The following is a 71,658-nucleotide window of genomic DNA, read 5'->3' as shown; positions in this document are numbered from 1 at the left end:
AGAGATCACCTCCTGCCAAAGCTATGAAGAAAAGCAAAGGCGTTGCCGGGAGGAGATGGAAGGGTTGAAGCAGAAATGCAACAGCAAACTGAAGCAGACATCACAGAAGAACCAGCGGGCACAACAGCTGTTGCAGCTGCAGGTGTTCCAGCTGCAGCAGGAGAAGAAGCAGCTCCGGGAGGAGCTGTCAAACCTGATGAAGGAGCAGGACCTTCTGGAGAACAAGCTGAGGACCTACGAGAAAGAGAAGACCACCTTTGCTCCTGCACTAGAGGAAACGCAATGGGAGGTAAGACTCTTCTCCACCTTAGTAAAGGAGAAACTTGTTCCAGTCTTCTGTACTGTTTAATCAAAATTAATACCTGTCTTAATGTTTTTAGTAGGCAACCAGGACATATGATGGTGATGCTAGATGGAATTTCCAAAGCAGGGATAACACAGCCTGGGCATTGCCATATGTTCCCTGCAATTGTATTTTAGATAAAAGTGAAACAAATAGGTTCCCTTTGGATGAGTTTGTCCAGGATGAGCAATCTATGTTTGTCGATCTAATTTTAGAGACCTTCTCAAGCAATTATTGTGTTCTACCAGCTGCCTGCAGAGAGAGAAAAGGGCCTTGTGGCCCTGCCTACTACTCGCTTCACCTTCATAGCTGATCCGTGAAGAGGTGCAGTCTTTGACCTGAAATAAAGACACTCCATGCTCAGCACCATCCATTTTCCTGTGTGTTGCAGTCTGAAGTGCAATACAGTCTAGACCTCTGGCAGGTGGATTTCTTGATGTGGTCCTGATTCTAGCTGTTATGTGTTCCTACAGGTTTGTCAGAAATCTGGTGAAATATCTCTCCTGAAACAGCAACTGAAAGAATCACAGACAGAGTTCAACAGCAAGACCAACGAGGTCCTCAATCTGAAGGCTCAGCTGAAGGACATCCGGGCCAAGATGGAACTGCTGGAGATGAAAATTCAGGATTTGGAGGATTCATTGCATGCCAAGGCCATGGAACTGGAGGTATGTGAGAATGAACTCCAGCGCAAGAAGAATGAGTCAGAGCTACTAAGGGAGAAGGTGAACTTGCTGGAACAGGAGATTGCAGAGTTGAGAACTGAATTGACCATCCTCAGGGAGGAGATGAAGTGTGGTGTGGCTTCCATGGGCCTTGAGGAAAGCATGGTGGAAGATGCCCAAGCCCTGTGGAGGGAAGTAGAGAAGCTAAAAAAAGAGCTGCAGGAGGAGCAAGACAGCAACAAGCAGATGACAGCCAATTTTCAGCAGGAACGGCAAACCTGGAAGGAGGAGAAAGAGAAAGTGATCCAGTACCAGAAGCAGCTGCAGCAAAGCTACCTTCACATGTATAAAAGAAACCAAAACCTGGAGAAGATGCTCCAGCAGCTGGCTGCTGGGGAGGATGGTAAAGAGCCCTTAGATCTTGATCTTCATGGAACTGATGTCCCTTATGAGGACATTATTGCCACCGAAATCTGAAGGGGTTAAGGTTAAGGTTTTCCTGCCCACTGCAGAAAGGCCTCACTTTCAACCTGGGGTTGTGTATAGTTTAAAAGAGCTCTTTTGATTGAGGTCCTTGTCTGGCCAAAACAAGTCACCAGCCATTGTCCATGCATTTCCCCCCAACTTCTTAAGCCAGATGCATCTTATTGCAGCTGTAGGCCATCATGTTGATAAAGGGGAAGGGAAGAATTCCCAACTGACTTTTTCTGTCATGGTCTGATTCAGCACAGGAGCAGCTTTGGTAGAAAATACAAGAACCTCTGCGCCAGATAAAATAGGTGGTTCCCTTCTTATTCTTAGCCTGGCTCAGATACATTTTGCCAAGGGCTACTAGAAAGGGAAAAGCTTGGTGCCATAATATTCCCTGCAGCCATAAGTCATGTGAGATAACTGCTTATGCTCTAAGATCCTCTTAATTGCCCTCTGAGAGGACTCTGGGGAAAAGTGTACCCATCAAACTTCTAGTTAAGGAAGAGTTACTTGCACATCCAGTAAGAGTTTGTCATCGTGGTCCTCAAGGATAACCTGTCCTTCCATCTTTACAGAACGTGGTGTGTTCTTATGGAATATTTAGGCAGCAGATGGAACAGAAAGTAGCATTGTTCCATTATTTGTCTGTGAAGGAGCTACCTCCTTCAGAAATGATGGGCTAATATTCTAGAGTCCTGGAAGCCATAATTTGTCAGTCAGCCACTGGATCTTCCTCATCCTTTGCCCTTCATTTAGCATTTGCCTCCTTTCTGAGCAAGCTGAAGTTGGGAGAGGTATATTTTTATTTATTGTGTGCGTGCACGTATCGATAATTGGGATGGGAATTGGATTTTGAAATAACCTTGTGTTTTTGAACAGGAATGTTTAGAGTTGTTTACCTAAAATGTGAATATTTGTATGTACGTATTATTCTTTTGCAGATATGTGGCATTTATTTTTCCACATTTCCTATTTTGACATGGAGAAAAGATGCTTTCCCTTTTCTGAGATGTTCCAGGGCTTCTGAAATACAAGTGTAATAAATATAGAGAACAGAACTGGATGGGTTACACAACATAGAAATTCTGTAATGTAAGGAGATGATTAAATATCTTTTTGGGGTGAAGGAGAATTTAAAGTACCATGGATGATGTTTCTACAGTCATCTCATAAGAGCATCCTATGACTAGGAGAACCTCCAGGCTGAGCTATTATAAGGTGATAAAGAGCTCCAATCCAGAGGCTGTGAAAGATCCTGTGGTTACCAGGGTGATGCAGAACATCACATCCTGACTAGGCAAACTGCATCAAAAAGAGAAGGATAATGTGATAAAAACAGCAGTGATATGATATCTGAGCCAAATGGCTGACACAGTGGTTGTGGCCAATCACAACATTCAGGGGAAAAGACACAACGCTGAAGTGCAGCCACCCATTATATTTTCTTAAAATGCTTCTAGGATCTACACTGTGCCCAAAGGTACCATTGGAAATATAGATTATGCTTTGTTTAGAAATGTGCTAGCTTCCATTCCATGTTTTTAAAATTAAAATCTTTAAAGAAGTAAATGAGGTTGTGGAAAGAGCTTGGAGGCTGCCAAGGAATATATTGACAGGCACATTGTCCCCTCAATGACATAATGGGAACCCAGGCAGCAAAAGATTATTTATTTAAAACATATATCCAAATTCCCTCCTGCAAAACATCAAAACCAGTTCAAAGCACCCAACAACAGTAAAACCATTAATGAACAATTTATGAACATCAATTCCTGCTATATTAAGGGACTAAGTGAACAGTAGGGAAATGATTTTTAAAAATCAGTAAAAAAAAGTGTTGTAACTATATTAATAAAACAATAATATATGAATAGACTGCCTTACTAAAAAGAAAGGCTTTTTTCTTCCAGGAGCTTTAAAGAGGGGACAAGAAATAAGGTCCCATGCCTCACCCCACCCACCCCTAGATTGCCACCATTCATGGTAAAGCATAATAAACAAGTATTCATCGGATACAGTGTTCAGTATTTTTTGGACACTTACACTCGCTCCTCCCACCCCCAAAAAAACAAATAGCCAGGAAGAGAATCTTGAAAAATAGCTTTTTGAGACACCTGATCTCTGTTAAGGTAGTTTTGACCTTCTCTTTCCCATCAAGAAGAAATGTTCCATGTAGAGTTAAAGAAGGTCTTCACAATATTTGGTCTGAAAGAGGCTGAAAGTATGGCCATCATCATGTGCCTTGCCAGTGACAGCTTAAGAAAGCAGAACAGCAAATGGCTCAAGCCAAAGTAGCTACAAAAGGGCAGCCAAATAATTTTGGCACCTGAGATTGAAAACCTTGTAAGTATTTGGCAATAATAATAATAATACAAAAAGACCCCAAGTTGTAACAGTTTTAGATGCCTAGCATGGCATCAGAAATGGACCACCACACTACCGTATCACACTGTTCCACAGCAACATTCCTTGTGACCTTAAGAGAAACCTGCAGTGAAACATCATCTACAATAAAACGACATATCAGAAATGAAAGACCAAAGAAGGGAAAAAAGAATCTGGCTTCAAACAAAGAGAGACTAATAGAATTTACAAGCTTTTTGACCTTAAACAACAACAGCTTTTTACTGCCACCTGAAAGGATGCACAGTCGAGTTCTTTGATCCAGAAAAAGTTCTGTATTTCAAAGCCGTGTTCCAGGGGATATAATTTATAGGAAGAACAGATGTTTTTCATGTAGAAGGTCGCAAGTCCAGTCCCTTGTATCTTATGGTAGGACTTATAGACACCTTTCTGAAATGCATGCAGTCCTTGAGAGAAATCTAGAACTTTGGGGTACTAGTTTAGCTTGGTGGATCTAACTTCCTATGTTAGTATAGTGAGGAAGCCCAATAACCAGCCTTCTGTAGTGATTTCAAAATATTGGTCAACTACAGTACTTGATTCTTTTCTGCTGTTCCTCCAAAATGGGAGAACTTTATCTGACCCAAACAGCAGCACCCAGGCCCCATCCGTACTCTGGGGCATCCCATGTTCTCAGAATCCTGCCTTAACTAACATTATATTGAAGCATTTGCCTTCAACATCATTTGAACTTTGAGATACTGTAAATGCCATGAGAGAATTCCGGGATACAAAGAGAAACTTTGAGTTTGCTCTAAACTGGATTTGCTTAGTCTAGGAAAATCAACTTCTGAAATGTTGTCAGAAGGTATCACTTTCTTCCATTCAAAGAGAGCCAAAGAGGCCAATTCTAAAAACTGGTTGCTATATGTACATTGTGTCCTGCTTTTCTTTTTGCAAAGCTCCTGTCTTGCAACCAGCATCTCTTAAGACTTTCTGGAGAGGCTAAGAGTCCTATTTCTCCATGCAGCTACAAACAGCAGAGACCTCTTAGGTCTTTGCACATGAAGTCTACCAGCATTTGCCATCCCCTGCCTGCCAATCAGCTAACTGGGTTTGTGCACATATGTTTCTGATTAGTCAAATTTGCATTGTTAATTGCAGTCTTAAAAATCAGCCTGTTCCCTAATGAAACACCCAGTGATGCCCAGGGAGTTAATTATCTCTGAATGGGAGGGACTCAGAATTGCAGTAGTCATCTTCCTGCTGAGCTGATAAAAGTTTTTCTCCTACGTTCTGTTTCCTTGCTCTGAATTCACTTCCACACCTCTTGCACAGAGGCAGGATCCCAGCTGTTGGCAGGCACAATTAAAAGGATTTTTTTTCCAAAACTAAATCTGTTGGGTGAAAGGTTTTTTTCCTTTTCTGTAGTCAATTGTTTGGGGGCAGAGAAGAGAATTTGGATATAGCTTTTAATTGTAAGAAGAAGTAAGTGTCAGTTGGTACTCTGCTCAACATTAACCCAACATTAATTTTGTGATATTGTCAGTCAACATATATTGAGGCCCTTAGCACAGATCCAAATTTTAGAAAATCTTCATGTAACTAAACAACCTTTATTCATTTGTTCCTGTCTTCCAATTCTATCAACGAACACAAACCATTGCTGCTCCAGAACCCCAGTCAAAAACCCAAGAAATCTCTGCTAACCTGGGATTAAGATTCATTAGAATCCTCTATTTGAGGAAAATGTTGTCTCTCAATCTTTGTCAAGTTGTAAAGCAGATCTCAAAAGAGGGTATCCATCTTTATTAAGGAATGGAGTAGGTTATTAAGTGGGTTTTGCAAGAAAATGAAGCAGTATGGGCTGCAGCTATATAAAATTCATTTCTAAAATGGATTTTCCATCTTGTGCAGAATTACTTATCTCTAAATGAGACCTTGATGTCAGTTTGTGTGACCCAATAAATAGTAGAAACTTGCCTGCCACATTTTAGCCTAGCCTGTTATGTAGACCTAGGCTATGTCATTATTTAACAGTACAGTGGATTGTGTTTACACAGAAAATTGGGATAATAACTTATTTTTGGATTGCTCTTCCTTGTGAAGCACCCTAGAGCAGTGTACAAAAAAACCCAGTTTCAATCAAACAAAACCATCAATAAACCTGAAAGACAATAAAGCAAAAGTTGAAACAAGATTAATATTTTCAAAACAGTTTTGAGCAAATTATGCCAATAATTCCTTAGGCATGTCTTCAATTTTCTTTGGAGAAGATGGGGGCAGCCATACATCTTCAGGACAGTGGTCTGTGATTAGGCTGCTGACACAAAGGAAGCTCTACTCTGGCCATCCCCCTGTGAACTGATGTCATAAGTAGGGGTTCTCCAGCTGATCTTGATGCATGATATTGGGGGAGGTGACCTTTTGAGTATTTGGGTCCTAAGATGTTGAACTATGGATAACCATATATAAACATGCCATGCAAATGCAACTGATAAACCTTAGAGTATAGGTAGGCAATCTGTCGTCTGGATGATGCCCATGCCCACTGTAATGTAGAGCCACCCAAACTGAGAAATCCCACTGACTTTTCCCATCCCTGGCATGAAATTAGGTCACCTAGTCTCCACCGGTCCAGCTGTACACCAGACCAGCCAACTGATGCGCGCATCTGTCTATGAAGAGGTGCTTCCTGCAACAGTGACCACTTGCTCCAGAAAAAATTCTGGTTCACTGGGTCAAAGCAGTTGTCCACTCACAGACCCTTCCAAGAATCATCAACACCATGAAAAAGAAACAAATATTGCCGTTTTTCAAATCCCTTCTTCTCCCTGTCGTTTGGTTTTATAGATATATTTTGAAACCTTTACTGAGAACAGTTTTGTTTCCACAGCCTCAGTGTTGCCTGTTGGCAGTGTAAGCAGAACAAATGGGAATTCCAGCATTTCAGATCTGTCTTGTTTAACTGTTTTTCAATTATTTTGTTGTTGTTGTTTTGTTTTGTTTTTTTTAATAATCCCAGAGTAAGTTGACCCATCCCATTGAATTGCTTGAGGATACCCACAGTTCAGGACTGCTGTTTTTTTTAAACCTGCCTGAGCCTTAGAAATAGGGTATATTAACTGGATTTACTTGTGATACATAATGTGGTTTGTTGGGTTTTGGCTTAGCATGTTGTGTGAACCCAACCATTAGCATCTCTAAGCTTGTTGTTTATGGCCTGCACAATCCCAGAAAGTCAGGGATGGATACCAAATGCCACCCTGGAATGGAAGGCAAGGATCAAATGCAGGCCACTGTTTCTACTTGCATCTAACCATAGCTCAAATACCTCTTGGTATTTCACAACAACTTTTTTTCTGGGATTAAAAACACGAAACAAAAACCTCTCATGCCCTAAAAATGCCACTTAGAAAAGCAACCATCGGAGTCATTACAAATATCTGCAAATAAAGTTTAGTTAGGATGGGGACCCAATCACTGGTGAAATACTGTAGCATTTGTAACTGGCATAGCCACCTTGTGTGAAGAGGCATCTTGCTAGCTTCAGATTTTTCCTGAAAAAAACATCCTGACTGGGAACAAGTCCACAGCTACACCATTGTCCCAATTCCTTGTTATTAAAGGATGAGACAGTCCTCTGCTTGCATGCCTTCTGTTGCTGACTGCTTTCCAAAACCAGAGTTCAAGCTTTGAAGAATTGCAAGGAGACCTTTAGGAGAAATCTACTTTTTACAGTGTGTTGGATTCTAATGAGTTTCTAATAACTTTCCCAAAGGTTTGCTGGCAACCCATGTTTGATCATGTGTGCGCTACAAAACAGATGTGTGAACTTACCTTGAGTGTGAAGCATCCTACTAATAACAGAGTCATCTCCTTAAACTGCAATGACTGGTTCACACAGCACAATGAACATGATTACCGAATTCATCAATTTTATGGGTTTGTACCATACACTGAATCATAAACCAACCAGAGGATTTTAACCACATCAGCGAAAGATTTAATTGCTATATTTGCACAGCATAGTATGCTTGGTTAGTTTTAAGCTTGGTTAGGTTGTATTTGGTGATGGCTTAGCATATGCAAATTGAACCTGTCCAGTCTATTTATGATGTCATGTACAAAACCCTGATGTGTGATGCAACCTTGATTTTGAAAAAGCATCTTAGTGAACTTTGAACCTGAAAGTGGAAAAGAAAGTGCTAATAAACAGCAAAGGGGGACAAGTGAGTGAGAATTTAAAAAAAACTAAAGTCTGATAGAGATTCTAGAACCCTGTTCGCTTCATGGTGTTAATACAGGATGGAAGAATATGCAGGATAGGTCATCTTAAAGGATAATAAGTCAGTTCAGCTCCTGGAGACATACATGGACACATCCATGCTGTTCTCTTGGCATGATATGGAAGTGGTGGGCTATTGCCTTTCAACTCTACTCCATACCCCTGAGATTTCCACATGATCCCCCAGTTCTGATAGGTGCCACCTGCTGAGGCCAGTACAAAGAGGACTTATACTCTGATGCTCTTATGCCCTTTTCTCATGCTCTGATACTCTACTAATCCCATCCTCTAGTTTCTTTCCATCATTCTCCCCCAAGTCCCAAACTGGAATTTTAATAGTTTCCTCCACTTGCATTAGCTTAGAAGATGCAGAACCAGGTACACAAGTTTGCTGCTAATATGCCAGCAAACAGATGCAAAAAAGGAGGTAAATCTCTACAGAAGCCCTATCCATGTGTTTCTTTCTCTGGATCCATAATTCAATGTATTACTCAGGCAAACCCACCTAGCATATGTTCTGCATCATGGAGTCCACCAGTTGAGCCTCTCTTTTTGGATGCCATGTAACTGGGCTCCAGAATCTGGTCAGCAAATCAGTGATCTCATGACTTCCCTAACTTTATGCAAGGACTGACTTGTACCTTAAACACTTTATCCTGCTTCACAAACGACAATGTATTATGTACAGCTTTGGGAGCATAAATATTCACCTTCAAACATATTAATCTGGATTATTTATTCCTAGCATTGGAATAATTTCCAGAGCATGTTGTAATCCCTTTGGTGGTATTAAAGTTGAAGCTAAGGAATGGTATCTGTTCAAATTAGATTATTCCAGAAATGACTTTGGAACCCATGTTCCATTCCAGTACCACAGGTTTGCACGACTACCAATGCCAAGTTCTCTACTCTAAATCTAGATTCCACGTGATTAGTTTCAAGGAACCAGCACATTATATGATTCATTGCAGACCTCACAGTGATGCTCTATTTTAAAATAAATACATATGTAAAAATATCCATTTATATGGCCATATTTTAATCTTGATTATTTTCACCCCTAGTGCTATCTCATTGAAACATATCCCCCAGGTCTGGTTTTTATTGTTTCTGCCTCTACCTGGCCTGGCATTTTAATTCTTGCTACTGAGCCTTAAGAGCATTCTGTTTGCAAAGATTCAGCTGTTGTGTTGAAGAATCATCCACTATTCCGGCTAAACAGCAGATATTGATAGGCAATCCTGCCATTACTAAAACGCTGTTGTCTTCTGGAAATATATCTGTCATCCATCCATCCAGTCATCCATCCCATCATCTGTCTATCATCTATCTACATGTCCAAGGTCTTTTTCACCCACACAATAGGAAGCTGCCTTGCAAGATTTCTTATATTCACCCATCTAGTCAAATCATTGGCCAAGCTCACTCATTGTGCTAAACCATAATTTATTTTAAGCATGGTTGTTGACAACCACAAGAGCTGGTTCATATAACACACTAAGACAGAAACTGGGATTTGTTGAATAAACCACAGTAGTTGGGCTCCTGCAATATGCTATCATGTACAAATCACAGTGGCTGAATTCATACAAACTATTTGCAAAAAACAGACAAGGCATATTGGGGCTTGCTATAGTGTGAACTGAGTAATTTTCTAGTCCATCTAGTTTAGTCAGACTGCTCTTTTTCCAGCATGGAATTTGTCAGGAATTGGATCTGAAATTTGCTGGTAAAGCATACACTCTCTTCCAGGTGGTGGAGGACTCTAAGTAGTTCTCCTGAAGCTGTGTGTACCTACCTCCCCTTCATCTTCCTCAGTGTTAATGTGCCTAGTTGTTTGTTTCTCAGTCTGGGTCTGACCTGTAGGATCTAGACAAACAGAACTAAGTGTGCATGAATGTGCACATAATTTGCTTGGATGTGGCAAGTGGGCAATAATGCCCAGTAGCAGACAAACAGGATCGCCAGAAAGCTCCAGAATTGGCCATGGACCTCCAATATGGCATGGACTCCATGGATGTCCTATAAAGCCTCCATCTGCCCTTAGTTTTGCTTGCCTACATGGGAGGTTAGGGTTATTAAAAGGCAAATAATTCACAATAGTGGTTCTCAAGGAAGCCCCATGGCTTCCCATGACTTTGCTCCAATCCTCTGAAGCATTGGGGGGCCCATCTCATGAGCCATATGCCCCCCCCCTGTTTAATGTGACAATGACTGCTGCCTTTGCACAAATATTGTATTTGATCTGTGACAGTATGTATTGCCAGCATGTCACTTGCTTGCCTTGTCCCACTGTGTGTGGGAGAAGCCACCGTTTGGGCTATACACATTACTGTTCTTACCATCACACTGTCTTTTCTCCAGTATAGCTCTTGCCAGTTTTTAATGTTTTAAAGTGTAATTTCTGGTGACCAATGTAAACTGACTCCATGTTTTTTAATGTACAAATAAATTTGTAAAAATCAGAGTCAAGCTGTTGGAATTTCCTTTTCTTCCATTTCCTGAACTGGAATAGCCCCTAAGCTTGTATGTTGGGATAATCTGTGTCCCTACTTTTCTCAAGCCTGCTCCATCTTCCACATGACAGCATGCTTGGCCAGGAAGCCATGAAGGAATGGGAACTGACACATTGAGTGTGATCTCCCTTGGGAAAAGGGAACCCAGCAAGACATTATTGCTTTGGCGAGGGAAATTATGAGTCTAGCAAGCTCTTATAATAAGGCTGAAAGTGACAAGAGCATGTACAGTAGATTCCTTCTCCTTCTCCTCCTCCTTCCCCGTTGCCCCACCCCACACTTCACTTGTTTCAGATTCCTGATTCATGGCAGATGCTGCCTTCTGCCTACCCACACACACACACCCTTCATCTAATTCTTTCAGCCTTTCAGAAGCTACCACTCAGCACAATAAGGAACTTCACACTAAATAAAACAAGCAGCAGCCCATCTGCTACCTGTGAAAACCTTGTGGGTTAAGAACAAACTCTATTTCAAGAATGCTAGAAAACCTTTGCACAAAGACAACTTGGTACCACATTGGGCTATTACCATCTCAAGGATTATGATGAGGGGAGAAATGTGATTTCCCCTCTTCCCCCATCTTGATCTTTTTGTTTTCCCAAACTGGACTGAGGAGGAGGAGGAGGAAGAGGAGAGCAGCATTTGACCTCTGGCCAGCTTGCTGGGAAATAAGACCTGGATGGACCAGGATAATCTGATTAAAAAAAGAAAAAGCGGTACCTCCATATTAGGGGGGCCATTCACAATGCTCATGCTGTAATGGAGATGTGATCTAGATCAACTTCATCCTGTCGCTCTTCAATGTGTTGAACTTCTGTTCTCACCATTCCTGGCCAACATGGCTAAGAAACCAAGCCTTGGGTTTCTTTCCTTGTTATTGGTGGCTAAATACCTAATTTAAGCTATGTTTTCATTCACCTGAGAAATGGAAATATCAGCCCTTGAGTATCACTTTGTGACACTAGAATGAGCAAGACATTCTTGCTCTCTCACTAAAGCAGAAGCATGGCTTGCATTTATTTCTCCCTCTTTGTGGTTGGTGGGTTTGGGTTTTTTTTCTTTTTTGACATTCATCATGCATGTTTGCATGAATATAAAGGCACCATGTGCCACAGCTTCCTGTCACACACTTTCACATGGTGCTTAGTCCCCACCACCTGGTTTTCTAGCCCTCTTTCTTCTCAGTCTTAATTACGGGCAATCAAGTATTTAGCAGCCTTCATAGAAGTGAGAGGCAAGCCAATTAGACCAGTGGGATCAAAAATAACAGGCCTATTTTTTTACCATGAGAAATCTCTGTCTAGCACTGGATTGTAAATGATAACTTCTGGACCACAGCCCAGGAGGTGATGTAGAAATGGAGAGTGAAGACAGGGCTATACAGTTCCAAGGAAAGGCTGGATTCCTGAGAGGCAGCAGATTCTTTTTATTCCACTGGCATCATTTTAGCAGGGAATAAATGGTCACATGAGATTCAAGGGTTCAGAGCTACCAGGAGCAGATTCTTCCAGACTTCAAGGCTGACTGGGGACACTTCCACATACACAGGATTTCCATCTTTTAACAGTGGCAATTTCAGTATAAAATATCCCCAAGATGGATCTGCGCTTTTCTATTTAGTTGTAGATCTGTTGTCCATCTTCCCTTTTTTCTAACTCTTTAAATGTGTACAGGAACCCAGGGGTGAAATTGACTAGAAACACCCCTCTCAGGAGGCTTGGCTATAATGTATTTATGTTGTCATGGTTTGTCAATTTCAGAGAAACAATTGCCTTGAAATGGAAGTTCCACATCCATGGAAAGAATGAGAATATATCAAAGATTTTTGTTCACTTGGAATCTCCTGGTCATACTAGTTGATTACTGGGGACAAAACCAGGACTGTGCTTGTATATAATGCAAAATACCTTAAGTCTGATGCTAATTTGTCTCCAGCACTATTTTGAACATTCATTTCCCATCCATGGTTAAATTTTTTGTTTATCATGGAGTGAAGCGATAAGTGTAGCATTGTATGAATGAGCTTCAGACTTGCTAATTTCTTATCCTCTCCTCTGCTCCCCTGTTCTGCCTGGCTGTAAGAAGGTTGGAAACATGTCCTTCTTTAATTCACAGCCCACAACCTCCCAAGGATCCCAGCGCCAACAATGTTTGGGGAAATCTAAAAGAAAATGTGCCCCCACAGAAGACGCCACCCAAGTCAGGTGTGCTTCTTCTGATGAATCCACAAAAGCAAGACTCAGCTCAATCCTAAATGAACATAACATGCATGAAGGGTTACAAATCAGGAAAGGGGGACCTATATTGTCCACTTGCTTTGCATGGTCTTTGCATAGGACAAGTAGAAGGGAAAGTAAATAGGCCTCCTCCACTTCCATCCATTTGTTCTGCACCAATCCATCTGGAAGGATTCTTTTGCTGGGGAAGATGTTGCAGGAGACACAGAACTTTGTCCAGCTGAAAAAGGCTCTTCTTCACTGCCCCATCCAAGTGAACAATGAGATGTCATTTGAATTCCAAGGAACATGGAGTTTTTGCAGTACCCTGACTGAACTGCCATCCCTAATCCCAAGAAAACCCTGGGGCTGCTTTAGAAAGCTAACACAAAAGCAAGTCATCTTGATCAGAGGATGGGGGATGTAGATCTCCTCTCCTACAAATTCCTCTTTGACATGCAAATCCACAGCGGCCCATTTCCTCCCTCAGCACACTTCCTCCAACAGTGTTCCCTGCCTTGCATCTGCCAGATCAGCTCCATCAGCCCCCTTGGGGAAGGTGTGGGGCAGGAATAAATGTTTGTTCTGCTCTGTCCCTTTAATGAAGAGCCAGCTGCTCTGTGCCTCTCCAAGGGACTGACATCAGATGGCGGCAGGGCAGACCCGGTGGGCAGTCCTCATTAATTGGCACTTTGGCAAAAATTAAGACGTAAAGTGGGGAAATGCATCGGGGCAGCAGCTGGGAGGGTTCTGGGTCCCATTTAATGTGCTACCTGCTGCCTTGCCTGCCTGATGTGATAGATTAGGCTGTTTGTTTAGCATCCAGCTAAGTGCCCTGCGAGCAGCGTGCACAGTCCATGAGGCAATCAAAACATGACAGAACAGGCGCTGACTATTCTGCTGAGTTTTAGACAGAGGAAAAAGAGAAAACCTCAATTTACGCTGGAACCTGTCATCACATATCCTAGGCTTAATCCTGAAAAAGAATAAACACTGTGATGTAGCACTTTAATGGGATGCCAAGTCCATCAGCTGGATAAACAGCATCCATCTGCAGAAGGCAATTTTATCACCTGGCTAGACCCCATTCCATTTCTGCAAGGGATAAATTGGGTTGTCTTATTTTAATTGTTTTAAGGACCATTTTCTAGGAAAAACTGCTGGTTTCCTTTTGATATCGCTCACCTTGTTTTACAAGTAACAAAAGCCTCATCTCAGTTTGTTGATGCTCTTGAGGAAATGTGGCCTTCAAACGGTACCCCTCATTTAGATTGGGCAGATGGTATAGATACAAATCTTAAGATTCTTAGATGGAAGAAGGAGGTGGATTTACACCACACTTAACAAATACAAATAGTCCTTGCTTAACAACCGCAGTTGGGATCAGCAACTCCATCACTAAGTGGCACAGTCATTAAATGAGACATCACATGACCACAACTTGTAATTTTACTGCTGGCTTCTCCACTGACTCTGCTAGTTGGAAGCTGGCTACGAGCACACAAATGGCAATCATGTGACCATGGGATACTGGGACGACCAGTCATAAAGTGTATATAATTTTATCAGTTTTTCATCTTGCCAAGTAGCAGACAGTTGTACTGCTCACTTCTCTTCTGTTGCATTCTGATCTATTTTATTATATTGATTGTAGTTTACTTTCATATTAGAAATACAGTGTAAAATTGTGATTTTATGAGTTGTCTGCGATTTTGTATATCTAAGAAAGGATATATGTTTGAGAGAGAGAGAGAGCGCACATATGAAGTATATATGGCCACCTGATACATGTAATGAATTACATGTGATGTTATCTGAGTACAAATCTGTAATCTTCCTCTCCTAAAAGAAAAACAAAATAGGAAGGCTTTAGTAGTGAGAAATGTGTGTGGTAAAAGCAAGTTCCCCAAAGTAGCAAGGGAAAAAGGGGGAGGCAAAGGTAGGAATCCTGGTGGTTGACTATTAGCTCATACGGATCAGCTAGAACTTATGCAAGGGGGTTCACAGAGATGGTGAAAAAATTCAAGATGGCAGCCACAACCCTGCAATCAAAGTCCCACCCTTTTACAATGCATGTAAAAAGGGGTGGGGCTTGAATTGCAGGGCTGTGGCTGCCATCTTGACTCTTTTAGATACCCCCAGAACAACCCTGTACAACTCTTTACTGGAAAACTCAGATTTTTTCCTGGGGTATAACTTCACTCATTATTATGCAAGCTCCGATTTTTGCTTGAAGAATGGACTTAAATTACTAGTGATTTTTCTTCTTTTCTATACTCAGTGTCTGTTTGCTCAGGAAATTGAATAGGAGAAATTTACAGTTCATCAACCCGTTGCAATAAATGGGGGAAAAAATTTTTTTTTAAATAAATTCTATTAGTCACACAATTCTGTCCTAACAGCCAGGAACCACACTGAGACAAAGAATAGGCCTCTAGTGTTTTATTACTGCTACATAACAGGAAATCCTAACAAACTGAAGAAGCATGGGAAAAACCCAGACATATAAACCCCAAAGGTTAAGGCGGGCCCGATCTATGTCTCTTGGAATGGCTACCTAATTCCTCAGTGCTACGCATGTGCTTTACAGCCTGGATGGGAGCCCCCTGCTCGCCATCCTTACTCATGACATATTCCTTTTTTTAAAAAAAAGCTCAGGATGTATTAATCTGGTGAAAAAAATGTATTCTGACCTTGAATATTTACAAAGAAGTAAATGAACTGGTTCAGAGTTAAAATGAAAGTATAATTCTCTTCCCTGCAACATTCTGCAATAAGTAATAAAATCACAATTACACAATAGGTAGTAGCAAATACCAGACTCTTTCCTATATGACAGTGGCTAGTGTTAAATATGTATATTGTTACAAGACAGGAACTCATCCCAAATATCGCCAGCAAAAAGATTTTTCACTGACTCAAACTGAGTCAATGAGAAAGGATTTGAATTATTATTATTTCCCTTAAACCAAACAGCACTATTTAATTCTTAAAGGCGATAAGTCTCTGTACAAATTAGAAAATTCAGAGACTGAATAAATCATTTTTTAAATCACAACCTAGGTCCATAATGGAGTTGTAACTCAGCTAGAGAGCTTCAGTCAGGAATGGTTGATGTAAAGTGTCTTCATCACAATGGATGAAAAATGACAAATGAGATAGCTTTTAAAACATGCTTTTTCCACAGGCACTATGGAGGGATGATTTGTAACCCACCCCCGAATCTGCCATTTGAGTGCTGTGTTGCCCCGGCATGGCTGTTTTATTTTGACATGTTAGTTTAACCCTCTTCATAAGCCATTCTGAATCACTGTTGAGTGGGTGAGCCTGTCAAACAAACAAACTCCTTGGGGACAAACAAGGAAAGAAACCACATATAAAACTCACCATTAACTGCAGTTGGGGTAGAGTTTCCTGTGATGCCACACAATGCAAAGCAAACAGTTCTTGCTGACTCCAATAAAAATGGGGTGTTTATATTCAGAATGTGATGGAATATTTCTGTTTAGGAGCACAGCCATGACTAGCTCTGGAGGTGAAAATCACAGCTGCAAATCAGTGGTGTGAAAGATGGAAAGGGAGAAATCTTTGTTTGGTATCCTATTTTGACATGAGAAGTCAAAATAGATCTATCCCATAAGAATGAGCACAAGTCTACCCATTGAAGCTCCAACTCTACTCAAGAAGAACATCTACTTTTCATAGCATTAATTCTATCCCTTTATCATTCTGAAAATCCACATGCCTTTTTAGAGTCAACATAAGACCCTCAATCAGAAGAAATCTGGTACACCTCTTCCAATGAGCAAATTTTATTAAAAGGCATGAAGGTCACTTCATCAGATGCATAGAATGGATGAAATGAACATCTGATCAGGTGAGGCGCAGCTCACAAATGTCTGTTTCATTAAAATTGGTTAGAAAAGCTACTACCGGATCTTTTTGTTGCTATAGACTAACCTGGCTTTCTGCCTGCAATATCTACCATAGATCCTCCATTTCCAAACTCACAAGGACAATGCATATATTTTGTTGACTTGATTTGCTTTAGTTTTTGTTTTACTTCCATAAATCCACAAGTTGCATTTGGCAGAAAAATCCAGCCATCTCCATCTCTTTTCATTTTTGAAAACAATGTTCTTCATTACATTTCTCCCCTACCCCAAGATACAAGAGATACATTTCCCAGGGAAATCCTTAAAGACAAAATAACTTGACATCGTTTAACATCTTTTCTAAATGTTGAAACAAAAATATTATCAACATGAACATAAAAACCTTTTAAGCAAAGGCAAGCAATTAATATTGTGAAATATTACAATCACTGAATAGGTTCTGCTTTCCTTTCTTATTTTGGTTTATAGAAATAAAAAAGCCCACTAAGGTTTGCATAACTCATGTACTAAAAAAAAACCTCATCTTACATATATATTCATATCAGGTCTATAACTATAGACCTGTTCTTACCATTTAAGTCCATTCAAAACCATTGAGGAAAATGGCTAATAAAGCATATAAACTAGTATTGGCAGTCCAAATTTCCAAAGTGTCCTTCAAATGAGATTTGCAGTTATAAAATGTTGTTCATATATAGAAAGTTGACTGTATAACTAGGGTTGGATGAGGATTTATTAGGTTTATTATAGCCGCCCACTTCAAAAGACTCGGATGATGATTTGCATCACCGTAGAAGTGTGCATTCTCCATTTTTATCCTCTTCATTGCTAGAAAAGTACGAAGTAACTATTGCTCTTACCAGGTGAGTGGTTATTCTGTGGGGCTGCTACCAGCTCATTGTTCTGGAGGAAGGTACTTCTGATTAGTATCACACGTTATGTAGTTCAGAGGTTCTTTAACTACTCATGCTGAAACAGAAATTTTAAGCATTGGCTGTGGTCTCGGAATACTCCTTCTTGAACCTGCTAGTAATTTCAAGACAGATTCATGATTTAAATCCAATAAATCCAAATGACCACCATTGTAATGTAAGGTTTAGTATACTGGGTTTCAACTGCAGGGATCCAAGTTCAAATCCTCACTTAATTCTAAAGCTCTTTTGAGTCACTTACTCTTTCTCAGCCCAATCAACTTGTTAAGGCAATAAAGGGAGGTGAGACCTCCGGATATGTTGCCTTTTGCTCTTGGGAAAACAGGTGGATGAAAAACACAATAAATAGTACCAAGCCAAAGTGACATTTGCATTAAGGTTTAACAGTAAAACTGGATTGTTGTTTGGATTTAGTTTCAGAAAATAGTTTTGAAAGGTTGATATGATGCAGTTTGATATATGTGCAGCTGCTTCTGCAATATTTTCTATGAACTCTGGTACTGGACAGATGTCTGAGAATTTGAGTTGGAAGACTGACAGAGTCAGAGAGAAAGAGAAAGAGGGAGAGATACGCTTGCATACATACAAGGAAGAACTGTGTTTTGTATGAAATATGGGCAAATGTGTTTAGAAATGGAAGACATTGGCATTTCTACATGTCATCATCCCCCACCTCCCTAGTGATATTCTGTGAATAAAGTATGCCAATTATATAACAGAAGCATCATCTGGAAGCATCCTAAATCCTTATACTTTGGGATTAAAACAGGGGTGTAGAAAGTTGCCACTGAGGGAGCATTTCATTTCATTTAACTGACACACTTGTTTGCATGTTGAACCACAGAAATTCTGCATTCTTTTATCCAGACATATGTTATATATATATGTACATATACAACCTATTATAATACCACAGTGCTTAACCATTATCTGCACAATTTACTGATTTCCCTTCAGCAACTAACAGCAAAGGAAAGAACTGCTTTCACCCAGGGACCTTTCATCAGGAGATAAGATACCTCCCATATCCTGGTACTTCAGTTTTATCTGCTGTTTGGCTTTCTTCATTCTGTTCTAAGGCAGGTTGAACTTCAAAATGTCAAAGGTTGCTGTTAAGAGAAAGACATCTTAAGGTCAACTGCTTAAAAGGAGGAATGCTATCCTTGCTTCTCTTGGATTACTCTTAGCAGCAGTGGCTGTTATTTGTTCTTTCCTTCCTGCTCTTCTGTTACAGCGTGGGGCAAGAGGAAACTCATGGCCCCCTGTTCCTGCAGGCCCCAAAGTAGCCACCTCTTCTGCCTTCGCTATTCGTACACTCCTGCTGCACAGATTGCTCCATGCATCAAGGTCAACTGAAATGAAGATGATCACAAGTCAGCTTCCCACTGTAGCAGTTGGGGAGTGCAAATGCTTTGGTGCAGAAATGGCCTCTGTGGAACATGGATTAGTGTGTTGTGCCAACCGAGCTAGTTCTGCCATTTCATTTCATTCAAGTACTATGTTCAACTCATATCCTTTTTTGAAGGGGAAGGGAAATCTATGGATCATTATAAAGCATTTGTTCACACAAAGACTGAAACCTTTCAGTTCCCACATGTAATACTTTCCTTTTTATATACCTGAATGGCCAATGTGATATAAAGGTTAATGCTGAACTAGGACTGGGGAGAGCCAGTTTCAAATAACCACTTGGTCATAATATTCATTGGTGAACATGGACCAGTTGCCAATTCCCAGGGAACTTCTAGATAACCAGACTTTTCATCTCCCGGCACTTCTGAATCCACTTTAAAGCTTGTTCAAGATTAATCTGGGCTGTTTGTGGTATTTTCAGATCTAGTTGGATACAAGGATGAGCATGGATGTGTTAACATGTTTTCAAGTCTGATGTGTTTTCAGACAATTGATAGCCAATCTGTGTCCACCCTTGCCCTTTCTGGCCAAGAACTGAACACCAAGAACTGTCTGTCAGTCAATAAATGTTCAGTTATTTGCTAATAGTTGAATGCCTAGTCCCATTCCTTCAGCTCCATTCTTAAATATACATTCTATCTGCCTTTCACCAAAAAAACTGAGAATAAATTGTTAGCATTTCCTTTAAACCCATTGCACGCTGCAATGGGTGAAACATTCTTTACTTTCTACTTTATTGTTAACGACCCATTTATCTCTTCCTACTACTACAGCTACTATTAGGTATAAAAGCATTGCCAATTTTTCTAACTCATAGCTTCTATTGTTTTGTCTGTTTCTTGTACAAATGACAAACTGACAGTTGTAAAATTTATGTTAAATTGACAAGGCCATATAACATGTTTCTCCCACTGAAAATATATGCCCAACTTATCTTGTTCCGTGGGGATTGGAAATATGGCTATGAGGTCTGGGGAGAGAGAGACTTGGAAGACGTGGCCAGTGAAAGGATACTCCAGATTTCAACAGAAAATATTTTGTCTTCTAGTTATACCATACCCTTGAGTAAATAGTGGAACAATACCTCCACACTGTGGAATAAAGAGGAAGTTCTTCTCTATAATTAAACCTTCAGTCTGTTGAAAGTCATGGACCTAACTACATCTGACATGAAATTTATTATATAAAGTTATATATTTGTCTCTGAACCACAAATTACAGTCACAGCTCCTCCCTTCTCATCCCCTGTCAATCAGTCAAATTCTTTATTACAGGTCAGCAACCAGCCTAAATCTACAGAGTAGAGCTATAAAACAGAACGCAAGAACACCCCCAGTCAGATTAAAGGCATAAGGTACTCTGCAAAACCACACAACTGCAGCTTCTTCACACCATGGTTGAGCAAACTAGGGCTTTGCAAGATATGTGAACTCATTCTATCTGTGGTATCTCCATAAGGAGCAAGGTTTTGAGATCTCTGGAAATTTCATCAGATAGGTGGTATAAAAAGCTGGAGGTTGAGAAGAATCTGAGAAGTCAAAAGAGTAACTAAGATGTTATTTTGAAAATGCAAAGTTTAGTTGCAAAATCAGTAATAATCCTCACCAAGGTTAACATTAAAAACTGACACAGCCCTTATGCCACAGGTTTAGTTCATCAAACCTGTGTACACATCCTTCCAAAATGTGTTAATAATCTCCCAGCTAAAGAAAGTTATTGTAATATTATATATTTATGTTGTATAGGTAAGAGTTACCTTAGGGGCTGATATCTTTCCATTTGAAAAATGGATATACAACCAATTTGTTATGGTAAAGAGAACAAGAAATAATGCAGAAGTCTGAAAAATTGACAATCAGAAAAAGGCAAACTCTGAATTAATACTCTAATAGCTCTTGGAAATATTCCAATCTTAAGAATATTACCCACAAAAGCTTATAAAGAGAGATGGGGAAATTAGACTGGAAAAAGAGTTAATTGCTGATATTCTGCTTCATTACTGATTTTGATGCTGAAAGCAGAGAATTAGGCACAAAAAAGCAAATCCGAAGAGGTGAGTTACCTGTTCAGACGAATTGCTGTATCTTTAGCTAAATGTTTTCTATCTTTTCTGTCTCCTGTAAAATGCATACAACCTTTTATAGATATTTCTTATCCCAGTGGGCATGGCAAGGGTAAACTCTGTGATAATTTTATGATGCAACACCCAGCTGGATGTTGTGGAACACAACCATTTGGGAAAACTGTAAGTTCTGAGGAATTTTTAAACATCAGTTTAAATCTTTTTCAGACAAAGATTGGGGATTTGGAAAAAGACCCTCAGAAACTACCACAAATTACCAGTCATGAAGGGAAATACCAATCACAACCCATTTGGGAGCCCACCCTTCTTTCACTGAGCATATTTGTGCATGCTTTTCCCTGATTCATCTGCTGGATGATCTTTCCTTTAGCTGTACCAAGAATTTAGCCCCTCTGTTAACATTTCTGAATGATTACCCAGCCCTTTCCTTTTGTTCTCTTTTTGAATGATTTGGTCTCTTCTAACTCTGCATGTCCCAACCCAGCTTCTTTAACTCCTTAGTTGCAAGAGTTTTTTCTACACTGATGAGTACTTAAGACAACATTCCAGTTCTTGAGTGCCACTCTTGTCTAACTAGAAATCCCATAAAGTTTAATTTCTCCGTCCATGATAGCACCCCATTTTGCATCCTTGTCTGTTTGCATACACAGATCTATCTCTTAAAACAGTCCATAGATATTCCCCCAAAGAACATTGCTTAAGTGTGTATATGATTAGCTACGTGTCCCCAGCTATCTCTTTTGTTTCCTCTTTGAAGGAATTTAGAAATGTTCCAAAATCATTTTTGCTTTGGGTGTATGTTTTACTGGAAAGTCCTTTGCAATTTGGCTGAACTTTTATTCTGTGCTCTGGACACATGCAAACTTGTTATCCTCGCAGCTGTTAAATTCCTTTATTTAAAAAGAGGAAGAAGCTGCTGACTTCTGCAAGGCCAAATCTACCACCAGATTACTGAGATATATAAACAGAATATGTTAAACCAGCTAATATAGCAAGAATTTTGAAGGTAGCCCTATCTTTTTCTCATGGCTATACAGGAAAAGAAAAATAAATTGAGTTAATATAACGCCAAAATAAGTTTACTGGAATCAACCAAATTGCAATAAAACATTGAGGAAAGTTTCAAGTACTCTAGAATTTTTCATCATGTGGTGCTGATTCTCCATACAATTCGAATGAAAATATGGGGTATTTTCACACCCCACGGACTCCAAAATTGAGTGACATGCCAATGCAACTCCCTTTGGCATGTAACCCAGGTCTCCCTGCCAAACAAAGGGCAAGGATTTTATATGCAACACAATCTACTTTTTTTCCCTTCTTATTTGAATGTTTATGGTCATGGAGTCTTCTGATTTGGGTAGAATGGATTTGTTTCCCCCAGCTTTGTCCACCAACAAAGGTAGATGGGAAATTTAGTTCAGAGAATGACTACATTCAGATTTCCCGTCTTACAAGAGGTCTGGTGCTGTAAACATAAATAAACTGAGGAAATCCTGTGTAAGTGTGGGGAATTCTGTGTCTTTGGTTAAACGTTTCCCCTCCATACATCTGTGATTTATGCAATCAGTTTTTGGCTACTGTTGCAGCCAAAAACTGGCTCACTTAAATAAACCAAATCACTTTGAAGATACAACATAAATGTATTAGCTTGCAAACAACAAACAGTGTACACTAAGCTCCCAGCAAAGCATTGGCAGCTTGCTGGGCAGCCCTGAACAAAAGCAGAACAACGTATATACCTTTGGTCCACTACAGTACATTACAAATACAAGACAAAGAAAAAGGCAAACACAGCATAAATTACAACATGATGTTGGAATGTCTTTGATAAACCCATCTGGATGATTGATTGATTGATTGATTGACTGATTATGTGCCATCAAGTCGCTATTGACTCTTAGCAACCACAAAGACAGTTTTTCCCCATGAAGATCTGTCCCTAACCTGGTCTTTCAGAACTTCCAATGGAGTACCCATTGCCACTAGAACTGAGTTTATCCACCTTGCTGCTGGTCTGGATGGCCTTATTATTATTTATCACTTCCTACCAGGTCAGCATGGTAGCTATACTATCTTTGAGATATGGTCAGTAAATATAAACAATGTATATATTTACTGACCATATCTCAAAGATAGCTTTTTGAGCCATAGGTCTGGCCTGTCTGATTCCTCCCCCTGTTGCCACTCAGGGTCAATTCAGTTTGCTGTGAATGTTTTATTACAAGGGCACTTTAAGGGGCTCATGTGTACAGTATATGGGGCCAGGGGGCATCCTACAGGGTTGGTAGTGAATGCAATTCACTTGTGTTTGGGGAGGGGGGTGTTATCTTATACCTCCACACTACTCATAACACTGGTAGGCATGACAATATACATTGATAATTTTCTGACCCAACGTAAGGCTGAGAAGATGTGAGTCTTGTACTTTTAAAGACCAAATTGTGGAATTATGGAGGTTTTTCTCCTCCATTCACTACAGACTGATTCATGTACAAACTCTGGTTTACAGTTAGGGCCTTAACTGAGTTCTGGGTAGCCTTGGCTGCCCTGGTCTTTACAGCTGTTCTGATAAAAGACCTTTCCCCCACTCCTCATCCCAACTTAATATTTTCAGGGCCCTTAATTTCCATTATTCATGAGTTAGTTTTTGTCATTTTGGGATCAAGGAGGGGGGTATGATCAGCTGCTAATAGGCCTATGCAACAAATTAATTAATTAATATCTACAATGGCCACATGCACACATTCAAGGCGGAGATTGCAGGAATATTGTCTGAAAGTGCTCTTTGCCACCCTTACCACTGACTCAGACCATCATTGCAGTATGCAGGTTTCTGTAAAAGACAGGCAGATATGAGCATCATTAATTCTTCCCTGTGTTTGTGGGATCCAGCCTTTGGATCCCACCCAATCCTTGCAATCTTGTCTCAAAGAGATCCTGAAATTTCTGAGTTATATTATGGTTGCTGATGGGCAAAATTAACAGATGGAAAGTTTACCAGACATATACTACCTTGTTATATACTGGAATCTCTTTTGTAGCTATATAAACTTAGGAAGGGAACTATTTTAAAAGATAAAATTCTCAACCTACTACTGAACAAGATGTCTCTGAACTTTACCAAACCTTTTATCTCCTTTTCTACTTTTTTTTTTTTTAAAGATCAGCAATAGTGCCTTCCTCTAATTTCAATAAGTGGCATGATTCTTCTTTAGGTGTTGACTCACTGGGTGTTCATACTTACAGAGTTTTAAAGAGATCAAAAGTGTACCTTGAAACTGCTCCTCCCTGCGTCTTAGTCATTTTTCCTCAATTATACAGGGGTGGTAGCAGTTCTGTCTCTGAAAGGGTAACTGTCAACTGCTTCTATTTTGCAGAAATAGAAATGCAAGTGCCACAAGCAGTATAGGAAGGGTTTAAGTCAGTGTATCATTTCCAGTTTGGTGTAGTGGAGTTTGGAACCAGTTTGGTGTAGTGGTGAAGTCACCAGGCTAGAAACTGGGAGAACGGGAATTCTAGTCCCACCTTAGGCACAAAGCCAGCTGGGAGACCTTGAGCCAGTCACTTTCTCTCAGCCCTAGGAAGGAGGCAATGGCAAACCACTTCCAAAAAACCTTGCCAAGAAAACTGCAGGGGCTGGTCCAGGCAGCCATCAAACCTGACTCCAAATCATTCCCGTAGTAATACAAACTACAGCAACTGGAATAGAATTGTGGCCTAAAGTATTATTTTTTTCTTCATTCCTGCTAGTGGATCACAAGGAACTGAAAGGCTGGCATAAACTTTAGATGTATTGATTCTATTAATGTCGTCTTCTTTTTCAAAGCCAAAACTCCTTCTTGGCCACTTTATCTGTGTTTATCTACACTATTTTACAAATGAGCGATCTAGAAGTTCCAAACCAATAATTAAACAGGTATGGGAGACACTCTTTCAGTTAAGGCAAGTTTCAAAAAGAAAATTGTCTATCATTATTAGCCTTAAGTTTGATATACATTATGGAATGCTGGGGCCACTTGGCCCTTCACCTAGCTTCCTGCCCCCCTGATCATTTGAAGAGCTTAAGAACCAACCTCGAAAATGCAGATTCAAAGTGTCCTATAAAGGATCATACATTTCTTGAATCTGTGTATGTAATGGTATAGATCCATAACAGATGATGATGATGATGATGATGATGATGATGACATAGCATCAGTAACATAACAGCTTTAGTAGAAAGAAAATGGTGCATTGCATCACCCACAGATGCCCAACAGTTGTCCAAAAGAACACAAGGACATACTGTATGTCCTTTATTAATATTAATCCACACAAGCATACATTTAGAGAATAAATGGCCCATATTTACATTTTGCTTGGGTCCTTAGATTCTTTTACTGGCTGAGAAAGGGCTTAAGGATTTTTACATCTATGAAATACAACAGGTTTTTTTTTCAGGCTGGACTATGGGATGAGCAAGGACCAAAGCCCTTTTTAATGCTTGTACCATTATATTATCTACTTCAGGGCTGTGCACTTTCTTATAGTTGGAGAACTCAAATTTTCACTCATGCATCTGCTTCTGGGTTTCTGAATGGTAGTCCTCTCTGTGTGTGTCAACGTACGTTCCTGCTTTGCTCTCTAGAGAAGATTTCGTTGCCGCATAGTGGACTACAGCTGTCAGAAATAGCCACGTTATATTTTAGTAATTGCTCAAAGTTCTGCTCATTTCAAAGAACTTGACCTGACTGAATAATTAATGAGCCTACTTAACTGGTTTTTCTGCGGAAAACCAGAATTCTCCAGAATGCCAGAGAATTCTCTGCAAGTATGCTTGCTATTTCCTGCTTAGCTACAGGCTCTGTTTCTTTTACTGAATCTTTGCTTCTTTTCTATTTATTATTTTTTTCTAAGCGTTTTAAAGAAAGAATAGAACCCATGAAAGATCAAAGATGCATTAAAAAAATAATAAAAGGTAAAGTACAATTAGTAAGATACAGATAAGTAAATGTGGGTTCTAAAATGTCATGGAGATTACAGTTTTTAATGTATCATTAGTTACTTATGAAATTGTAAGACGTATTTTGTTACTCTTTGAAGAAAGAACTAAAAATCAGTATTAAGCTTTAAGCTAAGAATACCTGGTTAACACAGAATAAATCAATAACTAAAGTGATAGGTTATGATAATTAGATCAACACTAGAAATCTAATTTTCAATAACATTGGAATATAGATTCTAAATGTAGAAAAACCTTAATTTTTTGCTCCTGATTGAGTCACTTCCCTTTTTCACTGTGAAATATGATGTCTAAGATAGGTTCAGTGAACCTCACGCAGGAGAAATAAAAGAGTGAGCTACTAAATTAAATTTTGGAACCAGGCAGAAGCAATTGGGTCTTTTAAAAAATGCAAAATATAGCTCTGGAAATCACCCTAGTTCTGGTGGTATACTTGAATGTACTCCGAGCTAGATGATATGAAGAGCTGAGAAATGGGTAGAAAACCCATCTGCTTAGCAGCCTTGTCCCATCAGCTGAACTCATGTAGACCCAAAGTTGAGAAGTATCATACACCCGATAGCTATGGAAAATTCAGAAGATACTGCTGATCTTTTGAAGCCATGATGGACTAAGAATGAAGAATAAACTGTCAAGCCCTTTTCAGCAATTTCAAGAGGGAAAAACATTTGGACTTATAGTTCTACTACTAAATTTTAAAGTCTACAATTCTTTGAAATTCCAATCACCTTTTAATTCATTTGCATTTTTCACAGCATTATGGTTTTATATTCCTATTTTATTTCCTTTGTACCATTTTCTGCACTTGAAAGCTGCCATCGGAATACTGATTGTCACTGATATTAGCAGAAATGAATATGCTTAGCTAATCAATTCAGAAGAGACATGTTGGTAGTTTACCAATTATGTGCATTGAACCTGTCAGGATTTTTAGCTTTTGAGCTCTAAAACTTCCTGAATTTTAAATTTAGGACTTTTAAAATTTTATTCTTACTTAATTGTAACAGTATCTTTAGCAACAATGGAAAAGTGAACTGTTACATCATCTAACTTGGGGAAAAGATGGAATGATTCAACCATTTCCTGTTTCACATTCTTCTTGGACCTTCATCATGTCAGGTTTCCAGATCTTGTCTCCTGTTTCTTCTTGGCAGTTGGTTGAGAATCAGGGAACAGTTTCCTCTTCTGCAAGGAAGGCTAGTAAAAAAGAGGGATATTGTGGTCTATATTCCCTACCAAAATGAGAAATTCCAAAATGTATTTTAAAAAAGGAAAAAAGTAACAGAACATTTGTTGTTCCATACATTGTATGAGACAATGATCTGTGGTCTTCCACATTTTACTGAAATGCAACTCCCAGCAGCCCTTATGAGTAGTAACAGATGCAAGCAATTTTAGCATTTTGAAATCAGACGTAATGACAGATAATGTACAGTACCGATATTTTCAAAAATAAATACACAAATGTCAACAGCAATACAGTGACCCAAAGGCTGAAATTAAGAGACTGAACCCATAAGCTTCTGCAGTAGGGCAGTGTTGGGGGCAAGTGATGTCCTATATGTCCTGACATCCCCATGCAAATACATGTTATGTAATTTGTGTCATTTGTGTGATTACGCCATGACACACATGACTTCACTCTCACTTGTACTGGATGGTTATGACTGAAGCTAGATAATGTTTGGAGAAGCAGTCACTTGAGAAAATGAGATGGGAGAGACAGAAGCTATGGTGGACCGCAGAATTCTCCAGAATTCTGGCATCAAGATATATTGCAAAACAAGGAGGAAGGCTGAACAATATGTCTTCATGTAAGTTCTCATGAGGAGAAAGAAGATTAAACTGATGCAGAGTAGATCCATTTCTGAGACTCTGTTCTTTCCATACTTTAAAACACCCACAGGATACTCTGACTTCTCTTAGAAATTTGCCTTTCCTCCCACCAATCTTTTGTCTTATCATATTTTACAGTCCATAGCTATCATGATGGCTCTAATTTTTTTTTTCCTGCTACAAAGCAAATCATGGGTTTGCATGAGGTTGGGAATAAAGGCCTTTTGCTTCTATCATTCCTGTATTAAATAGACAGGTGAACGTTATTGTTTTCTACTATTTCTGGGTGTTGTGAATCATGTGATACTTTAAAGGTACAATGGAGAAACATGTGCTTCCTCCAGATCTTGCTGAACTAATCTCCCATCATCCATTGCCATGGCCCAAGTTGGATGAACCTGCTGTGAATTGTGCTCATCCAGATCTGGGAAGTCACAGATTCACCAGATTCACTCAGCTTTAGAGCCTACATTAAGGCAGCACAAGGTTTTCCAAGCAAGAAAGTCCTATTCTATCTGCCACATGGGAATCTCATGTGGAAAGCATGATAGGGTTTTCTCTCTTGTTTTCAAGAAGTATTTACAGATAGAAGCAATTTTGAATTAGGGAAATTCATGATCCTTTTTAAACTTTCTGCTAAAACTTTCTTTAGGGAATGGGCACATCATTCTGAGATAACCGACATGTGGTTTCATGTGACACATTTTATCCATAATTACTTAACCATGGCTTACTCACCTTTGAAACATAAACAGTTACAAAACACATACTGAAGTTGCACAGCACCCTGGGGCAAAATGTAACTGACTAGTTGGTGACTCAAAGCATCATGCAAAGAGAGTCATAGACTGTCAATTTCCATACCAGATGAGGAACTGACTTTCCTAAGGGCTAAGTAGAAATGACTGGAGTGTTACTACCTCACCTCACATCATGGCTGAGGATTCATACTCTGACTATGACGAAGCTGCTGTGGAATCTCAGCCTCAGGAGACACCAAGCCAAGAATCACCTGAGGCTGATCAAACACAGGCACCACCTGAAAAGCTGGAGCAGTCAGAGGATGACATAAATCCTCCAAGCCTCACAGCCAGCAAGTAGAGTACAGAACAATGACATTCAATGAGGCTTCTTGCCAAACAGAGGGAGAAACCTTTGTAATTGAAGGCAGCTGGCTGCAGCCTGATTTAAGAGGCAGCCCTGACATGTGTTCCTTCATTGGAAACAACTGTCTGATCTCCAGCTCTTGTGGATTCTGCTCATGAAATTCTGATCCTTGGACTGGCTGACTAACCTGACTTGGCTCTCTGAACTCAGACTGGATTTGACTATTCTTCTGCCGTGCTCCTGTTGAAAGTGAAACCACTCAGGCAAGCTTTCTGTTTCACAGGCTCTGTCTGATTTACATTTCTTTCCTAGTCTGCCATTATCTATTCAGCCTTGATTAAATTGCTAATCTCCATAGCAACTGTGCTTGAGTATGTAATTGAAGCCTGAATCAGGACACCTCAACCTAAATTCCATGTTTCCATAGCTTTTTGGCTTCTTTAACTTCATCCTAATATTCATAGCTAACAGTAACCAGTCCAAAAAGGCCATGTTCCCTAGTCCATCAATAGCAACAATGTGGATATCATACTTTGCAACTGAAATTAAAACTGACCCTTAAGTGTTCTTTTTAGAAATGTCAGCCAGGTTGTCACTTGAAATATAAAGAATGGTTTCCCATAAAACTCTTTCTAAATATCATTCAGGCTCCATCTTTGATTATCTCACCATATTTTAACTGCTTCAAGACTTCCTGAAGAATACTAACATCTTCTCCCCAGTAAATGTATGCACCTACAATGAAGACTACATATAAAACATTAACATTCAACCATATGTGAAATTAGTAGCCCAACAAGTTAAACAAATGAAATAGAAACCATATTCATGTACCACCAAATTTATATCTTATATAGAGGCTGTAACATTTTAACTAATATGCATCAAAGATAGTATATACAATATAAACAAATTCATAAATTGCTAAATGCCACCAGATGTGTATCTTAGCATTTTGGTGATATATATATAATATAATTTTGTTAATATGGTGAAATATAAAACAAAAGTAATAATTAAATAATGTTTATACAGTGAAGGGAAAAATAATTTTTAATAGTAATATCTCCAAATAATGAGAATATATACATATATAAAAATTCAATTGTTAAGCTTATAATTAAAATCTAGACTATATAACATCATATTGCTTCATCTTCTCATTTTAGAACACAGAGACTTTTCAAAAACAAACTCATAATCTGGATCCATTCCTTAAAATCAGGAGAGTAACTTTCTTTCCAATTGTGCAAAATTATCCTCCAGGCTCAACAGAACCAAAATTCTTCATAAGTTGACAAATTCAACTTTTAGGAATACAATTCAACATCACATTAAGATCCTTAACTATAATATTTCTTCCCCAAATTATTTTCACATACATATTGATTTGAAATAAAAACAATGCTAATAACAGATCAGGACCAACTCTTGTGAGCTACAGAACTTACGAATTGTTTACATTGCCAACACAAGAAATCTAATCTCCATTCCTTTTAAAACATTCTTTCTGGGGTCCAATAAGCATGAAATAATATTTTCTGATGAATTCATTTCATTTTTAAATCACATAAAGAGTATTTCTCATTTTTAACAGCTGGATCCATTGGTTTTCCAAAAGTGAATATTGAATATTCCAATTCTTCCTTCCAGATATCAAATATATAACTTTCATTTCACATTTTAATATGTTATAAAACTAAATTGTTGGTTTCAGTTCAAGCACAAGATCTTTTTAAAAAGCTAGAATTGAAGGCGCCTCAGGGAATGCTAAAGTAAAGTACAGTAAATATGTATTTAGTTACTACATATTTCAGTTACACCTATTGCTTGGTGTATAATGGAAGTAAGCCAAATTTTAAAATGCAATCTCCCAAAATCTATTTATCTGCAGCTCCGGTGGCACTGAGGGCTAAACCGCTGAGCTGCTGAGCTTGCCGATCGGAAGGTCGGCGGTTCAAATCCACATGACAGGGTGAGCTCCCGTTGCTAGTCCCAGCTCCTGCCAACCTAGCAGTTCGAAAACATGCAAATGTGAGTAGATTAATAGGTACTGCTTTGGCGGGCAGGTAACAGCATTCCGTGTAGTCATGCCGGCCACATGACCACGGAAGTGTCTATGGACAAACGCCGGCTCTTCGGCTGTGAAACGGAGATGAACACCGCCCCCCTAGTGTCAGACACAACTGGACTTAATGTCAAGGGAAACCTTTACCTTTACCTTTACCTATATTCATAATAACAATCAGCGGATGAATATTGTCAGATGCTTTTCTATTCTTTATGAATTCAGACTTGGGTGAGTGTATTATAGATGGTATTTATTTTCTGTAACACTTCCTGGTGTTGCTGTTAATGTTTTACTATCCCCATTAAGCAAAGAAAGCTTGCATTTTGTAGGCTGTTTCTAAGGCTTTAATATTACTGTAATATAAGCCTCATAAAACAATGAAGGAACTATAAAGAGATTAAATGACTGGTTATAGACCTCCAACAATACAGGTGCCAGTAAGTCTATAAAGTTCTGTAACATTCAACAGGAAATCCCTTCAGTCTACAGGGTTTCCTTGTTTTTATAGATTGCAAAGTCTCTGTGATTTCTTGTCATGTCATTTTTTGTACCAATATATTTTTATGTTCCTAAGAAATCTGCTTCATTTTAATAGGTCCCAGGAAATTAATAATTTGCTCTCTGGTTACAAAAGTCCCTAACTGATGTAACAGAATATAAAATTATAACCTTTGATTAATGGATTCTGTTTCAGGAAATAAGTGTCCATCATCACTCAGAATTCTAGAAGTATAGTTTTGTGGTTTCTGTTGCTTCAAATAATAGGCCAGTAACTACCCAGCTTACTCTCCTAATCCCAGTGTTTCTGATTAATACATTTCAAAGATACTCAAACTGTTCTGAATGTAAAATCCCCAATTTAAACTTTGCTGCTGTAACTTTGCTGACTTCTAGCATATAACAAAAGTGAGTGTTAACGAATTGTTCCAGCTGTATAAAACTGGAGTCTATAAGTCTCTTTTATGCTAAGTCAAAAGCATTAATAGATTCCCTAATGAATGCCTTAAGTGTATCCCAGAGAGTTAAAGTGTTAGTTAAACCCCAATTAATTTCTAAACAGAAACCAATTTATTTCTCAATATATCCCACAAAAAAGAGTCTAAGGAGAGAAATATTGACATACTATCTGGAATTATCTGGTGTCTGGGATTATATTGGTGCCACATATCAAATGTTTCTTGATTTTCATTGTTGCAACCATAATTGGCTGTAAACAAATTGCACTTGGCTCAGTTCATGCAATATGCTAAACCATAAGCTATGTTTACAAATGACAATCAGTAGATCCACCCAATGCAGTAAATCAAAACCAAACAAACCAGACAAGATGATTTTAGTATGATAGTTGAAACCCAGTCTTTGTGCTCTCATTAGGCTTCACTCAGACCAAGACTCAGAATCTGAAGAACAAATTCAGAGTCCATAGCTTTGTTAGGTTGCTTTTACTGCAGAGATAGATAGACAGAGGTCAAGGTTCAAAACTTGTATCTCTTGTTCCCACCATTATGTCTTAACAGACTAAGAGCCATTCATTTCTCAGAGTGTGATGTGGTTAGCACCTGCCTGGCCTTAGACTGTTTGTTTCTGGTGTTGCCAGCTTTTGTTGGATACTTCCCTTAGCTCTGGAAGTGCCAGGACCGTTTTTCTCCCCTTCCCTTCCATCTGAGAAACTCTTCCCCCTCCCCTTCTATAATGGTATGTGGGAATGATCTTGAGAGACTAGGCCAGGAGATGCTACCTGCAGAACGGTCAGGCAAGAGACAGCATAGTCTGCAGCTGGATAGTGGGTGGGGCAAGAGGCTCAGAAGAGACCCTCTCTAATTTCTCAGGGTGTAAAGGAAGATTGATGTCAGTCTTACCAGGTGGACCAGACAGGAAATACAACCAGATGAGCTTATTCTACTTTATTGTAGTTCAAGTCTGAAAGTACAATTCTGTCAGTCTCCTTTACAACCCAAGAAATTAGGGAGGGTCTTTTCTGAGCCTCTTGCCCCACCCACTATCCAGCTGCAGACTATGCTATTCTGGTCTAGCAAACTTAACTCCACTTATTCTGGTCTAGCAAACTTAAGTCCTGTTGAAAAATGGTTGTGCAGAGGACCAGAAATAAAGACCACAATTTCTACTAGGCTTTATCCAAAGGATCACCTGGTGATCCCAGAGTTTTCTAAATCCAGGTAATCTACTTCCAGCCCTGATCACACATTACATCACATATGTAATCAATTCCCTGTGCCAATTCTATTACATATAGAATACTTCAGAAATATGGATTGTAATCTCTTCTTACATCTTTTTTAAAACAGCATGTCTGAATTGTTTTTCAACAACAAAAAGTTTAATCCCCCCCACATACAAAATATAGCCAAAATAACTATCTCCTCCATTTATAAATCTGATTTACTTTTTTTTTTCAAAATAAAACAAGATGTTGTCAGGTCCTCCTTTTTGACTTAAACCAATAGGTTTATTTGGCTCAGATGAAGTGCTTATGAACCAACCTGGGAACTCTGCAGATTCAAAATAGCAAATTTCTGGCCTGCCATCACTCTTACTGTAGAAAGTGAAATTCTTGAACTCTTCTGGTGTTCTATAGAGCACCATAATATTTTTCTCCTAAGAAAACATGAAGTCCTCATTAGAAAAAATAAAGTGTATTACATCACATGACAACACAGCTACAAGATTAATGGTGAATGGGTTTGTTGAAGGCTTCTTCTTCCCACTAACAGAGTATTAGTGTTTCCTCTTTAGAACTTGGAACCACAGGAAGCTTTTAATTACATGTGTAGTAGTCTCCACTGTACTTTTCTTTTCCATCCTGGGCAGCCCAGCACTGCAATTTAATTTACTTGTGAAAAGCAAACCACAAAAAAACCTGTCACTAATTATATCGGGAAAAAATGACAGAGAAAACTTCACTATAATTCTTTTACAAGCAGATTGTGAGTCCTCTTATTTCACAGAGTAGACACAATCCTAATGATAGTGAAGAAGGAGAACGAGATATTGTTATGGGGATTGCTGGCGAAGAAGGTGGGGGCCCTTTCCAGGGGGAAAAGCACACACGCAATGTAGAATCCCTTAGGCTCCCAGCCAAGAAAATCAGAAAGGAACCGCCTTAGTGTTCAAGAGTTTTTCCAGTAGAGTTTGCTAGTTCTGTTTCAGTTTAGCAGGATTCTATTAGAGCAGAACAATAAATACTAGAGTTCAATTCCTTCTCAGTGCGGTTCTTTGTTCTATATCCTGACAGATATTTTCCTAAAGAAAAGAATGAGTACAAATGAAACACTCACCACGATCTGTATCTGAAGCTGACCGTCACCAGACTTCGTACAGGACACAGCGCAATTACCAGTGCCCATAAAGATTGGAATGTTTTTTGGATCTAAGGCGGTATTAGGAATTACAGCAAAAAAAATCCCTTGGGAAGAATAACAAGAAAGAAACAGAGTCATGGATTTGTGGCAAAATTAAATTGTTTCATTGATTTGGAAATGCTGAATGAGAAACCACTGATGGAAGGTTAACAATATGCTTTACTAAAATAAATAGCAGATCATTGTAGTTGAGGTAGAGTAGGAAAGGGTGGACATTGATGCAAAGAAACTTTGAGAACACCAAACTGTTTAGAACAGTGTAGGCATACTGGGAATGTTGAGACAGTATTGTAGAGTCTCATAAAACAGCTGAGCTGCTTGCCTGTTCCAAAATGCCTCCTGCTCTGAGTGCACCTGCACACAAATGCTCATTGACTTATGGGCAAACCCCAGTGAGGTGGCTCCTGATCCTCTTCTCAAGCCACACAACTACCATGCCACCCCTTTCTGCCACCCAACTTACTTTTTGGATTTTTCTAGGCAGATGGAAAACAAATAGACTCTCTCTCTCTCTCTCTCTCTCTCTGTATGTATGTATGTATGTGTGTATATATATATATATATATATATATATATATATATATATATATATATAGGCAGATGGAAAACAAATAGACTCTCTCTCTCTCTCTCTCTCTCTCTCTGTATGTATGTGTATGTATGTATGTGTGTGTGTATGTATGTGTGTGTGTGTGTGTGTGTGTGTGTGTGTATATATATATATATAAAAATAAATGCACCCTGGGGTGGGAGGCCAACCACAATAAAAACTTAACAAATAGGAACTAGACAGTAGTTAAATTATATAAAAGTAATAAAATCTACCATAACACATTTACAATCATAAAGAAAATATTACTAAAAATTTATAAAAACCTAAACCTTTTTAAAAACAAAACTTATGTATTCTGTAGGGCAGGAAGCCTATTGGCAGAAAGGCAGGTGCCCAGAGCAAAGGGGTGCCCACCAACTTCATGCTGGGGATGAAACCTCAGAGAATGGATCATTCAGGGGTCTTTTACCCACAGTTTTAGAGTCTTCACTAACTCATTGTTGGGTAGTATGTCCTGATACTGTTATGGTCCTTTGAGTCAAATCCAGAATCTTGGTGACTACAATAATTCCTAATATCAAAGATGTTCCATCAGTAATTTGGCTAACGCCAGGACTAAAATATTCCAGCAAAAAAAAAGAGATTTTACTGTTACCTGGTGAATATGAAGTTTGTGGAGTAGCTATCAACACATTGTTCACCACTCTGAGAAACTTCTGGCTAAGATCCCAAAATTTAAACAGCCAGGGTTCTTCATGTGCATATGTAACAGCTTGTTCTTCTGAAGGTTCTGGGTGTCCTAGACAAACATGCATATATACATATCAACATATAAAATACAGGCAAAGAAAATGTTCCGAAGATTGAACATTCCAATGAACATTCCAATGAAAATATTGGAATGTAATACCTTTAAAATTTGTTTATGTCACTGAAAGTTTGGGCTCATTGCTGTTTCTTAGGATATGGATAAAGAATCTTGAAACACTATTGCAGAAAGAAACAGTAATGGAAGATTGTAAAAAGTTAAAAGAATTTTTTGACAATCATAATAAAGGTACAGACATCAGGATGGTTTGGGATGCAAGTAAAACTTTTATGAGGTGACGTTTTATACAACATAATAGCAAACTCAAAAAAAAAAAAGAGACAAGAGAAAACACAAGCAATTTTAGATGAGATAAAAATGAAAGAAGAATTAAAGAAATCCCCAGTAAATTATTTCACAACAAATTAAACTCCTACAACAGCAGCTGTCCATGTCAACAGTAAAAGAAATGGAGGTAAAAATGAATTATGCAAAACAAAAGAATGTTGAATTTGCAAATAAGCCAGGGAAATGGCTGGCATACAAACTGAGGAAAGAAAAAGAGAAAAAAGTGATATTAAGATTACAAGATGGAAACACTGTAACAACAGATAATTTAAAGATGCAAAAAATATTTCAACAATAATATTCTAAATTGTATAAAGGAGAAGTTTCCCTGACAAAGGCTGATGAATACTTAAAGAAACAAAATTTACTGAAGATCACAGAAAAACAATTAATAAATGGATCTATAACAATAAGGAAAGTTTGTGAAGCTATAAAAAAGGCAAAAAAGGGGGGGGGGGAAGCGCCTGGACCAGATGGGTTACCAGACTCATTATAAATATTCTGAAGATGAATTATTATTGCAAAAAATGATGAGTTCTATTTTAAAGACTGGAAAGATACTGGACAATTGGATAGAGGCTAATATAGCATTAATACCTAAAGAAGGTCAAGACTTGACTTCACAAAAAAATTACCACCCGATACCATTAGTGAATAATGACTATAAGTTATTTACGATTACTTCAGCCAAGAGGATGAGTTTCACAGGACTTTATTCATGAAGATCAATGTGGGTTTTTACCCAAAAGACAGTTGAGAGATAATATCAGAAATGTATTGGACATTTTGGAATACTTAGAATGACATAATGAGAAACAAGCTGCATTGATCTTTTTAGATGCAGAAAAGGCTTTTGACAATTTGTTTAAAATTTTGGAAGATAGGGACTGTGATGAGAATGTTATTAAATGGGTAAAATTGATTTATACCTCACAAAAGGCACAGATAATTATAACTGGAGAATTAACAAAACCTTGTGAGATACAGAAAGGGACAAGACAAGGATGCCCCTTGTCACCATTGTTATTCACTTAAGCTTTGGAAGTATTGAGTAGAGACATAAGACGAGAGAATTGCTGATTGAGGGTTAAAAAGGAAATACATATATTACAGGCACTTGCTGATGATTTGGTGATAATCTTGGAAGATCCTTTAAAAGGAACAGAAATATTAATGAAAAACTAAAGTATCTGGGGCATTAGCTTGCTTTAAAATTAATAACCAAAAGACAAAGATGTTAACAAAGAATATGAAAATGGAAAATCAAATGAAAGTGATGGGAAAAAATTGGTTTAAGATTGAGAAAAAAGTGAAATACTTGGGTATTACTATGACTAACATGATTGTATGTGATTTCAGGATAATTATGTTAAGACATGGAATGAAATTAAGAAGGATATGTTAAGATGGGAGAGACTACAGTTGTCACTGTTGGGAAGAATCTCTGTGATAAAAAAGAATGTATTGCCTAGAATGCAGTTTTTGTTTCAAACAATTCCTATTTTGACAATCAATGCACCATTTAAGCAATGGCAGGAAGATATACCTAGGTTCGTATGGCAAAGGAAAAAGCTAAGGGTTAAATACAAAGTCCTCCAAGATGCAAAAGAATGAGGAAGATTTGGACTGCCTGATCTGAAGTTGTATTTTGCAGCCTGCTGTTTGGTTTGGATGAAAGAGTGGGTGCTACTGAGAAATAAAGGAGTTTTAGAAGTAGAAGAGCAGGATATGAGGTTTGGATGGCATGGTTTTCTATGGTACGATAAAGTTAAGCAATGTCGATTTTAAAAATCACTATATTAGAAGTGCCATCTTGAAAATATGGAATAGATGTAAATGCAGACTGTGCCCAAAAATGTCTTTATGGGTCTCAGCACAAGAAGCATTTTATAGGAAAGAAACAGCAAGTAAAGAAAAATGGTTAACGTATCAAGAGGTGTTAGAACTAGAGTATGGAAAATGTAATATGAAACCAAAAGAGCAACTGGCTGCAGAGGGATCTAGTTTTCAATGGTTTTTGTATGTGCTGTTAAGAGAAAGATTTAAAGTAGACAATAGGACATTTGGAATCGAGCAGCAGAAGACAGAATTTGAAGTTAAATTATGTACAAATGATGAACATGTAATTGCTAAAATGTATAAACTCTTGCTGAAATTTGAAACAGAGGAAGAACAAGTGAAAGAATGTATGATAAAATAGGCTAAGAACTTTGGTTATAGCATATCGTTGGAACAGTGGGAAAACAAGTGGCTGAAAGGATTGAAATTCACACTATGTTATAATTTAAAAGAGAATTTTTATAAAATGATGTACCATTAGTATGTGACTCCAGAAAAATTATCTAGAATGTATAAAGATTCTTCAAATTTATATTAGAAATATGGACAACAGGAAGAGTCATTTTATCATGCCTGGTGGACTGTAAACAAGCCAGAAAACTTTGGGCTCAGATACATACAATGATACAAAGAAGTTTAAAGACTAATATTCAGCTGAAACCAGAACTTTTTTGCTGGGACTAAGGGACAGACAATTAGAAAAGAGCCATGAAAGATTATTTTTATATGAGATCACCACTGCAAGACTACTACATGTGCGAAAATGGAAAGACTCTGAAATATCCACAACAGAGGAATAGTTGGTGAAGATGATGGAACTAGCAGAGATGGCAAAATTAGCTTGTTTGCTTACAGAAAGATCAACTATATTAGAAAAGGTGGATTATGGAAAGAAAGAAATTATGATGTTACCTTAGAGAGAGAGGGTAAAATTTAAATGGACTTATAAAATGGACTTATAGCTGGTAAGAAGATCAGAAGATCTTTATTACTTTTTTCTTTCTTTTCTATTTCTTTTGCTTTATTTCTTTTTCACTTTCTTATTACTTTTCCCTATTTTTCTTCTCTTCAATTCAAAATTTGTATTGTTTCTATCCTGTTGAAAACTTCTTTAATAAACATTACTTTTATAAAAGGATATGGATGAAGAATCTCATCCTGAAATTGAATATGACCAACACCTCTCCATCTAGATTTTCTTTCTTAGCACCCTGCAGCAACAAAGCTGTTTTAAAAATCTCCCATTGGCAAGAGAGAGAGTGAGAGAGATACTCTGTACCTGGATGATTTTAAGGATGGGCTGTATCTCTGATACAGTCCCCAGTACACACACATACACTTACCTCTTCATGAACATTGTCCTTTGCTGCAAATAACCTTTAAAATTGCTGCTAATGGAAGCAGCTCTTTAAACTAATAGGAGCTCTTTGAAAAACTCAATTGTCCCATGCTGTGTTTTTTCAAATATTCCTTAAATAGGAACTTCTTTTTTCAAGCCAATTCATAGCAGAACAGAGGAAGTCAGAAAAGGAGAAAGAAAAAAAAAAGAATTGAGCAAAGAGAAGACAAAGAGGTGATAAAACATGATAAAAGGAGGAAGAGAGGGAATAGATAGTGGGGCATTGTCAATACAGAGGAAAAGGGTGGCCTTGGCCATCCTCACCTTTTTATTAATTACCAGTATGAAGTCCCAAGATAGTTTTCTATCCAAGTTTTAGAACCTGATTCTTCCATATAGTTAGAACTGTCCAAAGCTCTTATATCTGCATAGATTTCTGTGTTCACTCTTTTGGTCTTTGATGTCTTCTGTTTTGACACCTGCTTCCATATGGCCCTATCCTTCTCTAAGGACTTCGCCCTTCCCATAGCCTAGAACAGTGTTTCTCAACCTTGGCATGACTGGATGGGGAATTCTGAGAGTTGAAATCCACACATCTTCAAGTTACCAAGGTTGAGAAACACTGGCCTGGAATCTGCCATGGCAGAACAGATCCTGAAAGATACGGTTGTGCAGCCCTCCTGAACTGGTTTCATCATGTTTTATGGTGTCTTACCAAAAATCCTCAAGGAGAGCAATACAGAATAACTAAGGATTCATGAGATGACTTAAGACTGTTCCCATAGATTAAACAAGGATCAGGTTTTCTTAACAAGTTATGTATCTTAACTAGCAGTTCAGTGCAAGAATGACTGTGCCTCAGCTAAATGCTGCTTCATGCCAAGGTTTTCACAGTATTCTGAGCCACAAATTACTCAACCCCATTTTAGTTCAGTGTATTATGGAAAGGCACCCTTTATTTAGTCACTTGTAAAACAATTCTGTCTCTTACCATTCCTCTCTTTCTCTTCACTCAATACTCCTTTGACAACTACAGATTTATGTATTCATAAACCCCCTCCCAACAAGAGATATTCCCAGATATGTACAAGAATGCAGACTCTCCCTATAACTGAGTTTGTACTCTTTCTCTGTAAAATCTGATGCCTTGACATTGGCTTCCTTCAGAAAAGGAAAACAAACCCATTAGCACCAGATGACTCAAAACTGATTCCAAAGAACTCTATGAACCATCACTTTGCCACACTCAACACTACAAACAACTGAAAAAAGTAGACTGTTAATCAGAATTTATGCATGCCTGATGTTTGGTATCAAATCTGCACAGGAATTTTTCTGAGCAATTTAGCATCAACCTTCTCTAATCTGCAGGAATGTGTCTCATAAGCCCAGGGAAAATACATTTCATTACTGTATTGTCTAAATTATTAAGGATGCATACATGGTTTGGAACCATCTCAAGGGCAACAAAAACAATCATGAAAATGTTTACCTGATGTTGGCTTATGCGCATTGAATAAATCTACCATTTCCTCCTCCCACGTCTTCTTATGTAATTTCTTTGCCATCTCTCTTCCCTTTACAAGCTGCTCAATCTCCTTTAAGTTTCCTTGACCTTCAGGTTCTGTTGATGTTGGCCCTTAGCTATGGTTCCTAGCAAACTGAAAACGGAAAGCATCAAACACATTCTAAATAATGTTTTTTTCTATTGCTAATTTTTCAAAAATAAGGGTCAATTTTTTTTTTAATATTTAGTTAATTAAAAGAAATAAAAATAAAATTCTCACTTTGGTATTTAGAAAAGAAGGAACGTTCCTTCTTGAGATAAAGAGAGAGGGGAAGAAGAAGAGGATTTGTGAACAATGATTGGTGTCAGACAGGATAATGTCTGTGATTATCCTAAACAAAGGACCTTTCTGATCAAATCTAGCAAAACCGACACACTGGATTTATTGATTGATTTTTGAACAAATTGCCTTTTTAACCAGTGGAACTCTGGGCAGCAAAGCAAGATAACATAATATGATAAACATCAATGAAAAAGAAAAAAAGTACAAATTATTCCAACATCATAAGACTTAGTCCGTCACTTTCACATTCAGCAACAGAAGATTGCAAGAATTTTTGTGTGTATATAAATCAGATGATGGATCCATTTGGCTTACCAGCATAAATCGTACTGTTAAGGCTAGTGGTAGCCTCAGCCACCCAACTCCTGATCTCTGAGCTGCCTAATAAACACTTGGGTTTATTTATTATAGAGTGCTTTGAGAATGTAATTTGCCATCAGGCTGGATCCCACTTTATGATGTTCAATTTTCCATGTGAGACTAAGGCTAATTTAATTCACCTTTTGGTCTCTAACTTAGAAACTATTCTTTAAACACACGCATTCTCACTGTTGCAAACCAAACCATACAAATTACAGATATTAGAAAATCTCCTACCCACAACTTCCCCTTTCCTGGCAGAGTGGTGACCAAAAGTGAAAAAGACCTTCATTCTGCTTTTACTAGACAGTGAGCAAGCAAATTGCACTGATAAAATGAACTGACTTTATCAAAAACAATAAATTGAACAGCCTGCAGGGAAACAATTTCATCTACCCAAGTTCAGGCAAATCACCATAATGCAGGTTCATGGCAGACGACCAGCAAACTACAATCCCAACAAGCTGGGTTGTAGATTCAGATGTAGGAGATGAAGAAGCTGGAATGTGATGAGAGGGTGGACATGTCCCTGGACTGCTCTCTGGATTCTTGCCCAAAGCTTTAAATATCTTGGTGTTCAGGCTGCCAACGCCACCTTTTCTGCTTTAGGCTTTTTGATTAGCTCCTTACCTTGTCTGTGTTTTGCCTTTTTTTTCTCCCAAAATGCAGTCCTAAGAACTGATGAGCTTGTACGTCCACCCAAAGAAACTGTCAAGGAACATAATAAATTTGCATACTGCCTTTTGGAAGGATGGAAGTTTGAAAGGATAGAGAAAACTTCTTGGAAGGTTGGAAGGACAGAGAAAGGTTGTATTTTGAAAGACATCCTGGTATGAAACTAAAATTACTACATCTATAGGTAAAGGTAAAGGTTTCCCTTGACGTAAAGTCCAGTCGTGTCCGACTCTAGGGGGCGGTGCTCATCTCCGTTTCAAAGCCTTGGAGCCGGCGTTGTCCATAGGACACTTCCGGGTCATGTGGCCAGCATGACTCACGGAACGCCGTTACCTTCCCGCCGAAGCGGTACCAATTAATCTACTCACATTTGCATGTTTTCGAACTGCTTGGTGTGCAGGAGCTGGGACGAGCAACGGGAGCTCACCCCGCCGCGCGGTTTCGAACCGCCGACCTTCCGATCGACATCTATAACTGTATCTATATCTATATCAAGTCCCCCCTTTGGGGGGAGAGGGGCAGTGGCAAAATTAAATCAATCAATCAATCAATCAATCGTCTATATCTATCTAGAAAAGCATACATTTTTAAAAATTCAATTTCCTGAATCAAAATTCTGAATCCTGAAATGATGTTAATACATCATGAGGGGGGGAAAAGAAACTTGGTTTCAAAAAATATATAGAAGAGAATACTGTACAGCTCCTTGATTATTTTTCTCTTCCATGAAACTTATACCAGCCTTCAGGGAGTGGGGAAGGGGATTTATTTAAGAAATTTAGATTCTTTCAAGGATAAAAATTCATGTGGTTCTATTGCGGTGAGGGTATCTATTCATCAGCTTGGAGAACAAAGCCTCAGACAAATATGGCTGACTTAATGCTCCCTAAACCACCAGAAAGATACATGGAGAAATCAACCACAAATAGGACTAAACCCAGATCTCCTGCCTCAGAGATCTCTTTGGCCCTGGAAGAAAATAATTTGTTGCAATAAGTCTAAAATATCAGGAAACAGTACCTCCGGAGATGTTCTGTGCCTTGGACTGAGGGCTCATTTCCGTGATCCCCTTGGCAGATGAAACATTTTGTAGCTATCATGTAGCATCTGAGTAACTCTGGATTGGGACTCATATTTTCATGGAGTTTTACCATTGGTTGGTTCCCTGCCAGTCATCTTCTTTCCACCCCACACCAATGAATAACAGGAGCAGCTGGCAATGAACCAGCCTAGTCTTATGACGAGATAGCGGCCTGGGGACCACACCTCTTGTGTTTCTTAAGCTTCCCACAAACATGACACTACAGTAAAATGAAAGCTGAAGAAATCAGTATCCTCCCTATGAGTAAGGCAACATCTGGAAAGGATGAACCTGTCAGTTCTTTTCTGTACGTCACAAAGATACTTGGGATGTTATTATCAAATGTTTATTTTTCCAACATCTAGGAGTTGCCAAGCTGCCATTCACCATTGCGAAGTTGACGCTTATGGAATGGGTCCCTCAACTATCTTTACTTGACATTAAGAAAAACTCACTCTGAAAAATGCAAGATATGGACATGCTTTTTAGTGTCATATGGCCTCTCTTTGTTTCTTAGTGGCATGTCAGAGGCAAAAATAGTAGGAGGGGAGCACAGAAACTGAATTAAGTATCTTTTCATTTACTGTAAATAACTCAAATAAAATATGGCTTAGTTATTTCTCATACTGATCAAAGGTACAACAGTTACCAGAACAAGGAACAGAAGCAAACTGCCATCTTCCTTCTCCAAGCCACCTTCCTTCTCCAACAAAACAGATTAAGGACATGAAGAAGAGTTTCACTGCCCCAAATTGCCTCATTATATGTCAGTGAGACATATAAGCATCTCATCTGAAACTAGGGCACTTGCTGGAATTCTTGTGTAACATTCTCCCATAATAAATACTCAAAACCAGATCTCTTTAATCCTTGTTCCTTGGATTAAATGTTTACAGTTTAAATTATAAAGAAGGGTGGCACTCTCCAGCTATGTAGTTCCTAATTTCCCCATTTGATTACCATTTGGTAGCAACCTTTTAAAGTTTCCTGGAGTTGCACCTAAAGTTTTTGGGGGGTATATAGCTCAAGGGCTTCAGATTGTGCTCTTCTGCTTCAATGGTCTGAATGAAATCTGTGTTTAAAATAACAGCAACAGAGCAGCTTCCAGTGAAATGTGTAAAATAGATTATCTTATATTGAATATAGTGGATATATTGAGCAAGTGTGATTTGTTTGCATTCATATATTTTAGAGAAGTTTGGGAAGTTTTGTCGCTTTTCTGTTGTCTTCTCCTTTGACATTGATCCTTTCTCCCCCTCCCCCTTAGGATACTGTTGTTGCTCTGCTGCTGTAATAATCAAAAGAACAGAAGATCCTCTTTAAGCCTATGGAATGTTTGTAGGAGGAAACAATTGATAGCTCAGCTTCATAGAAATAAAGTAGTGATGTCTCTACCTTGCAACTGTTTTTTTTTTTCTTTAAGAAAAAGGAAAGAAAGCTTTGCAGTTCTGTGGGCAGAGGCAGGGAAGCACTGGGAACATGCTTCACCCATCTTAGGCAAAAACAGAAAGGGGGCCCATCAAAAGGGTCATTGACTTAACAGGCCATAACAGGATCAACTGCAAGATTATTATAACAAAAAATAGCAGCTGCCAACCAGCAGCGAACATAGCAGCCTGGCAGTGCAGGATGAAATGGAAATGGCTGTACAGGACAGAGACCGTCTGCTGCAGGGAGGGTGAGGGCAGACCCTGCCGTCAATCAAAGGTTGGAGCTGCTGCTAAACAAGATCAAAGGACTGGAGACCATCAGTTTGGAAGGGCTTAAGGTGGTTCAGGTCAGAAAACAGCAGTTTTGAATTGGAGCTGGAAAACACAGGCATGGGATGCATTTGCAATGGGCTGGGAATGGGAGGAAGATAGCGCCATCCATTCTTGCACCCAGGAAACATTGAATCACCTGCACTGGTGATGGGCCAAGCAGAAAGTGTGGATATGCCCTCCATTTCATCATACTGTAGTGGAAGAGTAACTAGGAATTGGATGGTGATGATGATGATGATGATGATAATGATGATGATGATGGCGGATAGACAGACAGACAGACATTCTTCTTCATCAGGAGTGCATCAAGCCAAAACCCAATGGGAGTTTAGTGAACAACTTTTTCAAGCTTTGATAAGAGCATGAAGTAGGTTAACCTTCCTCTCACTTTGTACTGCAGTACAGTATTCATTCCCCACTGCGTTTGTTGTTGGTTCTCTTACTAAACTAGGTTACTTTCCTAAGGATCCATTTGCAATATACAAAGTCGCTAAACAGCTCTCCTAATACAGTTTATTAAGTGCCCCTCCCCATTGTGAAAGGCTGGGTCCTCCACAAAATCTTTCCATTCACTGGAGAACCTGAGTAGTTCTTCTTAAATGATGAACCAGATGCCAGTGGAGAGGACTGATTCTCTTAGCAGTATGGAATAGCATCTTAAAGTACTGTAACAAAGACCTGCATCTGTATATCAAAAGATCACTCTGCTTACTCTCAGCCAGCCAACTTAATTCACATGTACAAATTTGCTGTTCAAAAGTATATTGTTCTACAGAAATAAAGACCACACAACCAAGTCCATATAATCCACGAGATATATTAATATTTATTATCTTATTTATGTTTTTTAACTTGTGACTGAGGCTTAGAGTTTTTATTATCTTTTTTATTGAAAAACAGCCCAGAGTCCCCCATTGGGGGAGAGGGATGGTAACATAAATCTAATAAATAATAATAATGATAATAATGATAATAATATTGTACCTTCCCCCAAAGATCACCTAGTTCTCCCAAAGTTTTCTGGTTCCAGGAAGGATACTATCTATGTCTACTACCTGACCTAACCATATATTCTGTCCCCATTCCAATTTGTACAAGCAAAGTATATTAGAAACATAGATATAGAACAGTATTTCTGACTCATGATTTTCTTTCAAAATAAAACAGGATGTTGTGAGGTCCTCCTTTTTTACTCAAACAAATAGGCTTCTTTGCCTCAGAAGAAGTGCTGAGGAACCAACCCGGGAACTCTGCAGATTCAAAACAGCAGGTATCACCATTGCCTTCACTCTTACTATAAAAAGTGAAAGCTTTGCCGTTTTCTGGGTTTTTATAAAGTTCTGTAACACTGTTCTCCTAGGAAAGGAGAGGGAGAGCCCATTAGAAAAGTTATGTAGTAACACTAGGACAACATAGTTGCAAGTTTCATAAACGATCATTAGCAGCCCCTTAGAAGATTTCTACTGTGTATTAAGATAGGATTCGTGTTTCCCATTTTACAGAAAATACTATTTTATTATAAAGTAACACAAACCAGCCATTAAAGTTGATTTTACCCAATAGGAAGAAAAGCTGCCTAAGTGTCCAGAAAGAGATTCTATCCAATCATGTCAAATAAGTAGCCATAAAACAGGTAAAACCAGGAGGGAAAGTGCAGCTGCCTTAATACTATTTTAACTTTTCTTACCAAAGAGACCAACGCTGCAGTTACATTCCCTTGCAAAATATTATGGAATGTGTCTCTGAAGGTGGGGGGGGGTGATGTGGTGGATTTTGGCGGTGCTGCTGGTTCTCAGGAAGGAGGGAGCACATTCCAAGGAGGTGGAGGAGATAAGAGGAGGCACAGTCCAGGAGGCGATGGTGGGAGAACAAAGAGGTTCAGAGTAGCCCCACCCTAGAGCTCTCCCAGGTTATCTCCCCTTAGGTTAGGTAGAGTAGCTTTAGTCTGGCAAGATTCTGTCTATATGGTATGAGCAAATAAAGAACTGGAGTTTGAATGGACTGACTCTTCGTTGTTCTTGGGCTGGGCCTGACATCAGTCTTGCCAGACTAAGGCTACTCTACCTAACCTCAGGGAAAATAATCTGGGAGAGCTCTAGGGTGTGGCTACCCTGAACATCTTCATTCTCCCACCATTGCCTCCCAGACTGTGCCTCCTCTTATCTCCTCCACCTCCTTGGAATGTGCTCCCTCCTTCCTGAGAACCAGCACCACTGTCAAAATCCACCACACAAAACCAGGAATGAACAACCTTTCATCAATCTTATCAAGGGAAACCATGTAATAGGAAATATAAAAAATATTATAAACTTGTAAGCATGTTGTTGGGATTCTCTATGAAAAGTGAGCCAATGGAAGGAAACCATTCCCAAGTAAATTATGGCCCTATCTAAGTGTTGCTATTTTACTCCATCAGGTAGAGCCTATGGAAATCCTCCTAGTATATAATACTAGTACATAATGTATCACTGAGAGTAAAAGAATAAAAAAAAAGGACCATTTTCCTAGAGAAAGCAAAATATTTTTGTAATGCAAGTTAAATACTCACTTTTAACTCTATCTGATGTTGACCATCCCCAGACTTCACACATGACAAGGAGTAATTCTTTTGTCCAAGGCCCATAAATATGGGTTTCTGTTTTGCATCTAGAGAGGTATTAGGAAGCACGGCAATTAACTGCTCTGGGGAAGAATAAAAAAAAAGAAACAAGGTCAAGGGTTAAGAAAGAATGAAAAGTTTTTTCTATTGATTGAGATGTTTTGGGTGAGAAACTACTGGTGTTTGGTTAAGAATATGATTTACAAACATGAGGAGGTCTCTAGGAATATAAGTCCTCATATAAGAGGAATGATTTGCAATGGAAGGGACAGAAGCTTGTCAGAAGGTAACTTAGAGGTCCTCAACCTATTTTGCCCAGTGCTGTCATACTGAGAACTGGAAGAAATTGTGCTGAGCATGAATATGTCAACGACAACCCAAACAGTCCACGTCTCCACTTAGAAAACATGATGTGATAGAATTCAAACTGGATAGTTTGCTTTCTCCCCCTTCCTAGCTTCCTAGTTTGTTGTCTATCACAGTAGTTTTGCTTGGTCTCTTTTCTGCTCAGGTGGACAACTTTATAAACAAAACATTGGACTAAAGTCATTCACTGTGCTTTATTCTAACAATATCTGAGACCTACAGTATATGGAAACCAGAGGACCCTTTGTGGTTCATTTTGCATATAATACTTTCCCTTTAACGCTTTTGAATTTAAAACTTTCTTCCCATAAAATATCAGATAGGTCAAGGAGACAAGAGGGGTGTCTATGGGCACATTGGTGCTCAGGGGGAAAATGTGGAGGACTCAGGTTTAGTGAATGGAATATGCAGCAAGTCTTCTTTAATAAACAACTAAGAAGTTAAGTTTGTACCTGGTAAATTAGAAGTTTGCAAGTCTGCCACTAACATTTTCTCCACCAAAAATAAGTATTTCTGATTAATATCCCAAAATTTATATAGTCGGGGTTCATTTTCTGAGGCAACTACTGATTCACCTGGCTCTGTGGAAGAAATATGTATCTGCATCAAACCCACATTATATATGCAAGCAAAGGGAATATTCTAAAGAAGGAATAATCAGAGAAGGTTAGAACAACGCATATCTCACTGAAAAATGAATTTCAAATTATTTGCACAGACCTACTAAACAACAATGTCTCTCAAAAGCTGTTTGGTCTTGGTGGATATCATACCAAGAGGCAGGGGAGAATCCTTGGATGCAGCCATATGGAATGTAAACATGGAAGCAGCAGAGAAGATATCAAGGGACCGAAAGAATAGAATTACAAGTGGAAGAGTTCTGGATAACGATGGAATAAGAACAGGCCCTAACATATGGAGAGCAAACAGTCATAGGACTGCATGTTTATAATTAACGCCAAAGATGGGCAAGATGAAAGCAGCTGTAACCTAGAGTCGCCATCATTATTCTGTTCTCCCTTCTCCCTTTTTTCCTATCTTTCTTCTACTTTGTACTCTTTCCCTTTCCCTTCTCTTTCTCCCTCCCTACCTCCTTCCTTCCCCTTTTGTGTTCACCATGCTATGATTCAATCAACACCCAACTCCAGCGCATAGCCCTAAGAAAATTCTTATTTTAAAAAACTGAAGATTGTATTTGCATAGGATTGAGAAAACGAAGTTCATTTTTACAATGTCCAAATAATTAAGGATATATGCATGATTGGGCAATGCTTCCAAAACAGCAAATAAAGAGAACTACATTTTTCTCACCTGGTTTCAATCTCCAAAGTGAATCCATTTCCTCATCCCAACTCTTCTTTTGAGGCCCATGTGCCATCTTCCCAACCCTTTCTAATTTTTCAAGTTCTTCAGAAGAAGGGAATAGTGTAGGTTACAATTCCTGGCAAACAAAGATTGAAAATATCAAACACATTCTGAAAAATGCTGGTTGATAGATTTCTTCAAAAAGAACGTAACAACTAAGAGAGTAAATAAAGTACACAGAGAAGGGGAAGGGGAAGGAGAAGGAGAAGAAACCCCATCCTCACCCCCTGAAGACCTGAGGAAAGGGGAATATGAAAGGCCAGACAACAGAGAAGGGGAATACTTGCACAGACTAGAAGCATTCAACTCTGAACTTTGGTCTTTCCACCATCAGGGAACAGTCTAGAAGGGAACATTTGTAGATGTTGTTTGTTTCATTGAGTGAATTATTGGCCATCTTTTTAGCCTATACATATTTTTATTACCTTTGGATTATGTGTTTGCTTGTTGTTGCATCTTTAAATGTGTTTTAGCTTTTTTGAAGCTGCTTGCTTAATGGAAAAGCTTTGTGAAAAACCCAGCAATGTGCCTTCTTTCTGTGCTGGGAGCCATACTGCAGAGCAGATGAAGGTAGGGAGCAGAAGTTAGCTATTAGTGATAAAGATGAGGATTTATAGGAATTTAGGAGAAATTTATAGCAACCATATGATATTCTAAGCCCACTGAAAAAGGCTTATTCTTTTCCTCAAAATTCCAGATTATCTAGTGCTATAATTTCCTCTCTTGTGAAAGGAAAAACCAAAAATAAAACCATCAACACCACCCCAAAATAGGACATTGTATCATTACTCATTATTTTTTCTTTATATTATGCTTCCAGCAAATTTCTGAGAGTGGTGAAAGAGGTTTTACTAAGACATTTGAATCCTGCTGTCCCAGAATAAAAATACTCAAAGTTTATTTGAACTTGGTGGCAAGATTTTTCAGATTTCAGCACCAGTCTAATACATTTAGAAATTCAAGCTGTTTTATTATTATCTGGTGTCATAAGGCTTTTAATTTTTCTTATGAGTTCAAGAATGCAGGGTATGTTGAGTTGCCATGAAATGCATTGCCAGTTGCATTTTTAAAAAAATTATCATTTTTTTTTCAATTTACTGGACATGGTTTTAATAATTTGCATCCCTGTTTTACAATTTAAAAAATATAACAGCTGAACTATAAGAAAGGGATCAGAATAAATGAACAAGCCATGCAGATGCTTTTAAAAAGTGCTAAGTAGAAAAGCAAGATAAATAAATTTAAACAAGTAAATATAAGGGCTTATTCAAACTAATTTTCTTAAAAGAAGATCTGCCTGTTATAATCTAGTCCCAAAATACTAGAAAGATCAAAGGGTATTGGCCAGAAAAGGAAAGGTCCTCTGCCCTGTGGACAGTTGTCCTAGGAGCAGGGAGTCTAACCCAAGAAACCAAGAGATAATACCTGTGAAGATGTTCTTTCTAGGGCTGAAAATTCCTTCTGCCTGTTCATTTCTGGAATTGACACGTCATTTTATAACTATCAGAGGGCATGACTGACATGCCCATGGATAAGTTGGGAAATGATCCCCATGACTAATGTAATACCAATGATGTTTTATCACTGGATCGGCCCAAGTGAAATTTATTATCTCTGCTGGGTTGCTTCTCCATCCCCCCGCATCCTAATCCAGGTTAGCGCCCATTAGTGCTCCATCTAAGGCACAACATCATGTCTCTCCTGTTCAAATTATTCATAAGGGTTGAGAAAAACCCGTGGTCTGCTGTACTGCCTTTCAAACTTTAATGCCCAGTTGTGCCCAATCTTCTGAACAATAAGAGGATACGCTTGTCCTTTGAGGGGTATGTCAAGGGCCACAATCCAAACCCGCCCAAAAGGAAGCATTTTGAAGTCTCTCAGGGCCACCCCCAAAGCTTCTGTGGGGCAAATGAAGGAACTGAAGATTGTGCACTTTTGTTGTAATGGCTTAAATAGAATTTAAGTTTCCTCCCACTGGAAAAAGCATGTTCCAGTGAAATATTTGATATCCAAGTGCAAAATACATGTGCCTTATGTCAGACACCTGAGATTTTTCTCTCTTTGAGTTTTGGGAGGGTTTAATCTCCTTACAGCTGTCATCTTCAGCAGTTTAAACCACATGCCTTGCTTTTCCCAATCAGGTGCCCTCTGGGTATGTTGTCCCTCAATTCTTGTAACACTTATCAGCTTTATTCTCCTATGATGGAATGTTTTTTGGTTAATTTTCCATCTTTGGTTCCACCCACTCAGCTACCCTACTCATACCTTTCTTCTTCCTATATGTTGGTGTGTTTGTACAATCCGTTAAAACAGAATTAGAGGGGTGGCTGTTGGGGATCAATATTTATTATTTAATATATGAAGTAATATCAGGCATATTTAAAATGGAAGTGCACAGATTAAAAAAAAGTTCAGAGTCTGAAACAGTGATTCAGAAACACTTTGGATTTATCAGATTCTTATACAAACACTTATGTGACTAAATGTCGATGTCAAAATCTATCTCTCTATTTCTCTTACTGACTACCCAGCAAAGATAATGATGATGGTGATGGTGATGATGATAATTTATTAACTGTGTATGCTAGTCAATTAATCACCATAGCCTGGTTTCAAGTGACAATTTTGATGAATCATTGGGACTGAGTAACCTTTTAGAAATCTTGCCAAATATTAGTTTTAGGGGGTGGGGGAGAGGTTATAATAGGCAGTTTTTTAAAATAAAAAACTGAATTTAATAATTTTAAATTGTTATTTTAAAAGATCTACTAATAACATTTTTGTTTGTTTGTTCATTCGTTTTTAACTTCCTGACAGAATTAGATGTAATGAGTAGGCAAAGTCTACCTTTTTGAAGAGAACATGCTTGCCAATCAGTCCTAGGACTCCTTGTCCAGAAGCAATCTTCCCAGAGTATTCCAAAAAAGAAAACAAGTTCCTTCCTTCCTTCCTTCCTTCCTTCCTTCCTTCCTTCCTTCCTTCCTTCCTGGAACTTTTTAGAAGGACAGCTCTAGTATTTTGTTTTTTCAAAGGAGCGTCTTCCAATTGGGAAAGCAAAGTAATTCACATGCCACACGTCCATCCAGCTTCCTTATTTTCTATGTTGATCAAGTACACATTTCCCAAATATGCAAGTTTCCATACATGTTTGGTCAAAACTTATCAGGGCAGTGACTAGTTTTTCTGCATCTGTCTGTTGTTGAAGTGCAATCAAATCCTTCTGCAAACAAATTTCTGTGTGGCTTTTCCAATGACCCATTCTGACGACAAAATTGGACAAATCCTAAAACTCAGGATGAGGGTGCAGTATTTTATATCTTCATTACATTACATCCAAGAAGACCAAGTAAATTTTGTATGTTAGGGATTCATTTTACACAGAAAGCCTTAGTAGAAGAGTATATTTGCATTCCTAAGTCTTGGTACAAACAATAAAGCTGAATATTCATATGCATCAAAGATTTAAATAGGAGTGAAACCTAGTCTGGATGGATCAATACGTTGAAACCACTCAGTCTGAAAGCAATTATTTACCAATCCCAAATTCTATGCCACTTTAAGTTACACCCACATACCAGAGCCTTATTTAGGTTATTGTAGGATACACAAGGAACCTCTCTTATTATTCTTTTTTCCTTATTTAAGAGTGATTTGGGGGAAAAGATCAAGTTCCTCCTTGACACATGAAATAAAGGAGAACCCACTTAAACATGTGGCACTGCAAGTTCCACATGAACTGGACATGATAGTACTTAAAATAGAGTATTCTGCAAATATGTGTTTACTGTAAAGGTCTTCCCCCAGCTTATTGACATCCAGTTTATTGGCCTGTTTTCTCTAGTAATTCAATTTGTGTTATGCAGAGACTCTGCTCTTCATGGTACATGAAGCCTTCATTTTAACCCTTTTATCCATAAATATTCATAAATTTTCTCTTTCCGTTCAGTTCCTAGCAAACCTCTCTTTGCCTCTGATTGCTTTCTGCTTCTGTGTGCCCTCATCTAAATAGACCAAACACCCTAAGTGTACTGGAGTGAAACTTATCAAGATCCATGGCATGCAAAAGCAAGGATTGAAACAAATGAGCATTGAATCAGAACAAAGGCTCCTTCTCTCAAATGGAGTTTTATGGACCAAACAGAAGCTAACTATCAACCCAAGGAAACATGTCTTTGTGATCAAGGAGCCATAAAATGTGGGCAAGGGGAGATACTGTATCCCATAACTGTCCTTAATAGAGAATATCTCCCATGCAAACAGGAAACAGATGCTTCCTTTCTGTTCATGCATCATCCTACAAATTCTGCCAGGTTTTCTCCGAGGTAACAATTCATCACACACACAGAAAATGCTGCACCTACCTTTGGAAATTTTTCCCCTCCTTTCGTGCTACTGCTGGCAGTCTGGCAGTTAGATGTTGAAAGCAGGCAAGACATGCATATCAAGGTCTCAGTTGGAGAAGCCCATTTTTTCTCCTGCACTGCAGCCATCAATGACATGCACTTTTCAGATGTGATAGCTGACCACACCCTCCTTCTCCCAGATCCTGTCTCTCACCATGGAGGAGAGCAAGTGGGTGGAATGCAACCCAACCCAACCAGACAGACAAACCACACCTTCCCTTTCCCCAAAGACCTGGGTAGTTTTCTGCTTCCTCCACACAGGCACATCTCCAGTAGTGAGAGATTGCAGTGGGCTGATGATGTCACTTGGGAATCAAGGCAGGAGATGATGAAATGGGGAAAGCCCTAATGTCACTAGCGAGAACAAGTCCTTTTACTTGTATCAGTGCTGCCACAGAGAGATGTTAGTTGGGCTAGGTGAGTGTGCATTGCCTTTTTTTTTTTTAATCTGAATAAACCTCACAGAAAACCAGATGCTGACTCCCAACAAATCTGCAGATTACACTTTTGTTTTTATTATGTTTTAATTAGTACATTATTATTTCCTCTTTTGTAAATCATCCCCATCAAGGAGTCAATTTTTGCAGCAAGTTCTATACAGTACAGAATTGGGCTGTACAAAGCATTGGAGAGCATGCTTCAAATCACTGTTCTTTGAAGCATTCCCTTAGCCACAGTCTCAGGAAGGGCTGCTTTACAAACACAAGAATCAACCCTTATAAATATGTTAAATATATATATTTAAATAAATATCAACCCAAGCTTTAAATTCTGGATCTATTCCTTCACCCTTTCAAGTCAGCAGTCTTTTGGCCATTCTTTTGATTTTTTTTTTTTTTTTACTTTGTTTTGGGTCTGGCTTAAAGTTTTTGAATATATCTACAATTTCTTCATCCCAAGTCATCTTTTGGGCTTTTTCTTCCATTTCCTCAGCTGTTCCCAAATTTTCAGATTTCTCTAGAATTCCTCAGCAAGAGTTGGCTGGGCATTCTGCAATGACAGCTGGAAAACCCTTAATTTTTTGTTAATTATTTTTAATGCATACAATCTTCATTTTGTGAATTTTTTAATGGTTAAAACACAGAATTAAGGATGGATAGATAGATAGATAGATAGATAGATAGATAGATAGATAGATATGAGATAGATGATAGACAGTCAGACAGACAGAGTTAGAAGGAATTCTTACCAGGGTTCATCCCGAGCTGGGAATGAAAAGATGCAGGCAGTTGCTGGAACAGAGGTTGAAGGTTTATTTCCCAAGATCATGTATAGAGTACAGAGTATGCTGGTTGGAAGGTGGCCACACCACACCTGTATTTCCCCACTGTTGCTATGCAAAGGTGTTCCCGCCCCCTAGGAACTTGAGGAAAGTGCAGTTTACCCGAATTCAGAGAGGAGGCGCTCTATGGTCAGGCCCCCTGCTGTTGGTGTTTCCTGTCCTGGTCGTCTGGGTCCCCTGCAGGGCTGTGGCTTTGTCTACTAGCTTGGAATGTTCACCTTGGAAGGGATCTTTTGTGACTGGATTATGGAGATCTGTTTGGCTGGGGAAGAACCTTTACCTGAATGGGCTCTGCTAAAGTCTGTGAATGAGCGGCCCTTTGTGTTCCAAGGTTTCTGATTGAATCGGAAGGGAATCCTTTGTTTAACCAGTTGGGCTTCCTTTTACATATTACTCTCTGGCATCTCCTTTTTGCATCAAACTCATTCTACTTCGTAACCTTTAACCTTTTACCTTGCTTAAGGAGAAGGCAATATTGCAGGGAGACAGTGTTCTGGGGGAAGACAACATGGAGGGCAGGGAGAGATCTTAATTCCTTCCAACAACAGATAGATAGATGATAGATAGATAGATAGATAGATAGATAGATAGATAGATAGATAGATAGATAGATAGATAGATAGATAGATAGATACGATTGATTTCAGTTCAAGACCAAACAAAAATTCGGATAAACAACTTCTTGACTTGGTTAACAACTTTAATATTTAGATATCACATCTTGTCCCCAAGACTTCTTGGGTCAAGGTCACATCCAAGTCTGCATAATCAAAGTACTTCTAAATGTTCAGAATTTCAGTTTATGCCCAGAAGTATGTAATATAATATGTCTGTTGAGCTCTTCAGAGTCAGTCTCTGAAACACACCTCGGAGCAAACACTTATTTAGTGCAAATGTAACACCTGCAGTCGGCTTGTTATGGCAACTTTTGTAGATCCAGTCCAGAGTGCTCTAGAGCCCTACAACATACCACTTCAACAACAACAACAAAACATATTTTTCTGCCACTGAAATAATGAAAACAAAACCACCCAGAAGCTGCCCATCAACTCTTAATGTTGGTTGTGTTTCCACCTACTGATGTAAAACACAGTGGGATACTCTTGAGTGAAATACACTTACTCCCAAGGGACTGTGTGTTAGATGATAACCTAACACATTCAACCAATTCATATCAGATCTCAGGCAATGATGCAGCTCTGTCTAATAGTCCGCCACACACAAATGAAGCAGTGAGTTAACTGGATTAGGTTCAAGTTTCCTAAGCATTCTAGGGGCCAAAATACAGGGATGTGACTAACAAAAAATGCTACAATGGCTCTACCAAATTGTAATCAGGTTGCAATAATGGAGCAGACCTAAGAATATAAGCATTGGTAATCTTGCTGTAGCATTAGGTTATATCTTGCTTCTAGCTCCATAACCAAATAACCTTAACTCAAGGATTCTCAGACAATAGGTTGGGATCCCCTGGGGGAAGATGAGCAACTAAAGAGGGGTCATGAAGTTTTTAAAAACCTAATCAGGTTCTCCTCATATGGCTTTAAGGAAGTTATGAACTCTATCTTTCCAAGGCAGTTTATTCAGTCAACTCATGGGCATCAGTTACCATCATGGGCATTTTCATGGGCATTCAGTTACCATCGTGGGCATTTTCATGGGCATCAGTTACCATCATGGGCATTTTCATGGGCATCAGTTACCATTGTGGGCATTTTCATGGGCATCAGTTACCATTGTGGGCATTTTCATGGGCATTCAGTTACCATTGTGGGCATTTTCATGGGCATCAGTTACCATCGTGGGCATTTTCATGGGCATTCAGTTACCATCGTGGGCATTTTCATGGGCATTCAGTTACCATCGTGGGCATTTTCATGGGCATCAGTTACCATCGTGGGCATTTTCATGGGCATCAGTTACCATCCTGGGCATTTTCATGGGCATCAGTTACCATCGTGGGCATTTTCATGGGCATCAGTTACCATCGTGGGCATTTTCATGGGCATTCAGTTACCATCGTGGGCATTTTCCTCTGAACAAAAGACACTGGAGGTGCTTTCCCCAAAGAAATGAATATGTTATTGCTGCAAGTCCCTCCCTCCCTCCCTCCCTCCCTCCTTCCTTCCTTCCTTCCTTCCTTCCTTCCTTCCTTCCTTCCTTCCTTCCTTCCTTCTTTTTCTTTCACACACACACACTTTGCTGTTTGGGATGCACTCACAGGGGGTTACTTGACAGATAATAAACGTAAGCACAAGATATAATTCTATCTTTATTGTTTAGTGAGGGGTAATTTTGATGACAAATAACAAGCAGACATTGCTTAAGTGCCTTATGATCTGAGGAATTCCAAATATTTTTGCTCAATCTGCTAAATTGTTTAAGTCTGCATTTTTACTTCCCGCAAAACTTGCATTCCCCATAAAACTTGAAATAGACGTTCCCCTTAAATAACTCTAGAGATGGGAAGTTCCACTTTTTTCTACAGCTTCAGAATAAAAAACTGTAATGTCAGTGCCTCCTTTTTGACTCAGACCGATAGGTTTGTTTGGCTCAGAAGAAGTGCTTATGAACCAACCAGGGAACTGGGCAGATTCAAAAGAGCATGTTTCTGAGCTGCCATCCATCTTGCTATAGAAACTGAAATCCAAAAACCTTTCATTTTGTCTGTATAGCTCCATAATGTCTCTCTCCTAAGAAAACATGAAAGCTTGGTTAGAAAGAATATTGCAACAATTGATTGACTGGAGTTGGCTGCAGGGTTTGAAGTCCTAGACAAAAGGGTCTGGGGGCAGGTCTCTTCTCTATCAATATGTCCTGCTTCTCCTCACTCCTCTTCGGATGGCAAGAGTCCAAGGAAAGCTGGCCAACCCAGGATAGTGACTTCTTTTTCATTTCCCACAATGTTCTAGTGAGATCATAAGTTGGAAGCATATCAGTAGTTAAAAGGGTGGCCAGATCCAGCCACACAGCAAGGGGAAAACCATGTGGTCTGCAGGTTGTGGATTGCCCATCTTGTCACAAAGAATCAGGCAAGGAGGAAGGAAATAAAATAAAGAACCAGAACAAGTGGCATCTGAAAACCGTGCTACTGAGCAGCCATCCAAGACCATCATAAATTCCTGACCTTGAGAACAAAATGAAATAGCCGTGAATGGCCTTTCAGAAATTGGTTCTTCACCAATGGTGATTAAGTACTTGGTTCCCAGTATTATTTACAATAGTCCAATTTTTTTAAAAAAATCTGAAAAACACTAATAAGAGTAACCCCTCAACCCCATCGATCATACTCGGAGAACATACAGTAATATAAATCCTATCATGTTTTGGTACCTGGTGAATTGAAATCCTGTGGGTTTGCTATCAGCATGCTGTTGACCATGAAGAGGAATTTCTGGCTAATATCCCAAATTCTGAACAAGCGGGGTCCATTTAATCTTAGAGGTACAAACACTTCTGAAGTTGGTTTCGGATAACACTTTTTCAGTTGTGGAAGATACACCATAAAAATGGTATACATATGTTTATACAGCCATTCATTCTGCTTAAAACCATGCAAGCAAAGAAAAAGTGTGGTCAAGTGGTTTGGCTCAGTACTCCATGTAGCAACTGTATTGTTTGTCAGCTGCCCCATTTAATTTGGGGGTTACAGCTCAATTATGCATGGAAAGGGTGAATGGGCCCTGGACATCACTGCTTGACATGACCAAAATATGCAAAGGGGAATGACTGATTGGGATGATCTACTTACCATATTTATGTATGTATTATGTTTGAGTTTATTTTAATCATTTAAAGGTGTTCCAGAAATTCTATCAAAACTTAAGGTTTGTTCTTTTCTCTGGCCTAGGAAACCCACCATCCTTCCAAGGGAAGATCCAGAGCCAAAGGAATGCTAGATTCCAGACCAAATCACATAATATATAATTTATGGATATAACACATAACTTTATTGGGTAGTGATATTGCAGTATATTTCAAATTTATTTTTATTCGTTGATCACATTTGTATAGCATGTAAAGTATAGTATAGTATAGATAAGTAACAGGAATGAAAGAACTGTGTTTTTGTCCACCCTTGGTACTGGTGTGGCACCTGAAAGATTTCTAATTCATTTCAAGGATCTGAAAGTTGAAGCTGTCCCCAACTCTGATGTCTCCAAGACTTTTATCTCTCTGTTTGCTTTGCATGTCTCTCACGCACACACACACACACCCTTTCATCCCCTCCCTTTGCTTCTGCATCATTTCCCAGAATTCTGCCCTGCCCTTGGTAGGGAAGCTGGCAAGGCAGAACTATTCCTGAGCTCTATTATTATTTAATTCATTTTGTTTCAGTAAGATTGACCCAGCTTGCAGAACTGGTTTTTCCAGCAACCTCCGTAGGAGATCTCTTATCTCATTGCCTGTAGGGTAAAGGCAGCTGTTTTATTAAGGAGTAATCCTGCTTGTGCATACACGTAAAATTCCCTTGAGTGAAGCTTGACTCCTGGTGATTTCTTCGGCACAGCCATGTAGTTTTCTTGGCAACAGTACAGAAGTGGTCTGCCACTGCTATCTTTTGAGATGTTCTATTGATTTCCCAGTCTAGATGATAGCACTGCTATTCCCTAGTGGTTCCCATCCAAATGCTAACCAGGTCCAAACCTGCTTAGTGTTTCCAGATCAGCCAAGGTTAGCTAGGTGTGTATCTACCACTGGATTTCCTGGGATTTTTAAAAGTATGACTATGTTTGCTCCATCTTTCTTATTATTATATCTGTTATATTTAATATTGAGCCTATCAGGGGAAAAAGCGTGTGATTGCTCTAAACTGTTAAAGCCCAACATCAGTTGCATCAGTGGAGTCCTTGGTGCTCTCCAAGCTTGGTTTTTTGCTTGCAGTGTTGCAGTGTTGGTGGGGGTGTGGATTTCTCCTTGGTAGTTTCTTGATCAGGGTATGGTTTTCTGCTTGTTTGTCTGTCTTTACCTAGTTGGGTAATGAAACATCTGCAAGCCAACAACCAACAACCAAACTTGGAGAGCACTAAGGACTGCACAGTTCAACCCTGAGCTACAGATATTCTCTGCTATTGGAATCAGTTGCATCAGTTCTGGCACTGGGCACTTTCATAGAGATTTAGCATCATATTTCTCTTTAAAAATAAATAACAAGATGACACATCAAATTATGTCTCATGAGATGGCACAATGAAGATGTCTCATTTGAATGTGGTCTACATCAGTGGTGCTCACATTTTTCCAAGCCATGGGTCTGAAGAGGCATATTAGGGGCTGCATTTGCTCTTTGCCCCTAGATATTTGAATGTATTAATGTAAGTCTTCCTAAGTAATGTATAGCTATTATTTTAACTGAAAGTTAGGGTTTAATTATTTGGAAGTTAGAGTTTAATTTGATTAGATAGTGTTTAAAGATTATCTGAAGCTAGGTTATTACTTGAAAGTTTTATTATTATTATTATTATTATTATTATTATTATTATTATTATTATTATTTTAAGTTAGGCTATTTTATATAATGTTAGTTCAATAACTTTTATAGTGATTATAGATTTTACAATTGTAAGATGTATTCATTTATTTATAGCTGTTAGTTCTGTGGGTTTTAGCCTTACCACTATTTTAAACTATAAATCTAATAGTAATATATAGATTTTAGATTCATAAATTTGTTCATAAAACTTATAGTTTTTAGTTTATAGATCATAATTCCATAAGTATTTATGGTAAATATATTTTACATTATTAGATTGGAAATATCTCAAGAAAAAAACAAACAGAAAAATAATAAGTAATTTTTCACCGTGTTCTGGTTTGTACTGTTGGAATAATTTCATCATTTCCTCATCCCACGTCTTCTTATGGCTTTTGTTCTTCTGAATCCCCATTTCTACTATTTCTCCCAGTTACTCCAGGTTTGTTGCTGCTTCAGGATGTTGGGGAACTTTTCCACACTTGATACTACTATCCAAAGAGAAGCTGTTAAAGGAATTTGGCATCATCAACTGTGGTTCCTGAGAGACAAAGAATAGAGAGACCATCCAGCACATTCTGAACACCCACAGAATGGAAAGAGATCTGTTGGCATTTCCATGCACTGAAAAACTTTGACTTTTGTTCATCATAATTTTGCCCCCTTCCTATGAAATCTCTGCTGCCATGTGTCATGAAAACCCCTGGCTTCCTTCAGTTCAAGTCTACTCTTCTTGAATCTCTTCAAGGCAGATCTATTCGATCCTCATAGTACTTCTAAAAGACTCCACAGACTCATTCCCCACCTCATCTCATGTTCCTTCACAATGCTTAAAGTAGCAGTTCCTTTCCTGATGAAATCTATTGTTTTACAGATAGTCCTCACTTAACGATCATTTGTTTAGTGATGGTTCAGACTTAAGACAGTGCTGAAAAAACGGATTTACAACTGGTTCTCACACTTATGACCGTTGCAGCATTCCGTGGTCACATGATTGCCATTTTTGACCTTCCCAGCTGGCTTCTGGCAATTAAAATCAATGTGGAACTGCATGATTCGCTTAACAACTACATGATTCACTTAATGCCCATAGTGATGCACTTAACAGCCGCCCCAAAAAGATTGTAAAATTGGGTCAGATTTGCTTAATGACTGCTTTGCTTAGCAAACAAAATTCCAGTCTCAGTTGTGGTTGTTAAGCGAGGACTTAGACTGTACTGTACATAGACTGTACTGTCTATGAGAAATTTAACAAATGTATTTTCCATACTTTTGCTGATCTTAGTGGCAAAGAACTTTCTTTACTCTGATCAATCTATTTTATTCATTTGATAGGAGTGTTTGGTAGGGAAGAATTTGGCCACCGTATTCCATGCTTCTAACACACTGAAATTATCTATATCAGTTCCACATCTTTTTCTCCTTGAAGTATCCATCTCTCTTACACTCTAAAATAAGGAAGGCTTTTCAAGAGGGATTCAAGAGCCACTGTTGGCTAGAGTAACTATGATATGAAACCCAGAATGATTGGGTGTGCATTATGCACCATGAACAAGGCTGGGGCCTTTCACCATGGAGAAGTGGCAGGGAGGAGATTGGGGATCCATTTCTTTAACCACGTTAAATCTCTTGCAGGGCTCTCAGTGTTGCTTCTGAATGTTTCATGCTTCAAGAGAAGATAAAGTTCAGCAGCATAGATAATTACACCTATACTGTAATTGTAACCCTGTGTTTGTAATAAAAGATGTATGGGTTTTATGATCTGAACAGAAACCAGAGCACCGTATATCAAGATAGGCTTGTTCTGAAAAGGAATTGAAGACCAGGAACCAGCTAACAAAGCAAACTGTAAAATGTGGAGCAAAGATGCATTGCTCAATTTTTGAAAAGATAAAGCATCTGAGGTTGCCTTCTAATTTTGTTCAGAGGGAGAGGAAATATTTAACTCTTTGAAGTGTAAGCGCAATCAACGGCTGCGGCGGCTGCTGCTGCATCTTCATCTCTCTTTTGATACCATTTGAGAGATGTGTAAGAATTTATATTTTAAAAAGGGTTTAATCCATTTCCCCCAAATCCTGCCATCACCCATTCAAGATTTATACCTCTATTTTCTAATGCAAGAGGGAGAAGTGAAATTTGTTTACAAAGTAAAACAACAGAAAGTCTTGTAGAGTACCATAACATCAAGTTTTGTCACAATCTGCTTCATAAATTGATTAGTCTTGCCTGCAAAAGAAACACAGAGACACACACTCACGCACACACTGAGGCTTAATGGCAAATTCATCAATACCACCTTGAAATCAAACTGACCAAAATCAAGCAGTAGCATGCAGATTTTTTAAAAAAATGGCAAATCGTAAAATCCATATGAATTATTCCTGTTATTAAAAGCTCATGAAAAGAAATGCATTCCAACCTGGTCCTCAGATGACCACAATAATAGATGGCAAAATTGGCCAAGAAAGAACTTAGCACTAATGGGATGATTTAGCCCTAGAAACAGGGAAAGAATGTGCAAAAATATAATTAAGATTGTACTTGTCCTGGTGTGACAATTTTCTTTGGCTGAAAGATCCTTCTCTGTGTCCACCTCTGAGATCTGACATAATTTACAGCTGCTCTGTGACACTGGTGGATGTGTCTACCAACTGAGTGGAAATACTGTGATCCATGAATGGTTTGTTAAGCTTTCATTTCTTTACAGAATGATTTAGGCAAAGCAAAACTTTTGTTGGCAAGGAAGTCCTCCACCTGAGAGCACTAAAGAATGCTTAGTTGTATTTCCCTCTTATTTTGGAGAAGAATTCTCATTAGAAACATTTCAAGCAAAAATGAATTTATTAGTATGTGTGGAGAACTTAGAAAATAGGTGCTTTATCAGATTACTATTAGATTGTTACAAATAGTTATAACATCTGCATTATTCTTGTGATTCTTGTTGGTATGTGTGTGGCATCTATACAGACAATTTGCAGTAAAATGCTGCTTATACTATCTGACTATATACTAATTTCTCACTTAATTCAGACATTTACTTAAAAAGACAACACATATACTTCACAATTGTGAAAATCAGAAATATTTTAATTATAATTCCTGGTGGGGTATATGGGGTGCCCAGGGAGGGTAGCACTCTGGTGAAAGGTCGTGCCATGCCCATTTTAAGGCTGCTCATTCACCTTTGATCCCTACCTGGCCTCAGCTCTCACCTGCAGGGCCACAACTGGGGGGGGGGCAACTGGGGCATGTGCCCCGGGCGCCATGCTGGAGGGGCGCCCAAATGAGCACTGGGGGGTCGCCAAAATGGGCATGGAATCCATGTTTGCCCTGGGTGACACAGACCCTAGTTGAGGCCCTGCTCACCTGTGGCTCCAAATAGCTGTAACATGTTTGTCTTCTTCAAACCCAAAGGACTACCTATATAATTCCATGTGACTGAAATTCACAAAAGCTAAAATTATTTAGGCAAGCATTTCCATACCCCATAACAGCTGAGACCACTTCTATGTTTCTTCATTCTGGTATGTTGTATAGATAGCTCAAAGGGTTCTTCTCTAAGTCTGGTGGATCATATTTTTATTCTTTTGTCCCTGTTTCCCCATTTTATCCTCTCATCATCCTGCCTGATGAAGGACATTAGAGGCTAAGAAGCCTCAGCTAGCCCAAGAGAACTGAAAGAACAGGAATTTTAACCAGAGTATTCCACATTCTAGTCCAGCTCTTTGACCGCAACATCGCTCTACCAGGAGATAAGAAGAAAAATCTCAGTAATGTACCCTTAACATCACAAGGGTACTCCATACCTTACTGTCTTACTCAAAACACGTCTTTCCTACTAAGTGCCAATTAACGATGAGAAGAACAGCATGCATGCAGCATTCTGCTGCTTACACTTTTTTTCCCCTTGAATCTAAGAGAAGATCTAAGGATAGCTCTCAGCCCTTGGAGTTCCCCCCCATGTGATGTTGTTGAAACTTGGCAGTAAAATGCTGCAACTGCATGGCATAATTTTTCAGGTTATTTTCATTTTTATTCTTATGGAAATGAGAATCAAAACAAATGCATCCAGCTTGTGCTACAGACAAGAAATCAGCTTTGCCCCCACCTCTTCCAGTGACATTGCTCTGTTATGTCCTCCATAGTCCTTGGAGGCCGGAAAGAAAACAAAACAAAGAGGGCAACCCCCAACTTACATTTCCTCCCAACTAGATATTCCATTTTTAATCAAGCTATGAAAGTTTCATTCTACTACATGTAAAATACACTGGCAACATAGCCCTGCACTACTGCCTTCCTCTTTATTCGTTTTTCTTCAAAACTTTACCTTGTAGCTTTTCTGGGAAAAAAATACAGTGATCTCAGTACCTCCTCGAATATTAAAATTAACAGGTTTGTTTGGTTGAAGAGAAGTACTTAAGAACCAGCCAGGGAATGCTGCAGATTCAAAGCAGCAGGTCTTTCCACTGCTACTCGTAGGGAAGAAAGAGAAATTCTTCAATTCCCTGGTGTCTCTGTAAAGATCCATGATGTTTTTATCCTGAGTAAATACAAGAGTCGGTTAGCAGAGCTGCAGGATTAGCTACTTCTCTTTTTTTTAACATTTATTGTTAAAAATATTGAAATATAAAGATTTTTTTTATTAAAGCATGACGAAACAAACAGAAAAAGACTGCTATGTTTGAGTTAAAAGAAACTATTGTAAAACAGAAACAGTAAATTTTTAGGGATACATCCTCTTTCCTTTCATTTGTACCTGCAACCGCAGGGCACAGTTTATATATTTGAACTTGGAATCAAATATTAGTAATTACCAATAGAAGACAACAGCACTGGCAGGACAAGCTACTGTATATAAACAGGGAGCAATCCCGACACTTACTAGCATTGATGATGTTACCTAGTTGGGTAATGAAATGTCTGCAAGCCAACAACCAAGCTCAGAGAGCACCAAGGACTCCATGTTAGTAACTGTTGTTAGTTTCTATTTGAGTCCTAAAAACCCCCATTCCAGATGTCTAATTCTGCCTTGCTCTGTGATATATATATTATATAAGGTAGCCAATCCTGCTTCAATTTAGTTAAACTTTGATTGCAGGCATATACTGTCAATTTTCTCATTGTAGCTTATTCTCCAATTTTAGCCTCCCAAGCAGGATTAGCTAAAACAGTTTACTTACCTGGCCCCCACAGTTCACAACAAGCTTAATTACTTATTTCCACATTATTTATTTCCTATATTAAGAGGAAATTCATTGCTAATCACCTCGCCAAGGTGAACAAGCAATAAAAGCAGCAAAACAAATCAGAAGCACTTCATTAAAAAGCTATTATCCCCACCACAAAACATCAATAGTGATTTCTTTTTTTCACCAGACAGCTAAGGCTGCAACTGCATGCTATTGTGATAAGTACATAAGTCACAAAAACAGGGAGAAAAAAAAAACAGAATGCATTGATTTGGCAATCATAGTGTCTGTGTTTTTCCTAGAAAGTTAGTGGAATACTGCAAGGCTTATTCTTTCAAAGAAAGGGGTTTATGTGGGCATCACATACTGTGGTAGTTTTTAATGCAGTGTATAGATCATTCTATGAGAGCCAGTTTGCTCTAGTGGTTAAGGCATCAGGCTAGAAACCAGGTGGCCAGGAGCTCTAGTCCCACCTTAGGCCCAAAGCCAGCTGGGTAATCTTGGGCCAGTCACTTTCTTTCAGTCCAAGGAAGGAGGCAATGGCAAACCACTTCTGAAAAACCTTGCCAAGAAAACTGCAGGGACTTGTTCAGGGAGTCTCCAAGAACTGGACATGATTGAACAGATTAAAAAAAAGTAGATCATTCTATTATAGTAGGAGAAAATAAGTAGGCAATTCTTCAAGAATTAAAAAATGAAACTCACCACTATCACTAGCTGAGGATCATCTTTATCTGACTTCACACAGGACAAGACCTTTGTCTTACCACTGAGGCCCAAAAAGATGGGTAGTTTTTTTTGGTCTAAGTTAACATTGGGGACCACAGCCACCAACTGTTCTGGAGAACAATAAAAATAAACATGAGTCAACAAAAACAGAGAAAAGCATCTTTATTTGGAAAGTAGAGTTTTGCATCAGAAGCTGTTAGTGGAAGGATGTCAATAAAAAAATTTAAGGCTATTGAAATTAACCATAAAAGCAAATATTAGTTTTAAGGCATGCATTAGGTCATGACTTATTTTATGCTCACATTGATTAATTTTCAGATCATATGATAGCTTGTAGCTTGCACCCAGTGCTATATCCCCATTTGAATTCTCCTCATAGACATTTTTACTTAAAGTGGTTACCTTTAAGTGTAATGAGTATCCAGAAAAAAATTGGTGAGAAACTAGTGATGTCAACAACAGGATCTTTATTGACCACAAGAAGCATTGGTCCTTCTGGACTGGGGATCTTTTTCTTTGGATCATCCATCTGAACAATGTGATACTTCTCCCTCAAGAGATGTGGATCTCAGGTTGTACTGAACAGGGAGACCAAGGACCATTTTTCAACCCACCAGTCATATGTCCAATCCCCACCTCCCTAAACAGTCAAGTCAGGTTTTGGACAGTGGAACTCCCAGCAAGACTATTTGGATTAGACTTTAAAATCTCATCAAATCTCCAGTGGTGGAATAACTTCCCTGCAATCTTAATTGCAAGATTGCTCTCCATACTTCTGAACTCAGAATTTCTTGCAATATAGACCAGTAATATTATTTTGGAGTTTGGTTATTTAGCTAACTATTGCCATAATAAGTCCTCAATAAAAGCAGAGTGGTAAATACCAAGTTCTTTATATTATCCCCTGGAGTTGGCAAACGTCAATGGCAAACAATCTGAAATATCACTCTCTTTGTCCTTTGTTGTGTTTGGCCTTTTCAACCCTTTTCAGAATTTCAAGTTGACTTAAGATAATTTGCTTACTTATGTGTCAAAACATCCAACACTTCTGTTTCCCTCTTTTTTCCTTGATTGAGAATACATAGTTTCAGTTTCTTTATTATTACGGTCACAGACCAGAATTACAAATGAAAAAAGAAAAAAATTCATTGCAATGCATTGAAATACATTAAAAATACATTAAATGAAATAAACAAAACATGATAATATATTTACAAATTGGTAAAGTTGTCCATGGGCAGTCGAGGTCTGCCTAATTTGCAGACAGTATAGCAAAATTTAGCTATGTTCAGGGAAACTAAATCATTCTGATCAGATAGCAACAACTGAACATAAAAAAGATCAGAATTTCCTGGATATTTTATCAAATGAGGAGTTATTAAATGGGTTCGTGAATCCTTATAGAAAATACAGTATAGCAGGACATGTACTATAGTTTCAATAGCCCCTTGTCCAGAGGGACACAATCTCAACTCCTATGGGACTTTTTTGTAGCGGCCCTCCAAAACTGCTGTAGGAAGAACATTACAGCGTGCAAGAGTTAATGCCCTCCGAAATTTGGAGACAGTTATATAATTTAGGTATCTTGCTGGCTTATAAGAAAAGTGAAGTAAGTGATGCGGTCTCCACCCTCTCCAAGTGCCTGGGGGCTGTGGGGGTCTGGATGGGGAACAACAGGCTTCAACTGAACCCTCGTAAGATGGAGTAGCTGTGGATTGATGGCCCCTCAGTTCCCAGGAAGTTGCCATCTTTGGTTCTATTGATTGGGATTCCATCTCCTCTTGGATTTTATATTTATTATCTTATTTATGTTTTTAAAGTGTGACTGAAGCTCAGATGTTTTTATTATTGTTTTTATTGTAAACCGCCCAGAGTCCCCCATCAGGGAAGATGGGCGGTAATATAAATTTAATAAATAAAATAAATAAATAAATAAAAGGCTTGATTGCCCAAAAAAACACTCTTAGGCAAAGCTGACTGGTCCTGCTGAATTTCCAGTCTTTGATACACTGCTTGAATTCAGTAAGTGCACGCTCATAGCCCATCATTAGGAATGCCTCACAAGAGAAGCTGAGATATTGTAGTTTTTGTGAGATAGTTCTGAATCATACTGATTTATAATTATCCTTAAACAGGAAAGAACCCAAACCCGTAGGAAAAGACAGTAGTTTCAGCCAATGCGCTATAATACAAGTCCACACACCTGTTTCAACTTTAGGCAACCCTCCTTCCCTCCTTAATACTACATTTGGGGTACAGGGGGGTACCTGAAATATGGCCCTTAAGAATTTGGATTGAACCCTTTCCAATGGTGTGAAAGAAGGATAGGGTCCTAGCTGAGCACCGAAGAGTAATTGTATGCGAGCCTTAGCTGAGTATAGCTTCAGTGCTGCTGGGATATGCTGGGCTCCCCTGGTAAAGTGAAAGGACTGGATTGCTGCCAGTGTTTTTTGAGCGTTTTGTATAACGTAACTTTGGTGCGCACTGCGTTTAGTGGAGCTATGGAAAACCATGCCCAGATATTTAAAGGATTTAACTTGTTCAATATTCTGGCCGTTTATCCTCCAGATGTGCAGTTTAGGTCTCTTTGCAAAGACCAAAATTTTAGTCTTGGTATAATTGATTTCGAAAGCTTCCTCAGAGCAATAACTGGCCAGAGCACTCATGGCTCCTTTGAATCCAATTTGTGTTTGTGATAGGAGTACTATGTCATCTGCATACAACAAAGTTGCAATATGCCTATCTGCCAATTTTGGAGGGCGATATTCTAATTGATTCATTTTGGCCACAAGTGAATTGATATACAGATAAAACAGCAGAGGAGCTAAAATACAACCCTGCCTCACTCCTCTGTGAGTCAGAATCTCACTTGTGTGATGGCCTTGCGTACTGCATCGAACTTTGATTCTGGAGTTCTTATAAAGATTACGCATGAGCAGCAGTAGCCTTCTATTAATTGTAGTATAGATAAGCTTAGACCAAAGCCTTGCTCTGGGAACCAGATCAAATGCAGACCTAAAATCAATAAAAGCGGTATATAATGTCGAGCCTGTTTTGGATGTATATTTTTCGGCCAGATGTTGAAGTATAAGGGCATGTCCATAAATAGAATGTCCAGACCTAAAACCTGCTTGCTCATCTGCCAACATATGCTCTGAGTCAATCCAGTCAACTAGCTTATTGTATAAGTGTCTGGCATAGAGCTTATTTATAATACTTAAGAAGCTAATCGGCCTGTAGTTAGCAGGCAGGTCTCGAGTGCCCTTTTTATAAATAGGGACGATAATAGCTAGGCCCCAGTCCTCTGGAATTTGTGCAGTGCGCTCAATATAAGTAACCAGGGAAGCAAGAACAGGGGTCCACCAGTCCAGGTTGCTTCGTAATATTTCGGGCATAATGAAATCATTCCCTGGAGCTTTACCAGGCTTTAGCTGATTTATGAGCCTCTTTATTTTAGCATTTGTGACAGGGGCCCAGTCTGCATATACCCAAACAACTTCTAAAGCTACATGCAAGTTTATGTGGATATGGTAGGACAGCAATAAACAAGTATCTAGGTGACAAATCTGGGCAAATCTCCTTCTGAGACAAGAATGTGGTGCAGAAGCAACTGAAATGACCACCAGCTCCATGGTTCTCCATCAAAAGCAGCAAGTCATAAGCCCTTGGTTATCAACTCCAGAATTTACAGTTGTACTAAATTTGGTCCATTATTTTCTCTCCAGCAGCAGAAAGAACAATCTGAGAATTACTAAAATGCTATTGTTGCTCCCTGATACCTGATGAATCACAGTAAAGTGGGGCTGCTATCAGTTGGTTGTTCACAAAGAAGAAGTACTTCTGATCAGTATCCCAAATTTTGAAGTTCCAGGGCTCCTCTATAGCAGAATCTGGAAGACATGACCATGAATGGGTAAATATATATAGAATGATGTAAACATACAGTACATTAGTGTAGAAAGCAGGTGTCAGTAGAAGAATGTAACTTAATGAGATTCCCCCAACTTCCAAATGGCCCCCACTCTGCTGTTGTTTAGAAGGGCCATGAAGACCTGGTTCTTCACTCAAGCCTTTGGCGAGGGAGAGGGAGACCCCTCTCTTCTTCATGCTTGCCATCTTTTATCTTTATTTTTTATGTTGTATTGAGTTGAATGTAATTTGATTGTTGTGAGCTACCCAGAGTCGTTGGGAGTCGGGCAGCATACAAGTTTAATAAAATGATGTTGTTGTTGTTGTTGTTGTTGTTATTGGCACAAAGCACCATCTTGCAAACATTGTTCACATTCAAGGTTCAAATCATGGTTGTAAATTGCAAAGAGACCGAATGCAAATACAAACATGCATATTGATACTTCCCCTGGCCCATTTTGTACAATCCTTGAGACAAGTCTAAATCTCTCCATTGTTAAGAAACTGTGCATAAAAGCAATTTATCAAGTTCCCAGTTCTAACACGTTCATCCTGTGATGAAAATGTGGGCATGCACAGCCAAAGAACATGGTACATCTAACATTTTAGATCCGAATCCTAAAGTTGCTTTTCACCTTTAAATGCATGGAATAAGGCTTCCAATTCCTCATTCATGTTTCTCTTCTGTGACTCCATCTCAATAGCCGCAAGGGGTTACTTGTGTCTTTCTTTGTGATTGAGTTTCAGGCTATTAGATGCCTCTTTTACAGTTTTAGTTACAATCCTGGAAGGAGCAAATGAAAGAGATTAACATTACATACTATAATTCATGATAAGAAGAGAATTAGAGTCCACAAGTCATTTCTAATGATACGAGATCAAGTTCTTTGATGTGTATGGATGGAATGAAACCAGAAAGATTGGATTTTCACAAGAAGGAAATGCATTGTTTTATTGTTTTCATTGGATTGTTTGGATTCTGTATTTCTTACTACGGCTTTGCAGCATGCTGAACGGAGAGTAGGGAATTAAAATGCTTTAGATAAAGAAGAAAAAGAAAAGAAAAGGGTATGACTCAAGAAAGCTGCAGGACAAGAAAGCAGCTTTGGTTTGGTGACATGCTCAAAGTCAACTTCTTTGGCTACATGGACCGACAAAG

The 71,658-nt window shown here is 38.7% G+C and overlaps 5 protein-coding genes across 5 annotated transcripts in view; 1 reads left to right on the top strand and 4 right to left on the bottom strand.

The window, feature by feature from the left end:
• LZTS1 (leucine zipper tumor suppressor 1) overlaps positions 1-1,779 on the top strand; it is a 3,426-nt gene extending 1,647 nt beyond the window's left edge. Inside the window, exons 2-3 of the mRNA XM_063311123.1 lie at positions 1-289; positions 817-1,779. The exon at positions 1-289 is cut by the window's left edge and continues 533 nt beyond it. Coding sequence (XP_063167193.1) covers positions 1-289; positions 817-1,485 — 958 coding nt within the window. The 3' untranslated portion in view covers positions 1,486-1,779. The remainder of the gene's footprint in view (positions 290-816) is intronic.
• A 31,809-nt stretch (positions 1,780-33,588) lies between these two features.
• LOC134502926 (interleukin-1 family member 10-like) lies at positions 33,589-41,023 on the bottom strand. Its single transcript, XM_063311456.1, has 4 exons — positions 40,948-41,023; positions 35,777-35,920; positions 34,485-34,612; positions 33,589-33,804 (listed from the first exon to the last, which is right to left on the bottom strand). Exons 1-4 carry the CDS (start codon positions 41,021-41,023, stop codon positions 33,589-33,591), a joined length of 564 nt encoding a protein of 187 aa, XP_063167526.1.
• A 5,142-nt stretch (positions 41,024-46,165) lies between these two features.
• LOC134502849 (interleukin-1 receptor antagonist protein-like) lies at positions 46,166-57,156 on the bottom strand. Its single transcript, XM_063311369.1, has 4 exons — positions 57,123-57,156; positions 48,602-48,730; positions 47,733-47,866; positions 46,166-46,540 (listed from the first exon to the last, which is right to left on the bottom strand). The coding sequence occupies exons 1-4, from the start codon at positions 57,154-57,156 to the stop codon at positions 46,325-46,327; spliced, it is 513 nt and encodes a 170-aa protein (XP_063167439.1). The 3' UTR covers positions 46,166-46,324.
• Positions 57,157-57,493: 337 nt separating this feature from the next.
• Positions 57,494-61,210, bottom strand: LOC134502848 (uncharacterized). The gene is made up of 4 exons (XM_063311368.1): positions 61,003-61,210; positions 58,533-58,808; positions 58,292-58,326; positions 57,494-57,892 (listed from the first exon to the last, which is right to left on the bottom strand). The coding sequence occupies exons 1-4, from the start codon at positions 61,085-61,087 to the stop codon at positions 57,656-57,658; spliced, it is 633 nt and encodes a 210-aa protein (XP_063167438.1). The 5' UTR covers positions 61,088-61,210; the 3' UTR covers positions 57,494-57,655.
• Positions 61,211-64,686: 3,476 nt separating this feature from the next.
• Positions 64,687-71,356, bottom strand: LOC134502677 (interleukin-36 receptor antagonist protein-like). The gene is made up of 4 exons (XM_063311132.1): positions 71,135-71,356; positions 70,370-70,480; positions 66,567-66,700; positions 64,687-65,212 (listed from the first exon to the last, which is right to left on the bottom strand). The coding sequence occupies exons 1-4, from the start codon at positions 71,193-71,195 to the stop codon at positions 64,988-64,990; spliced, it is 531 nt and encodes a 176-aa protein (XP_063167202.1). The 5' UTR covers positions 71,196-71,356; the 3' UTR covers positions 64,687-64,987.
• Positions 71,357-71,658: the final 302 nt, after the last annotated feature.

This window comes from Candoia aspera, chromosome 9 (assembly GCF_035149785.1).
Source record: "Candoia aspera isolate rCanAsp1 chromosome 9, rCanAsp1.hap2, whole genome shotgun sequence".
In the NCBI taxonomy this organism is placed as follows: domain Eukaryota; kingdom Metazoa; phylum Chordata; class Lepidosauria; order Squamata; family Boidae; genus Candoia; species Candoia aspera.
Note: the sequence above shows the minus strand (reverse complement) of the source record. Positions and strands in the feature narration are given on the sequence as shown.

Coding starts and splice junctions, on each gene's coding strand:
- LOC134502926 (XM_063311456.1), bottom strand. CDS start 41,023: ATGGCAAAGAAATTACATAAGAAGACGTGGGAGGAGGAAATGGTAGAT. Junction 35,921..40,947: donor TGCGCATAAGCCAACATCAG/GTAAACATTTTC, acceptor ATGTTTGTCTAG/GACACCCAGAACCTTCAGAA. Junction 33,805..34,484: donor AGCTTCAGATACAGATCGTG/GTGAGTGTTTCA, acceptor ATGTTTTCTTAG/GAGAAAAATATTATGGTGCT.
- LOC134502849 (XM_063311369.1), bottom strand. CDS start 57,156: ATGGTAACTGATGCCCATGAAAATGCCCAGGATG. Junction 47,867..48,601: donor GCAAACTTCTAATTTACCAG/GTACAAACTTAA, acceptor ATTCTTCCCCAG/AGCAGTTAATTGCCGTGCTT. Junction 46,541..47,732: donor AACATCAGATAGAGTTAAAA/GTGAGTATTTAA, acceptor CTCCTTTCCTAG/GAGAACAGTGTTACAGAACT.
- LOC134502848 (XM_063311368.1), bottom strand. CDS start 61,087: ATGGGGATTCAGAAGAACAAAAGCCATAAGAAGACGTGGGATGAGGAA. Junction 58,809..61,002: donor ACAGTACAAACCAGAACACG/GTGAAAAATTAC, acceptor CAAACAATACAG/TTGCTACATGGAGTACTGAG. Junction 58,327..58,532: donor ACAGGATTTCAATTCACCAG/GTACCAAAACAT, acceptor TTTGTTCTCAAG/GTCAGGAATTTATGATGGTC.
- LOC134502677 (XM_063311132.1), bottom strand. CDS start 71,195: ATGGAGTCACAGAAGAGAAACATGAATGAGGAATTGGAAGCCTTATTC. Junction 70,481..71,134: donor CTTATTCCATGCATTTAAAG/GTGAAAAGCAAC, acceptor CATGTCTTCCAG/ATTCTGCTATAGAGGAGCCC. Junction 66,701..70,369: donor ACTTTACTGTGATTCATCAG/GTATCAGGGAGC, acceptor ATTGTTCTCCAG/AACAGTTGGTGGCTGTGGTC.